The 72,089-nt window shown below is 40.1% G+C and overlaps 1 protein-coding gene across 1 annotated transcript; it reads left to right on the forward strand.

Moving 5' to 3' along the window:
- The first annotated feature begins 10,682 nt into the window (after positions 1-10,682).
- Positions 10,683-46,764, forward strand: DHH (desert hedgehog signaling molecule). Its single transcript, XM_072135127.1, has 3 exons — positions 10,683-11,387; positions 42,392-42,653; positions 43,866-46,764. The coding sequence occupies exons 1-3, from the start codon at positions 11,088-11,090 to the stop codon at positions 44,492-44,494; spliced, it is 1,191 nt and encodes a 396-aa protein (XP_071991228.1). The 5' UTR covers positions 10,683-11,087; the 3' UTR covers positions 44,495-46,764.
- Positions 46,765-72,089: the final 25,325 nt, after the last annotated feature.

Genomic DNA, 72,089 nt, shown 5'->3' on the forward strand with positions numbered 1-72,089 from the left:
CCATTGCTTACCTTCAAAGACAGGAATTAAATGAAAATACTGTCCTGCCCACGGCCACCTCTAGGGGGAGCTATATATGTATATAAGGAGTCTCCTTGTATAAATGAATATTGCCTGATCCAGTACAACTTCCACAGCTATGACAGTGAATCAGCCATCAATCACAATTTCCCTTCTAACTTTGCATTTTATGCACTGACCTATTAGAATTGAATACTGTATACACAGCAATGACCCAACCTTGTCATTTTTGTAATGCAAAATTCCTATCAATCCCCTCCAGCTTCCAAAAACACAGACAAGAAGCAGAGTAAGAAAAGAGCTGTCTGTTTAGCGCTGGTGTTGAAATGATATGTGGTGTGGTTTAATACTGATATAGTGGAGGAATGCTAACGGCTCTCCAATTGTTCTCTGTAAAAGAAATAGGCATGTGAGGCTCGCAGACTGTGTATGTCAATGTATATCGGGAATGTTACATAACAGACTTTTTATGCTATTCCTGTTGTTAGAGCCACTGAAAACAAACCAACCCCGGGAATTCAGTGCTCTGGCAGTGACCTCAGACAGCTTTGGAGAAGGGAACCTATGTGACAATCACGTGTTACTGAATGGAACAGGATACAAAAAATTCACTTTACGACACCCTCTGATTCCATTTCTTATCTCTCAGCCTGGCCTCTGTCTCTTTATTGAATGAACATTTGTTTACCAACCTGAGATTCTTTTGAGCTCTGACCCCCATAGTCTATCACCTGCCCTCCTCTGAACCACCTAAATCACCTTTGTCTTTTTGACGCTTGTATTGGAAACTGTCTCTGTTTGCTGATACCAATCCCACAGGTAGAATAAATGATGGGTGGGGAATAGGTCTCGAGGAGTCCTGAGAAGGGCCAGAGTGTTCCTAGCACAACAGAGAAAGTTAAAGGTAGTAGTAGTGCAGCATGGTAGCGATAGTTTACGAAAGATAATCAAGGTTTGATAGAGCTGCCCAAATTGACAGCTTTGCAAGAATTCAAAATGAGAGATATAACAGAGGGAATTACTAGCGAGGTAAAGGAAACGCAAAGGGTGGATTTCTCCACAACCCATGACATGCAATGGTATGGGGCCTCATGGACCAGTGGTGCCCCATACATTGGTGGGATGCACCTTCACCAGACCAACTGTTAAAATAAACCAGGGACTAGAATTCATGTCCACCCCATGTGTGACGCAGCGTTGCTCTGTGCCGCTATGCTCTTTCCCCCTTATTAAGGGTGGATTCAGACGACCGGTGTCCGCCGTACCGTAGCACGGCGGGCACACGGCAGCGCGTGGGTAGAGGAGGAGGGGGAGAGCGCTGCTCACCCGCGCCCCTCTCCATAGGGATTATTTGGCATGTCCTATTTTTTCACGGGGCACGGAGCAGTACACGTGCGGCACCGTACCGCTCCCGTAGGGTGCCGCGCGCCCATTGCCGTCTATGGGGGACGTATATCGGCCGTATATACGTCGGCCGTATAAACGTCCCCCTTGCGGTAGTGTGAATGCAGTCTAAGGGTTTCTTCTGCACAAATAATAAAACATAAGAAAAAAAATTGGTTGTTGTAATTTTACTAACCCATGAAAAATTAACAGTGTACATTCAAATTAAATATGAATGATTAAAAATAAATTACAAAATTGATGTAGGTTGTATCCAGTCTGAAAGATATAATAAATATACATCATTGAAGTATAATAATAGTCCCAAAATAGTGTCACTGAAAAACACACGTCATCCCACAAAAAAAAGCCATTATATGGTTAAATTACCTGAAAAACAAAAATGTTATGGCTTAAAACCCTTGTCTTTTTAGGCAAAACTAGCTTCAGTAGGGAGGTGGATGTAGAGTATATACTATGTGAGAATACATTAATATACACTTTTATATGAAAAGGAGGACTAGAAATGACCCCTCCCCCTGGAATGCCACGCTATCCTAAACATTAGGGGCTACATAGTGCAAAATTTGGTGTTACCTATGAACCATGCACCACTCATATATTATTTTTTAACCTTCTTTATTTCTGAAAATAAATCTGTGGCTCAAAATGCTCTGTACGGCCCTTGCTAAAACCTCTGTGGAGTGTATGAGTGTGGTTTTGCAAATGGAGAGTCAGTTTCCAAAGATACCGATTTACTGACACTTACTATATGTAATATACATACAATGCGTACATACATATATATATACTCCAAGTAGCGCTGTGCTATGTGCTCAAATATCAGCTTATGCCCCTCACCAAAATACCTCTAGTAAAGGAGCACCATTTTGGTTCTGGTGCATAGATTTACACTATTTATGGATGCAGTCTTTACAGATATCAATGCATAGCCGGGCAGTAAAAATTGGGTACAAAAATGTCAGTTCTAAAATGGTGTATTTGTAAAAAAATGTATTCTCACTGCCCACTGTATGCACCACTAATAACTTTTTGAAAGGCACTTATGGGGTCAGGATGCTTACTGTGAACCTTGAGAAAATCCTTGAGGTCATGTATACACTTAGAAAGAACAAGTTTTAGCCTGCAGCATGTAGGCAAGGACAGAGGTTGTGGGAATCTCAGGGCTCACACTTCTTCCCTGTCTTGACAGAGTAACCACACTGTGGTTAACCAGATGCAGAATCTGGTTCAGATGGTTCAGAAACTGTCTGAACATATAGAGGTCAGACAGAGATAGAATCAAAATATAAGTGACCTGACTTATAGTACTGATAGGAAACTTGCTTTTACTTTTAGAGTAATCTGGTGGTCAATGTCCTTTAAAAGTTCCTCTGCGTTCACACATTCTGTTAGCACTGGATCAATAAATTCATATTTAATAATACAAGGTTGTTTTCCTGGAAAAGCATATGCGATTGGGAAGAGACCTGCCCCCTGTGCACTAGCGGAACGTATGACTGTGGCCTTAGAGAATGTAATCAGGAAAGCATGTCCACTTTTCCTACTCACTCTTCTCTCTCATCTTTCTCCTATTCCTTCTAATAATTCACCGGTGAAACCTGATGAACCTATGCAGGTAGGAGCCATGTCACCCCATGAACGCAGAGACCTAGGGAAGAAAAACTGTGGTAAATCCAGTCATAAGATCCTGTCCCACGAGTCCACCACTGTATAACTTCAGTGGCTAAGTGATAATGGGGGAGATCACTTGGGTGCACAGTTATGTGCTGAACTTATGCTGAGATTATGTTACCAATATGTCTGTTTTAGGCAGAAAAATCAGTGTCTGATAAGGTCTTTGTTGATTCAGAGGAAGAAAGATATAGTTTATTCATAATGAATTACTTGTCCTTAGATGTGTTATGTGGTCCACCCTGGCATTAACACAGTGGGGCTCTTTTACTAAGGATCTGCGGACCGCACTATCGTCGAAATACCTGTCGATTTCCAATGTGCACCGCATTTAGAAGGGCTTTTTGTCGCACGCGATCATATTTTTGGCGCATTGGCGCCTGCTTTCATGCAACACAAATCGGGGGGCGGGTCGTCGGACGATCCAACGGATTCGGACGATGCACAGGATTTAACATTCAAAATTGTGTTGCAATCCATGCACTTACATGCACCAGGAAGAAGAAGCTGAACTCTGGCAGACCTGAGCGGGGAAGCGACACATGCAGTAAATTGGACGCACTATCTTAGTGAATCGCGGCAGCTCGGAATCCTCGTCGGACAATGCACCTCGGGGATTGCAACGGGACGGGTAAGTAAATGTGCCCCAATGTCCTGTTATTGGGAAAAGGTGAATTAAATGGAGGTCCCAGTGTATTTCATGCTATCTGCTTTGGACTTTTTATATGAGATATCCATAGCAGAAACACCCTGCGCCATCCCACTGGAGGGCCCAGCACATCCCCCTCCATGTCAAACCGGTGTAGAGGGTGAATAAGACGCAATTCTTGGCTTCTGTGCTGGGAATTGAGACTAAATCACAGCTTGTATGCCTGTGTGGTCCTTTTCAAGGGACAATTTTTAACCTCTCAGCTGCTGAAAGATTAGCTATAAATAAGCTCTAAAAGGGGACACATTACAGTATCTACCCCTCTGATGGGGGCTTGGTTTTCCAATGATCTCCTCACTGCTAAATCCAAAGGTGACTATTCTCTCCTCGTTCTTCTGGATCTCTTGGCAGTGTTTGGAACTGTGGACCACCAGGTCCTCCTCAGGATGCTTCTCTCCATTGGCCTGAAGGACACTGAATCCTCTCGGTTTTCTTCCTATCTCTCTGACCACATCTTCAGTGTCTCCATCTCTGGATCTCTATTTTCTCCTCTTTCTCTCACTGTCAGGGTTTCTCAGGGCTCAGTCCTAGGTCCTCTTCTCTTCTCCCTCTATACTGCCCCCATTGGACAAACCATCAGCAGATTTGGTTTTCATTATCATTTCTATGCTGATGATACCCAGCTGTTTACTTCTGCACATAATATAATTCCTATAAAATAAATACCAAGCACTAACCTGCACGACACCAGACACGTGATGCAAATCTGGAACAGATATTTATTGTTTTAAAAGAATTAAAGAGTCAAATAGTGACCTGATAACAACTAATAGTTTTGTGGCTATAGATTCTGACATAAGCTATATTTGATAGGTAACAGAACGTCACAATATAAATACAGGAAGGTACCTGAATTCACCTATAGGCAAATAACATTTCATATAAAACAAAATAACACTTCATATAAAACATAAAATGAGATCTGTGTAAATAGGATCACAGGCTGGTCTATAATGAAAGGTGGCACTGTAGGGCCCAAGTGCCAACTTTTTCAGAAAAAAAACAAACTTAAAAATACTTAATTTCTGCATTTTTATAAAAAGTGTGGAATATAGAAAAGAGCGATATATGAATGTCTTTCACTTGCTATGTGGTGAATTGTTGAAAATATCTTCATAAAGGAATAACTTTGGTTGACTTTGTTATATAGTGGCCTTAGTCTATGCATCAAGCATTTGTTTGTACGCCTTAAGAATAAGGCAAGGTCATACTTCACAGAAAGTATGGATACTTTAACACCATAACAATAATGAAAGGGATGCCCTGAGCAGGATGTGTGGGTGGGAGATTTCCCGCTCACACAAAGACGTGAACAGAGAAACTACTGGTAAATCATATTTATCGAATAACTTGAACATAAATTCGTAGTTAAGAGGCCCCACTAACAGGATAAGGTGTTTTTATTTCAAATGCCTTTCAGGACTCCAGCTGTTCGGGAGGGTTAAATGATGTAACACCCCTGAATTTAAGCCTAGCCACCCATAACTTGGTATGTGGTGCTTTTTGTTGTTTGTTTTTATGTTTGCATTGTGCCTTTTGTGTATTAAATCCTCAAAACTTAAGGAAAAAAAAAAGTTTATATAACTCACTTTTGCCGGCCACAGTCAATATATTGTATGTTGTTATGATGTAGGACATGTTTTTATAAGGTAACTGTGGGGTCTAAAGTGCTAAAAAAATAGATGGATAGGTTTGCTATAGTCAGTAGATTGTGGTAATATGAATGGATTGCAATACATTAATCGCATGACAGGTCCTCTTTAAGGTTCTTCAGCTCTGATGAATCTTAGACCACAAACCATCTCTCTAGTCAAGAGAAGAACTAATGATGCTAGTAACAGGGAGCTCCTTGCCATCAAGTGGGCATTTTAATAATGGTGACACTCTTTGGAGAGAGCTCAAGAACAGATAGTGGTCCTCACTGATCACAATTAGAATCTGACTAAATTGGCAAGATGGGCATTGTTCTTTACTTGGTTCAATTTTATGGTTTCATACTGTCCTGGCTCTAAAAACATGAGGGCATATGCTTTTTTTCCCACAGCTTTCATTCCATCTATCTGCAAAAGCCTTAGCCAGAAACTATTCTTCCACCATAAATTGTTGTGTCTGCTATTACGCCAAATTTGACTACTGTTACGTTAAACAACCAACACATAGCTTCTGATAATGTCAATGCAATGTACTGGAGGGTTTTGTATTCCTATTACCCTGTATTCCTGTTAACCACCTGTAAGGGCACTTTAAAGGAAACCTACCACTTGAAGTGGCAGGTTTCAGATGGAAATACCGAGCACCAGCTCAGGGTGAGCTGGTGCCGGAGCTTATTTTTGTTAGTGTTTTAAACCGTTGTATCGCGGTTTAAAACACTTTTTAAACTTTATAGCCGGCGCAGGGAGGTACGCGCTCGGCGCTTACCATGCGCGCGGCTCTCCTTCACTTCCTATGTAGCAGCGCGCATGGTAAGCGCCGAGCGCGTACCTCCCTGCGCCGGCTATAAAGTTTAAAAAGTGTTTTAAACCGCAATACAGCGGTTTAAAACACTAACAAAAATAAGCTCCGGCACCAGCTCACCCTGAGCTGGTGCTCGGTATTTCCATCTGAAACCTGTCACTTCAAGTGGTAGGTTTCCTTTAATAAATTATCCGTAACACAAATATCAATGATCTTTAACTGTGTAAGTTAAGTTCCAGTATATGACAGACACTTCTTGCTGGGTGGAAAATTAGGTCACAGCTTTATTTTTTTTATATATATTAACCTGTAATATCCAAAAATCAGGCACTTGGGATGGAATTACATATTTTGAGCTGTGGTAGCTGTATGGCCAGCTGCACTCCTAGTTGGCAAGTCCACCAACCAAGCAAACACCATCTCAATTCCACCATTCCTCCTGCTGTGAGTTGAAATTAACTATAAAATACAAAGGGAAAGCATTACAAAAAAACATAACATCTCAATAACAAAGGGAGGGACAGCTTGCGAGTCACCTCATTCTAGTGGCCAAAATATCTGGTGAATAATTATGTTTCTGCATGTGAAATTTGTGCTAGGGCTTAGGTCCCCAGGAGACATATTGCAGAACAACTTTGGCCCTTGCCTGTCCCATTCAGACCTTGGACACATTTGTCAATGGATTTCATCACAGATCTTTTCTTCTGCCAGGAAATAGTGTGGTGTGGATGATAGTTGGCAGCCCACAGCCCTAATTTATTTAAAATCCATTTAAAAAAACCCTATAAATTATTAATTCCATAAATCTCTTAAAAATATGTCTCCACGCAGTCCGCCAAAATCTATTATTCAAGGTAAACTTGAGAATGAGATTTCTGACATCCTAGAATTCAAAAGGGTCCAAGGCTCTGTACAGTATCTTGTTCAGTGGAAGAGGTACTGTCCTCAAGAAAGGATGTGGATACCTCCTGGAGACATTCATTCTCTCCATCTCATCGGGTGGTTTCATGTTTTAAGCCCAAATAAGCCTCGTCCTAAAGATAAATATCCTGCACAATTTAGCTCTGAAGTTTAGTTCTCCTGGCTGTGCACCACACCTGGATGTAATGTTCTGGAGAAGGCTGTTTGATCAACAAGTCAGCAGCCTCTCTGAAGAGGGAATTTGTGTACACACAGTATAATGGGAGTGTCGGTGAGCTGCTCTAATCGGCTTTCGGCCTCTGGTCACTTCATGTATACCTGCTTGTTCATTTTACCAACACCTTATCTTGATTTTCTGGCTCTTTGTGAGATACTGTGATACTCTGTTGTAATTTTGCTGTGATTTTGACCTTTTGCCTAAAACTTGACTAGTCTTCTGCCTTACAATTTTGGAGTTCTCCATCATCTTGGTTTTGGACCTGGTTTGTCTGAATGGCCTTGTTGTTTGTCTTGTGTTTCTTTGTTTATCTGTCTTGCTGTACTGTGGACTTATCAAGAGTAGGGTCTGCGCCCAGTTGTCATCTAAGGTTTAGCACAAGAACAGATGTTGTCAGCTCAGTTCTCATACCTATTCCCTGTCTTGACACACATTCTGAAAATAGTGCAACCAACATCATATGGTATAACTCAAACAGATACCAAGCAAAAGAGTTCTTAAAATATATCACATATACTGCAAGCCCTTTTGAGAAGGGCACTCATTCCTATTGTTTCATCTGACAACGTTATTACTCTGTAATGCCTTATTTGACTTGTATATTCACCCCATGATCTGTAAAGCACACTGGAATATGATGACACTATGTAAATAAAGTTTTATTATTTTTATTATTATTATTGTTAAACATAACACAATAATAAACTCCCAGGAATGACACAGAACCATTAATGAAGTTTTGGGGTTGCTTCCTTTCAGACAAAAGATAAAATTCACATGTTTTGAGATGGATTTTCTCTTTCTATCCCTTGTGAATGTGTTTAGGAATAATTGTACAAAACTTGAAAATGACTTCTTTCCTTCATAATCACTTCACAACGCTTAAAGGAATAACAAGCTTCCTACTTTGTTTTACTTTGATCAGTGCAGTTTTGAAACAGGGTGACAAATAATTGTTTTCTAATTAAAAAGTGCTTTAAAATCCCTTCAGAACTACATTGGTCCCTACAAAAAATAAATTATGAAATTCCTAATTTGTTCCAATGTCTTCATAAAGGAATGTTTAAAAATAGTACATTAAGGAGAGATTCGGGATATGTTAGTTGTTAGCTGACTATTAAGTATGAGACTATCAAGTATCTGTATAAAATAATTTTAAAATAATTTTTATAATTTGGAATTAAAAAAAAGATTTTCTGTAAATTATTTTCATGAATAAATGAAAATAATTTTCACCAAAAGTTACCACTAAAATGTTTATAGAAGATGGAACAGTTCAGACTTGTCTTTTGTCCTCCTATGTCAAGCACCTATATATGAGCTGAAAGTCAACTATCTGCTATTAAATCCATGGTGTGTTGGTTTAGACAGTGATTACAAGAAAATAATGTTATGATGCAGAATAGCAGGAATAGTGAAATAATAAAGATGCTCCTGTGTAGAATATGGGATGTGACGGCTGCCATGTGATACAGTATAGCAGCATTGCCATGTACTGGAACCACGCTCCTACTTCCAAAAGATAATAGATGATGATACTCGGTCTTAGAAGCCAAGGATGAGTCCTCAAGATGTAGGTCCTGGAAAGCTCATTTAATAAAACACTTAATCTAGAAAAAGTTTAAATCTTCACTTCTTCTTCTTTGAAGTTTTCAATCTTTTTACATTGAAAGAGACCATCCGAGTACTGATGACACTTAGCGCGTGTTTGCTATAAACAAACAAGACATTTCATCACTAAAAGGTGATACAAAAGAAACTAAAGATGTGCTTGTAGATACTCATCTGGGCTCCAATAGAGACATAGTACAAACCCTGATGTTCCCAGTACCTGCTGTAAGAGGCAACATCCTTAACCCTTTCACAACCGGCCAAGGTAAATATACATCGGCCAGTGGTTAAGTAGTAAATGGAAAGAGCTCGGAGACTGAGCTCTTTCCATACACAACGGGTGTCAGCTGTATTATACAGCTGACACCTGGTGGTAGCAGCCACAGTTATTGCTGACAACTTGTTAGTTATAATGGTCAAACTTGACCGTGACACCTAACAGTGATGGACATGGCCGCCACATCTTTAAATGCTGATTGGTGCTCCCTGTGACAACAGAGTTTTCGCTATCGATTGCCATTGACTGCAATGATAGCTGTCATTCGGCACTCTCTGTTACAGTCTCTGTATATATTGTATAAGTGATCAGGCCCCCTGGGGGTATTAAGGAATTAAGGTATAAGGTCAAGGTATAAAGACATAGTTATAAGGACATAAAGGGAATTGAGATATAACTAAACTATATAAATTTGTCAGGACCCACCAGTGGATCCACTGGTCCAAGTCCAAGCCTAGGTAGAGGTAATGGTTATACTATGGTAGTATTACTCAGTCATTATGTAGAGGTCATACTATGGTGGTATTATTCAGTCATTATGTAAAAGTTATGGTCATATGGGTATTATTCAGTCAATTTGTAGAGATAATGGTCATACGGGTATTATTCAGTCATGTAGAGGTAATGGTAGCAGTCATGATGGGGTGTGGTCATGGTATGATAGTAATATCTTGTTCTTGTATAGCTCCATCATTTATCTTTGCATTGTGGTATTTGTTCAGTAACAGTAGGGCAGTAATATTTGGTTCAGGTATAACCATATTTTGGTAATATTATTACTAGTATTATTATTGGTCATAATATAGATTTTAATAACTCCTTTATTTAATAATAATTCCTTTATTTATATAGCACATGTTCAGTACCGTTTGTACAAATATACAGGTATTTCTATGGCAGTAGAATATGGAAATGAATACATACACACACCAATAACTCCTCCTCCTAAAAGAAAATTTTTAACTTCCACATGACTTTGGCTATTGGTGCCCCATGATTACTATGCCCCTGCCCTGTCATTTTAGTTATCATCTATAAATTAGGGAATTATTTATATAATTATATATCATCCACTTTTCCCAAAAGTGGAACATTTTCCTTGTTTTGTTTCTAGACAGATTTGACATTGAGGGATGTAGAAAAGCTGAGTGACTGCATCAGTGAGAGATGGAAGTTTAACTGGCTCTCACCAAACATTCTTAAAGGGGTTGTCAGCACCTTTATTAGCAATGTGGTGCCATGTGGGTCCTGCAGACATGCCTGCACCCCCAGTACTACCTGCAGTCCTGCCGGTCACTTGGCTCCGGGCTGTGCACATGTGAGGAGGGCACAGGACTAGAGGCGTGCCCGGGGGAGGGGGCTGCGGGGACAGCACTGTCCTCCCTATATCAGGCTGACGATGGCCGGGGAGAGGCAGATAGCCGGTGCAGGGGGATGGCAGGGAGGATGCCAGGAGCAGGGTAGTGCCCACGCTGGATGTAACAGGCACATCTGGCTACAGATCTCTCAGCAGGAGTTTGTCACTTGACATAACATTGGAATTTTGTTCATTAAAGGACCTGTTGGTTTACCAGGACAGTGCCAGGCTTAACCCGGTTATGGATAGGATGGCAACTGACGACCTGCTCTAAGTCACCCACAGCTGGCACTGCCAGACCTCCATGATGAGATTACTGCCAATGCCAGCAGCCTGATGTGGGCATTTACAGCAGGATCACCTGGCACCTGCTAGAAGCCTTGGGGTGTAGACAAGCGCTGTGCCATAGCTGGGTGCCCGCCATGCAGTGCTAACAGAGGACATGCCATCAGCCCGGGTTTTGGTCCTGGTCGCCTGCTTCTGGCTCCTGCTGGTCCCGGTGAGGTGCTGTGGTCCTGGCCGGGGTCCAGTGGGCCGGCGCCGGTACATGAGGAAGCTGGTTCCCCTGCGCTATAAACAATCCGTGCCCAACATGTCTGAGAAGACCCTGGGGGCGAGTGGCAGGACAGAGGGCAAAATCCGGCGAGATTCCGATCGGTTCCGGGAGCTGGTTCTGAACTACAACCCGGACATCGTCTTCAAGGATGAGGAGAACACCAATGCAGACCGGGTCATGACTGAGGTGTGTACCCACCTGTATGCCAGAGCATGCCCTCACCCACCTACATCCTACACCTCTGCCACATCACATTCTGCCGCACTTACAGCTTCTATACTCGGTTTCTATACTGTATTATATATTGATACTTTTTGCCCAGGGTGATCACTTATATCTTCTACATTGGGTTTCTATAGTGTATTATATATTAATACTTTTTGCCCGGGGTGATCACTTATATCTTCTATACTTGATTTCCATACTGTATTATATATTGTTACATTTTGTTCTGAGTTTTTATATGATATAAACTTACTTTGCATATTTTTCTTATGGGGGTTTATAGTATATACTGTTACTTCTTATGGAGGGAATGTTTTTATTTGATACAGTGTGACTTCTTACAGGGAGGGTTTGTGTTATAAAATATGATATATGCTTCTTATAGAAGGTATTTATTTAAGTTAATTTTTTTTAAAGGGATGTTATATATTACATACTTCTTTTTAGGGTTATTTATATTTTATAGTGTTACTTCTTATGAGGGATGTATATTACATAGTGTTCTTTTTTGTGAGTATGTGTATATTATATAGTGTTACTTATAGGGATGATTTATGGCTTACATTGTTTTTTGCTTGATAGGGAACTTTATATAATGTAGTACTAAAAATATATATTATATAATCTTCTGATACGTTTATACTATACATTGTTACTTCTTGTTAGGAGAATTTCCTTCTGTGTTCTATGGGATTGCAGCAGACGTATTCTGCTATGATGTATTGTTATATTATTATTAATGATTAATACAATGTGTGGGCCACATCTCAGCACACTGCATAACTAACCAGTTTCTTTAAAAAGCACAATGCTGTTAACCCTTCTTAGACAGAGAGTCACTGGGGATATAATTATTGTGTGGCAGCAGATATGGACATGGTAGTAATCATTTTAGCTGTGATTAGCTATGACTGCACAATGCAATGATCAGTTTCCTTTCTGTGCAGGTGCATTACACTGTCTCTTTTGCTGAAAAAGTTTAGATCTGGCCTGTTGCTGGTGCGAGTGTATGTATAAATAATTCTACATACAATTCTACACATTCTATAAATAATTATGGCTATATTCTGGCTGCTAAAACTCATGAACACATGCAATGTATATGTTCCAGAAGACTGAGTAACCACCTATTGTGTCTCACTGCTTCCCATCTCTATTGGGTTTTAACTGTCCAATCCTTTTTTTCTGGGGAGATAAGCCACTGTCAGAGAAGCCTTCCCTCTGCTATTGACTACACATGCACCCTCAGCCCACTGGAGTGTGCATGTGTATGGAGGAGTCAGGTGGCTGATGATTCTTTCATCCCCATACCAAGTAATGGGCAATGATTGCTGACTTTAGATTGGCAGGAAACAATCAAGAACAAATACTCCTAAGAATATCCATTTCCAATGATTTCCTGCTTTGTCGGACTTCATATAGGGCCTTAGTTTATTTCTTTTTTTCCTGGAAAGAATATTCATCAATTATGGTAGTGCATATATTTCAATCTGACTCTAAGCTTTGAGAGCATGAAGTCAGTAATGCTTTAGTTCAAAGTTAAGGTCATATTTTATCCATAGAAACAAACAAGTGACATGAATATATTACTCTGTTATTGGAATTGTTCAGTATTCTCTGGATGTGTGCTGAGCTCTGTAATAGAGTGAACTAGTTTACAATATACAGACCTAACATGTGAAGAATCGCCTTATACCTCATTTTAGATTTATATATTTACAATGTACATTAAAAGTGGATTAGATTCATAAAAACAATCCTTTATCTGCTACTGGTATTAAGTTACAGCCATAGTCCAAGCTTCAATCACAATTCTGCTGGTTACAAGTAATATCAGTCAAAGACTTGTCACCTTTCACAGCTTAGCTGCACTTCTTATAGTCTGTGCTCCGTCCAGCTGAGAGTTAAAGGAGTTGTCTTGGATTGTAAAAGAATACATGCTATTTTTCCACACGTGGATACAGCATCACACCTTTCCCCAGGCTTTATGTGGTACTGCTGCTCAGTCCCATTCAGCTCAGTTCATTGTACCTGCAGATGTGGTGCTGTTTCTGGTTAAAAAGTGAAATGTTTTGAACATCTGAAAAATCCTTTTACAGTGTATTTCCATCTTGGTCATTTTTGTGCATTGAGCCTCCGAGACTCACTCTCTATCTAAAATGAGGGTCCCTCAAAACACATCTTGCCTGAACTGTGACTGTAGCTGCAAGCTATAATTAAGTTTCAGGGATGTAATTCAGCGTATTTACAAAGTTACTCAATGTTTTATGGAGATGTTATCTGTGTGTAAAGTGTAAAATGTGTTCAAAGGTGAGCACATGCTTTTAGATGACCATTCATATTAGATGTCAATATCATAAGCACCATAGAGGCAGCCAATGGTTGTACTATGCTCCCCCAAAGGTAAAATGAATAAAAGTGAAATAAAAGTTATTTGTGTAGATAAGTAAGTGTATGGTAGAACGTGGCGTCTAGAGTGGACAATGTTGGCTAAAATGAACAGGTTCATGTGGTTTTGCTGGTTTTATGAATGAATGGGTGTGTTCACTTACATCAATTGTGTCCAGCAAGCAGTTTTATGGTAGAGCCCTACAAAACTAATCACCTAATGGTGTGCCAGCAGTCATCAATTGAAGTAAGATTGTATTTTCAAGGCGTTTAGCAAACGCATTCATACTTCCATTGCTGATTGCAGGAGAACAGGGGGAGTGCGTTGAATTTGGAAACGCCACACAAACGCCATGTGTTTTTCCAACTTTGAAAGCATTTTTCTTCATAACTGGAAGTGTAATCAGCTGTATTAACATTGGGACACAGTAGCTTACACTTCAGCAATGAAGAAATATGCTTTCAAAGCTGGAAATCGCATAGCAACACGAAAACACATGTGAATGCCACGTGTACATGCACCCCCAGAGTTTTCCAAAGTATATAATACTCATGTATACTATTATTATATATGCAAAAGAGCAAAGTGGTACAATTGGGGCCTTTTATATATAATAGAAAGATAAAAATATAATGTTAGACAATTCCTGTTTTAAAGGAAATCTACCATTTGTTTTTATGCATTGCGAACATTACTTGAGAATGCTGTTGCTACACTGATGCAGAAACAAAAAAATGTTTAATCTTTGATCCGAGTGGTTTTGCTCAAAAACAATTATAAAATTCAGGACCTTGGGAAAGCTGGATGAATACTGGTTACTGTGTTTCACAGAGCAGACTATATACTAGAGGGCATGGGCTGGCTATATACTGGGGCAGGGTCTGCCTATATACTGGGGGCAAGAGATTGTCTGCTTATATTCAGGGGGCAAGGGCAGGAAGGCTATATACTGGGGGGCATGGGCTGGCTATATACTGGGGCAAGGGCTTGCTAGCTATATACTAGGGGCAGGAGGCTGACAAACTACGTCCTGGGAGGCAGGGGGCTGCTTATATACTGGGACAGGGGCTGGCTATATATTAGGGGGCAAGGGCTGCCTGGCTATATACGGGGGGGGGGGGAGAGCAGACTATATATTGGGGGCATGGGGTGGCTTGCTATATACTAGGGGGCATGGGCTACCTGGCTATATACCAGGGGGCATGGGCAGGCTATATACTAGGGGGCATGCGCTTGCTATATGCTAGGAAGCATGAGCTGGCTATATACTGTGGGCATGGGCTGGCTGGCAACATACTGGGGGCAGAGGGCTGGCTATATACCAGGAGGCATGGGCTGGCTATATACTGTGGGCATGGGCTACCTGACTATATATTATGGGGCATGGGCAAGCTATATACTAGGGGGCATGGGCTGGCTATATACTAGGAGGCATGAGCTGGCTATATACTGTGGGCATGGGCTGGCTGGCTACATACTGGGGGCACGGGGCTGGCTATATACCAGGAGGCATGGGCTGGCTATATACTGTGGGCATGGGCTAGTATGCTATATTCTAGGAGGCAACGGCTACCTGGCTATATACTAGGGGGCATGGGCTGGCTATATACTATGGGGCATGGGCTGGATATATGCTAGGGGGCACGGGCTGGCTGGCTATATACTAGGGGGCAGGAAGCTGGCTGGCTATATACTGGGGGGCAGGGATCTGGCTGGCTATATAGTGGGGGGCAGGGGCTGGCTAGTTACTGGGGGCATAGGTAGGCTGGCTATATACTGGGGGATTAGGGGGCAGAATAGCTACATACTGGGTGTGACTCATGGGCTTATACTTGAGTCAACCAGCATCAGACACAGTTTTTTTGCAGTAAAATTAGATACCTCTGCTTATATTTGCGTTGGCTTATACACAAGTATATACAGTACTCATAGATCCAGGCGCTGTGACTGTGGTCATCTTCTTATATTTGTCATCCATTGATTCCTTTCTTTTAAAATCATGCTAATGAGTCAGAAGGGCTCTGGGGGGGCATTACCAGAGACCCTCCATGCTGCAGCTTCACAGAACTTTTTCCTCCCACTGTGTGAGATTACAGAAGGGAGGGGGAAGTGCTGAGGAAGCAGGGGGCAGGAGGACACATGCCCCTGTGAAGCTTCAGCATGGATGTGCTCTGGTAACTGCCCCCAGAGCCCTTCTGTTTCATTAGCATACTTTAAAAGTTAATTTTTGGAAGGAAGGAGGCAATGGATAACAAATATAGTGCCCCTGGTTTATCTTGCTTTGATGGTAGATTTCCTTTAAAATATTCTACCCATTATTGTTTGCACTGTGATCATTTTTTTTCTTTCTGTGCTTCTTAAGCCTTACGTTATGAATTGTTGGCTCCATAATATTGGTGTTTTCCGACTTGGTGTTTTTGACTTATTCTATTTTTGGGCATAAAATTTTGGCGCCGCTATTGAATCCAACAGTTTCTGGTGCTTTCTATTTGTCCGGCTTGTTTTTTGGTGCAATTTGTGGCGCAAAAAGAGAGAAGCTAAAAGCAAGTCTTGGGAGTTCTAAACCTTTAGTTTGTGCACCAATTCATTAATCAGTTGCGGCACAAACTTACATCGCACTGAAAAATATAGCATGGTTCCAGCGCCATCCTGACCCCAAATTAATAAATGCGCCTTCTGCCGGGCTACTACTTCCTTTAGAAATTGGAGATATAATACATTATTCCACAGGAATCCACAGCCTTGAACGGTGGGCAGATTTACCATACTGGCTGTGACTGATTTATGTAGTAATTTGCTCAAAAATAGCCTACGGTTTTGAGACACTTTTTAGATATTTTGCTGATTAGTACGATAAAGGGAGGGTGGTTTGGGATGTGGTGGTGCAGAGGACGAGAAGACAGTCAGATTTATTAACCAGCATCAGACACAGTGATAAATCTGGAGTAGTATGTGACTATCTAGTCTAACTCTCTACTGATCCAGTGCCTATGTCATGTTTGTGACCATTTTTAGTAAATAGAAAATTGGATGAGACCTTTATGAAAATAAAGTCAATGTAAGTGGTTCACATGCAGCAGAAATCAATGTACTGTATATACTCGAGTATAAGCCGACCCAAGTATAAGCCTAGGCCCCTAATTTTACCACAAAAACCTGGTAAAACCTATATTTTTTTTACTCGAGTATAAGCCGTGTTTGGGTTTTCAGCACATTTTTTGTGTGCTGAAAAACTAGGCTTATGCTCGAGTATATATGGTAAATAAATTACTGTTAAATAAGAGTATCACAGCATTTCCATTAACTTATAGGATGGTAAAGAGAGTCTTGTGACATGAATTACATGAATACTCCTGAATAGGTCAGCCACTTTTCACTAATGACCTTTCTCATTTATAAACAGGTGTTCAAATAGTGTAAATCAGGTCAGATGCTTGTTGTATGCACGTTCAGCATTTATTGCATGGGAGCTGAATTTGTTTACCTGGCAAGAACTGGAGGAGGGAACGAGAATTTTTTCTATGTTTTTCCACACCTTACAATGGAACCAGTCACCTGGCTGTTGAAATTTGCATACTTTGAGAAGTTGAGTGTTCGTGAGACAACTGAGAATTACCATGACCAGCCCAAACATTGGGGAGAATTGTCTCTTCTGTTTCCAGTGAACTTTCTATAGTTTTTCACCAAATTGAAGCACCCTTTGTAGGGCCATTCAGACCTACAAAGTTCAGCAGGGAACTGTGTACGTGTGTTGGCTGTATTTCCCTGCCCTACCACAGATCATGTGACCTATACTTACAATGTCGTATTAATTATGACAGTAGCTGTACTGCCCTATACTCATAGTATTATATAGGTATAGGACAGTAAAGCAATATAAGTCACAATTATGTTGTAAAATCAGATCAGGTGATCCATGGTCAGGTCTGGAGACGTATCAGTCACATGAACAACATTCCCGGAGCAAATATGGTCTAGAGAAGTACCTGCATGTGCAGAAGATTTATATTTCTATAAAGAGTGAACAATTAAAATCCACTAAAATCCACTGTAAGAAAGTGCAAAGTGATGTCTTTAATTTGTGCTTCAAAGTTCATGTAATAGTCTTTTACATGCATAGGATGGTAAAATACCGGGCAGAAACTCTGCTGTGTTTTTAGGGAAAGTGACAGTGACATGGAAAACTATAAGTCAGGCATTAACTGCATCCCCTGTATCCCCTGCAGGGATCACCATCATCTTTTAAGGTTTTAGTTAATCTACTAATTTAGTTAATTTAGTTTATCTACTACTAGGCTATCGGGGCCCCCATTCCTATTGTTTCATCTGACCGTTTTATAACCATGTAGTGTCTTATTTTGTCTGTATATGTACCTCATGTACCCCATGCAGGAATATTTTGGCAATATGGTGACCAGACCGTGCAGTTAGGGCATACTTCCCCTTTATCACATCACATAGCCCGCACAGCCCGATCTAAACTGTACTTCCAAGCTTCTGGTTTAAATCGGATCAGTGCTGTCCATGATCCTTTCGGGAATGCGTGAGTCACGTCACTAGAGATCGGTGCTGGGTGCCGTATGTAATCCTCAGCCCCACCGTGACCAGGAAATCCGCTCAGGGAATGAGCCATCAGGGTTTTATTGTACTGGTATAAGGCAGTAACCTGCACTTACGTAAAACCTCTGTTTTGTTTAGAATAGAAAGGTGTCTTAACCCACAGTCTTCCATAACAATTTTCTACCCGTCACACTGTATTCATCCAATCGGATGAAGTATATGTACATTACATATGTAAGGATTATATTTAAATATATACGTTCATGTTACATAGAACTGTCAGTAGAGGTATAACCTTTCATAACAAAATACTTTCCAGGAAATGATTTGCTCCATCAAGAAGAAGACTTCATTATGACTTCTCCTGGCCATGGTTGAATTTGCCCCCTAGTGTCTTCAGCTCCCCCAAACACATCTCCATATTGTGGCCCTTAAAACACCACAGGCACTTACAGTATAATGTCACCTGGATAACAGGCTTACATACAGGAATCCCTAATTATTATTAATATATATGTATTGTTTTAAAACTGAGTGCAAACACAGGAGGCAAAACACATCACCAAACGCATATGTGTAAGTTATTTAAATAAGTAACAACATGAGTTTTGTCTTTTAACATTAAAAATGAACAATGTAAAACACATGTTTCTACTAATATAACACGTATGCCTTTTCTGTCAATGTGTTTCAAAACGCCCCTCACACTATATATAGCCCCTCACAGTTTATACACAGTCCACCCGCAGTTTATAAACAGCCCCCCCACGGTTTATACACAGACTCCAAAGTCTATATACAGCCCCCAGTATATATTTACCCCTCCCCACAGTGTATATACAGCCCCCCCCCCTCACACACACAAAGCTTCTGTTGGGTTGCGGTTATGTGCAGGAACAGGTCATCACACATCACCTGGGTTCTCCAAAGTGTACAGAGCAGTGCAGACAAATGGGTTTGTTCTGCTCCGCTCTGAATTTCTGTGAGACACAAATGCCATTCATATATCGCAGATAGTACTGGTTTGCCAGAAGCAGGTCCGTGCTTGTGGTGGGTGATTCGAATGGCTACCTGAGTCACCCACATTACAAATGGCAATTCTGCTGACCCACTCAGGATTCGGTCATTGGCAGATGTGGCCCTGTCCCCTTCTCCCAAAACCTCTACCCAGATGCAATTCCAAAAACCAGAAGTACCAGAGAAAAGCAGTAACTGCGATCCAGGGCAGGGTAATTATGCTTTCTTATGCTTATTTCTTGTTCTTGCCCTCTATGGGTTTTCAATAATCCCTATGCCTGCATGTTTCCCAATGGGAAGAGAAGAATAAGTCACTGCCATGCCAAAATTTATTGTGCCCATCTATTTTAGTACATCCTTTGTCAAATGGCTGAACATCTAATACTTTTAAAGAAGACTTAATTCACAAATAAATTGATAGAAGTTATTGATGCCCTTTTGTGTCTATTGATATTAATCTGTCCACTTGTCTTTTGTGTAAGGCCGGTGCAAGGCAACTAAAATGTGGCAGGTGCCTCCATCAAAATTAATGGTCCTTCCTCCATCAATCTATATTTTGTCTCAACATCAAATGTTGCTAAAGAAAAGGGTTGCAGTTGACCATATTGTCATGGTCGAAACAAAAATTACTGGTTACTATGGATAAATATAGGGTTTTATTAATCTAGAATGTGTGCATATGTTATGTATTATCCTGTAATATTTAGTATATGTGTATACATTATACAAAGTACATAGTTAAATGGAACTTTAGTTTACTACATCTTTTATTATATTATCTGTTAATATATGGGTCAAAAGACTGCCCCATCCCCAAAATTTATTCTTCTCTTTGCAAGATTTGTCTGACATTCTTCCCAGCCCACTGGAATGGCAGTAATTTCAAGGATTTTGAAGTGTTATTTATTTTTTTCTTTTTTATGGGTGATAAACTTTTGCTGACCCTGTAGCACTCCTTGAACTCACAAAGCACCACCCCTTCAGACAACAGAGCGCCCCCTCCCATTCTAATTTCCTTCTGCTACACACCTTGATGTCTTTCTCCACCTGGTATCTGCAAGCTACTGAGGTGTAGATGGGGTAGGGATAAGGCATGTACAAAGCATTATAGCAACTGCATTCTCTTCACCTATATCTTGATGACTACGTCCTCATGATCATTGATGTTGAGCTTATTGCCCTGCATATGTTTTTCTCTGGCCTCATACCGAGCATGGACACAGTTTTAAGGGGTATTCCCATTTCAGCGAATAAATATTTTTGTTTGTATGATGAAGAATCATACAATTTTCCAATATACTGTCTGTATCAATTCTTCGTGGTTCTAGATCTCTGCTTGCTATTATTCTATAGAAAAGCTTCTATGTTTACTTCCAGTGGATAGTGGATGCTTGCTGTCCTGCTATAGAAAGCTTAATTGTTTATCTCCAGTGGACAGAAATCTGACCATGGTGACCAGATTTCTATCCACTGGAAATAAACAATTAAGCTTTCTATAGCAGGACAGCAAGCAGAGATCTAGAAAACCGTGAGGAATTGGTGGAGAAAGTATATTGGAAAAATGTATTTTCATTTCATCATACAAACAATAACATTAATTTGCTGAAATGGGGATACCCTTTTAACTCTACCAATTGTGATGCATTCCCCTGAAGAGTCTTTAAGATTAGCTCAGAAGTCAATACGAATAAAGTATGAATGTTGTGTACTATATCATGGCCTTACAGATCAGTATGAAAAAATCACTTTCATTATTATTTTACTATAACCAGAATGATTCTGGTTATTCTGTTGCCTTCAGTAGGATATGGTCTGCCTACGTGAGTAGCACATAGCACATGCGCCCAATATCCCGTGGAGAACTCTTCCCACCACAAGTTATCTTTACAGAATTTGTTGTCTGGACTTGTTAAAATCCAAACTTTTCCAAGCTGGTGCCTTTATAGTGTCATCTGGCTGATACACATCATAATGGGGCACATTTACTTACCTGGTCCAGTCGCGATCCAGCGGCGGGTTCTCCAACGCTGATTCGGGTTCTGCCGGGATTCACTAAGGTCCGTGCGCCGATATTCACCAGGTGTCGCTGCTGCGCCGAGGTCCGCCGGAGTTCACCTGCTTTTTTCTGGTGTACGTGAGTGCTTGATCTTGCGACACAAATGGCTTTTTAAATTCCGCGGTTTTTCTGAATCCTTCGGGTTGTCCGGTGGCCATTCCCCCCGATTTCTGTCGCGTGAAAATCGATCGCGTGCGCCACAATCCCGTGAAATACAGCGCAAAGCGGAAATATTCGGGAAAAACCCGATGGATTCGCGGCTGCGGACCCTTAGTAAATGTGCCCCAATGTGATTAATGGACTGCCCAGAGATAACATTGGCACATTGTATTCCATCCAAATAAAGTACCGTATAGTATATACAGTAAAGTATTGTATCATATATAACATTGCCATACTTTACATTTAGTGGCGCACAGATAGGCTGTCTGGTACCAAGCTAGGTACTCCTAGCAGTAATGATTAGAAATATATTGTGCTTGGTTTGGTACAAGTGGCCAAAGTTTTCTCCTTTGTAATAGTGCTCCCTGTACTTACAATAATCATTGGACATAGAAATGTGCCTCCAATAGTGCCTGCCCCAAAATATTTGTACCAGCCATAACAGTAATAATGCCAAGCATAGGGTACCAGTAGTTACTGTCAAATTACTTGTGTCCCCGTGTGCACCTCAAAGGAAAGTGACTAACCCTGTGTACAACAGTAATGTAAGACAAATATTAGAAATGTTCGGAGGAATGTAGTGAGCATAATAATAGATACTTCTGAAATATTTCCACACTTTTCCTGACACGTCATCTAGGTCTGTTACAGCTGAGGGGGTTATCAGAACCAGAGCTTCAGTATGACTTCTTTGGATTAGAAGGTTATGTATGTAAGTTATGTAGTTGTATTCAAGCCTGTCGGCCGCTGTAAGGAGGCCTGAACTTCTTGTGCCACTCAGAGTACTGTGAAACTGTTGAGTGCCACTTTACAGCACTTTGTGTAACTACAGTGGAATTCATACTATGGCATGTAAATACCAGAACTGCAGTTTGGTATTTCTTGATTATTTTTCTTGCTTTACACTTTTTCCAAGTTATATAACAGTATTGCTGACTGGGATGTGCAAACTGTAATACTGTAATATCTGTATAATACGTATAGTATCTGTTTAATGCCTATCCAAGTCACTAAGTCCAAGCCATTTACTTGTCAGTCAATTATTAAATCATATACCATTATCTTACCAGTTGGAATTCATGTTACCACCTTTTTCACAAATACAGCTAGTGGCAGGTTCACATAGAGCCCTATTTATTACCTGAATCCCTTCTTTAAGATAAAGAAGATACATTTTTAAGATAAAAAATGTTTATAAACTTGCCTGGTGTCCAGGGGTATCTAGAGACCGGGGGGGGGGGGGGGGGAGACACACTGGCCTAATGTCTTGTGACCAGGGTGACATCATCTCAGGTCCTTTAGCCTCCTAACATTACCAAACTGTACACCATGCATATATCTGACCACAGCATGCCTGAATGCCCTTCTAATCCTCTCCATGCAGGCTACTGTGATTTAATGCGCTCATATGTGCATGGTGTACAGTTTGGTAATGTTAGGAGGCTAAAGGACCTGCGATTGTGTAACCCTGGTCACATGACATGACTACTGGATTCAGCCCGAGGAGGCCACTCTCACCTGGACTCACTAAAAGGTGGAATTATAAAGTTGAATATATCTGGGAAAAACAATTTTTAGCTAAATGAAGGGTGGGAGTTAATAGGGCTCTATGGGAACAGTGGTGACAGATTCCCTAGGACAAGTATTAGAAGAAGCCAAATCGTCATTCCACTGTTAAAAAGAACCTGTCAACTCATAAGGCAAATCTGATTCAGAAAATACTTATTTTCATTGAAAGAACCGTTCTTGTTCATCCTTTTGTAACTCACTATTCTGCAGCTCCTTTGTTACTACTTGTAATAATTTATCACTAGTAAGCTAAGTGAGTGTTACTAGTAAAGGGGTGTGATGCTGCATAGCCCTATTCTGCCAGCAATGATTTCACTGTATGAGACAGTATGTACAGGGACACACCCTAAATTGTAACAACCAATTAGGTTACCATTCATAAATACGTGGTTAAAATAAAAAAAGAATTAAACAAGATTGAGTTATGAGAAAACATAATCAAGAGTCCAGAGTATTTTATGGAGAATGCAATTATTTTCTGAAATAGACATGTTAGGGGAGGTGACATATCCTCTTTAAATTTGTATTACTATTCCTGCCCTTAGTAGCAAATCAAACAGAAAGTAGTTACTACTATGACATTATGACATCACTTCCCCTGCATAGAAATTTTGGAAAATTTTCATTTAGTTTGAGTTTAAAAAGTTAGAAAAATGTATTCTCACACTGTATTCATTTCAAGCCTTCACCCGTTTAGAATCTCTTAAGACATGCAATAACCCCACTGCTATGTTCTTTCACCAAGTGTCTCCATGTGTCCCCATATAACCCCTATAAAAATTGTGATCCCCCAATGCCAGATTCGTCCTTCCACTTGTACCAGTCTAGTTTTGTTGTACTTGCTTTGTCTTGAATCTGCAACAAAACCAAATAATCAGCCATTAAAAAAAAATATTTCAATTAGATGTTAAAGGGGCGGGAGGAGTACAGAAGTTTATTTGGCAGATTACCCAGATAATTTAAGCTATCAGCTATTTCTTTAAGAGCAATAAAGACCAACAAAACGGCAGCACTAGATGGGTAGGACTTTTGACAGAGAAGTATAGGTTATTTTTTATTTCTTTTTTTAAACTTCCTCTACTAAGGCAAGCCTAAAATAATAGGCAGTCCCTCTATTAGAAACATGCACACTTGTCACATTAACATACAGTATATAGAAGATTAAGGAAAGTTGTCCACCATAGATCTAATAAAGAGGACTATTTTAGTCAGCCATTCAGATAAATGTTGATTTTGTAAATCAAGAACCAAGAGCGCTAAGATGTTTGAGAGTATAGTAACCGTAAAGTAACTTTTTCCTCAAATACAAGATAAGAAACATTAAAGGGGTTTACCAGATTCCAGGGGCAGGGTTGGAGAAAAAAGAAAGCTTACTTACCCTGCTCGGTTCCTGCGTACTATGTTATAGTTCCAAACTTGCCAAAAAACAGAAGTATCACAGTAAAGGTAAAAATGCTTGTTTCCTACAACCGCTTCAGCACCCAAGACCAAACAATGCACAGTCCCCCGGATGGTAAGTATGAATAACAGGTACTAAGCACAATACTAAGGTCTCTCAAAACTCATATGTACAGCCAGTTGTTCACAATACTCAGGAGCTTTACTGAGGCTGCACTACCCACTGATAGCCCAGTTACACTTCCTGTGCAGCGTCTATGTGCAGGACCCAGCTGCAGTGAGATCCTCCCTCTCCCTCCTGTGAAATGCTGCCAGAGAACCATGGATGGTGAGGGGGAGAGAGCAGAGAGACAGACTTTGTCCCCCAATGTATGTCTCCATGAGTACCTGAGCCTGTGTCATACTGTATCCTGTATAGTCTGCTTTGGGGGGTTGTCCCCTGTATTGTATTTATGGAGCAGAGATAAGTCACACACCTCTCTCATCCCATTCTCTTAAGTCTCTTCAAGTCTCTGTCTCTCTCTTAAGGTTCCAGAATTTCATACAGCCCCTGCAGGTGAAAGTAAAGGTAGCTGCATATGTTTCTAGTTGAATATTGGCAGTCGGTCCCTAAGTACTAGTTCCATACTAGTTCCATACCAGCATGGTGGTAGTAGTGAGACCTGTCAATCAGGAACAGGGAGGCAGGGCAGTACAGAGAACAATGAATTTTCTGGTCTCACTTACTGAACTCACCTCAGCTGAGTTGCATATAATTATACAAACTAATTTTTTACATTGCAGGCAGGAAAAGGAACAATTTAGGGATAAGGGCCATGCTTCTTAATCATAGTTTTAAATAAAGTATTTATTTTAAGTGGACCCTTGTAGGTTCTTGGTGACCACATAAATCACGTCCTCAATACCCTGATATGTGATAACATTTACATATCAGGGATTCAGTAGATGTTATTATTCAGAAATCTGTTGTTTTCTTATATTTCCAAGGACAAATGTATGGATGTCAATCTAGTGAAAGCTCCATATATCCATACAGTACTACACTGAGTGAGATTTGTGCAGAATTCAAGCGTATATTTTATTGGCAAATAGAAGACATGATGATTTAGCAATTTACATTGTGGAGAAATATAAGGTGACAGGGGAGAGGTGTCTACAAGGAATCATTTGTGCCTGCCAAGGGAAGGACGCACACAGGGCACAGTGATCTCTCTTTAGTCCCACGTTGCCCTTTTCCCCGTTTGCCCCGCTTCCTGACAGCAGTGACGTCTCTGAAAAGCTCTTTTGTGGGCAGGCTGGGGAGCTAGCTGGTATGTTGCTTCTGAACTCTGTGCTGGCAAATTCTCACCCTGTTAAGTCATTTGGGGAATGGAAAATGGCTATTGTTTGGGCTTGGCAAGAAGTCCAAGTACCATTCCACTTGCAGACCTTTTTTCCTAGGTCAAGATGCTTAAAGGTGCAGACGGCTTATATAATGTATGGATTCTTTAATTAACTCATCATTGGCTATAACATGGAAATCAGGATCGAGTCTTGTTTATTTAGGAATTTTCTTTGAACTTTTTCATTTCTAAGATTCTATTATGTTTTTCCGTCTGTACAATGGAAAGCAGAAGGTCAGTGTCCTCATTTCTGCACCTCCTGTCTGTGGGAGGATAACAAGAGGATGTGTCAAATGCACTTCAGAACCCGAAGGACAAAAACTTAAGGCCAGCTCAGAAAGTCACACACAACAAAGGCCATTGTTCCAGCACAGAATAACTCTGAACTATCAAAAAATCAACATCCATCAACATTCCGCCTGTGCTGGCACTGAGCACTGGATGGGACTGCAGAGAAAGATAGACAGACATTGAATGGACGGAGTGTAGGAGGAGGTGATGCCAGTTTACAATAGGATAACAAGACAACATAAGGCTCATTCAATGGAGTGCAGCTGCACCATGTACAGTAACCCACTGAAACCCTGCACCACCCAAAGAAGTATTTAGATACATGTTATGTATACCCACATAAACAAACTACACTGGGGTGGTTATTTTTCATAGTATACAAACAATTACATTACATTACAATGCATCAGAGAATATGGATACAAGAAAATTATATTATATTACAATGCTTTGGAGTATGTGGATACAAAAAAATAACATTGTATTGCAATGCACTGGAGTATATAGATACAAAAAAAACTAAATTATATTACAAATCATTATAGTATAAGAGTCTCTTATGCCTCTCAAAGTGGTAAATATTTGGTACGGGAAATACCATAAAAAATAGGTGGTGAAATTAAAGGAGTATTAAAGGGTTTTAAAATCTGACCACCTATTCTTATCATAGGTGATCAATGTCAGATCAATGAGGGTCCGACAACTGCCACCACTCAGTCAGCTGCTGGATCAGGTTGCAGCGCTCTGGTGAGCACCACTTCCGCTTCACAGGCCAGTGACATCTCCATTCATTATGTGGTCTGTGTGCAGGTTAAGTCTCGTCTCGTTCAAGTGAATGAAGCTGAGCTGCAATAACAAGCACTTCCATAAGTCTGAGCGCTGCAGTCTCTATACAGTGCAGATCCTAGACAACCGCTTTAAATATAGACTGTAAAGAGCTGGGTATTTGTCTGCATAACAATTCCAGTGATCACATTCCAATTAGGTTTTTGTTGTATTCATGATTTTAGGTACATTCTTAAGTATATTCTAAATCTAACTATAGGTGGAAATACATTTGGCTCAATTGGTAAGAAATCTGCCCACAGCTCTCTATGACTACTGCTAAGTTAAAATATGGGTTAAAATATGTCCCAATCGGGTGGCTTTGTGGGGACCAGGACTCTGACAGGACCCATTTTACTCCTCCATGCACCCATGTCATAACCAGCCGTCTAGCAGAACAAATAACACATAAGCAGCATATATAAATATACATGGTTCAGTTATTTCAGTCGAACCCAGTCAATGTATAGCTGTTGTATAGCTGCTTATGTTTGTGTAACAGGATTTGGCCAAAATATGAGGGTAGTTTACTCATGTCAATTGCCTTATAATATTATCTAGAATTTTATGAGTTAATTATGGTATGCTATTAAGCCAAAAAAGGGGAAGTGAAGCTCAGGTATGGTGTAGTATTCCAAGGTATATTGTTTGAGGTAATATGTATATGTTCACATTCTTAGGTTGTGCTAAAGTCACAAACACATTAGTCACTTGTTATATCCACAGGGCAGCCAATGGTAACCCCAACCCCAACCAATATGGGGGCCTATGACATACTTGTAATTGATCTACTGCTAGTGCTGCTGGATAGCAAGTCTATACAGCATATGGTGTTTTCATTTGCATGGCATGATTTTCAGAATGATAAGGAATGGTGACAAAAGATAAGTAGATGTATTTTATACCTGGTCAACGAGTACGAATAAGCAAAATAAGAGGAATTTCTTCATTCTTGTAACATATTAAAATAACAACAAGAGAACACCAAAGGAAAGGTGATGAAACATTTAAAGGGGACCTGTTAAATCCTCCTATTTTACTAAATGATTGCATCTTTTTTGTAATGTTATGTTGCATATTTATGTTATTCCTTTGTTAATGTATGGGTAGTAAGCCAAGTGGATATTAACAGTTGGAGCTGTGTTCCTTTGGTGTCTGGTGTCTTATCATCACTTACGACATCACACTGTCAGGGACACTTCTAGACCTAAAAACGGCTTCTTTGTAAACTACACATACATTCTATAATGATAACAAAGCAACAGCAACACATAGGGGGTCATTACTTTATTCTTCTTCCTTCTTCTATAATTTTTGAGACTTTTTAGTGTTTTGCAATTTTTGTGCCTTTTCGGGACTTTTTGAAATGTGCACTGAAGTCCGCTGGACATTTGTTTATAGTCAGTCAGTGACATTTATTTTCTACTCCAGATGTGCTAAATGTTTTGACCCCAAAACATTAGCCAAAAGCATTCTTGGAAAGAAGTGACTTGAGACATTTCTGAGACATCTGTAACAAAGAGATCTGAAAAGAAAAAAAATCCATTTAACACAAAAAAATTGAGATTGATAAATCATCAAAGTAGCAGACAGAAAAAGGATAGGCAAAAACAAGCAAAAACAAACAGAGATAATATAAATGACCCCCATAAAGTTGCCCAATTTTTTAAATTTCATAAGGAATAGAAATATTGAATAAAATAGTCAGAGGGGGCAGTTCCTATTTTAATAAATTAAAGGAGAATCAGTAAAAAAGGATGCAGAAATGGGGTATAAACTGTAGCATATATTAATGTGATGTAAATTAACATAAATAATGTGAAAAATTTTTGAAATTAGGTAAAAATAAAAAGTAGGGATAATAACACTAAAAGTTATTTTATAGCTCCTTTATTTACATTATCATCTTACACAATTACAGTATAATAGTAATTTAGCAAAGTTGCCACCAATAAAGAGAGAAAGAGCACATAGAATATGGGGAAATTAAATTGTCAGTAACTTTTCAACAAGCTTTATTGCAACAAGGCAATAAAGGAAATTTTGTAATATATCTCATCAAACAAAAATTCCCCTTTCTTCTCTTATCTGGCTCATTTCCTTCTCCTCTACCTGCTAAACTGACATTTACTCTGAAATAGTTACTATAATCCAAAATTGCAGAATTATTATATAAAGTTCAACATAGAAGTCCATGGAGAGTGGAGGGGTAAGAAGGAGCTGAGTGAGAGATTAAATAAAGGAACAAACAGGCCCGCAAAAGTTAACCAAGTACAGGCGGTCCCCTACTTAAGGACACCCAACTTACAGATGACCCCTAGTTAAAGATGGACCACTCTGCCCACTGTGACCTCTGGTGAAGCTCTCTGATTGCTTTACTATAGTCCCAGGCTGCAGTGATCAACTGTAAGGTGTCTGTAATGAAGCTTTATTGATAATTCTTGGTCCCATTACAGCAAAGAATTTTGAAACTCCAATTGTCACTGGGGCACAAAAATTTTTGTCTGGAGTTACAATTATAAAATATACAGTTTCGACTTACATCCAAATTCAACATAAGAACAAACCTATGGAACCTATCTTGTACGTAACCCGGGGACTACCTGTATTACCTATCACACTCCAAGTGCTTTATTCATGTATCTATGGATACTTCTCTATAAACTTCTATATGTCTATAGGATCCTGCTGATCTTTAAGTTAGATACTAGATAGACATACTGACTCACCTCAATGTTAATGTAAGGGAGACATCATTACAGCTAGTCTTCATTCATCAGATCTGAGACAAATGTGGATTAAGGAGAGCCTGCAGAGAGATAAACTAATACAAGTCTTATAAGTTATTGAATGGTCACAAATAGCATTATTTGTCCTTTGTTATTCCGGAGTTTGTTCAAAGTTTAGGCACAGTTGTAAAGTAGATGAGAGGAAGGAAGACATAGTGAAGTACCAGGAAACTGCTGTCAACCTTGTGTTGTAGTTGGGTGAGAGTAGGAAGAAAGTTCTACTCACCACTGCTTGAGGTCAGTCTGCACTGATGGCAAGGGTGGCCAGTGCCCCTCTTCCTTTGTTGTAGATTGGGTATCTAATAAGAAGACACAACAGCCAATCAAAGGGAAAAACACGGCACATGGGTCTTTGAAATGTATCAACAAAGTTGTTTTATCAAGAAGGAAATGAAGTGTTGGTGGTACACACAGGATACTTCTCTGTGAAACCATCCTAAAACAAGATAACATGATTGTGTGATCTCATTCTACTGAATACTATAGCAGGAGAAGAAAAAAAATGTGCAAAGAGCTATATTTAGTATCGACAATGCATGTGGTTCATGATCTCATCTCAAACAGGTTATTCTCATCACTGAAAATTCCAGTATAGATAATGCAAAGTCTAGGCAATGACTTTGTTCAGCTTTGCTTATACTTCAATGGTTTGGACTGTGGGGTATTTACATAAAGTCGCCAGAGTTTCAAAGGAAACTGTGCCACAAAAAAAGGAAAATTACCCAATTTAGTTTTTCCCGATGTTTTACAAAAAGATTGCTGAAAATAAAGGTTTGACTAAATTAACTTTTTTTCATTTTTGTAAAGCTGAAAAAAAATTGGAGTTAATAGACTAAAAGTCCAGATGTAAGTGTGCTGTGGTAGCATAGGTGCCATCCCTTTGCAGCCTTAACATTGGTTGTCTAAAGTCTATGCCCTGGTTCTTAAAGGACATCTACCATCAGATTTACTGATGGTGGATGTCCCAAACTTACTTGCTCCTTACCTCTAATAATGGGGTTGAAAAACCATAAAAGTTACTGGCGCGGCGCTGCTAGTTGAATTATCCACGGACAGAGGTAAAAAAAGTTTACAACAGTAACATGCACAAAAGACATGTATAAGACAAAGGTCTAAAAACATAGTACTGAAGGTCAAGAGTTAATGAAACAATATTTAAATGGTACATAATAAATTCATCAGAAGTTCATAGTCAAAGCATCATCGACAAAGGTCTGTCACAATAAAATCTGTAACACCATTCTGTAATACATAATAGAGGTATAATAAAGGTATAATTCATAAAATTCATGAGTATCTGATAGTGTATTCATTATTGGTAGAGAAATATGTTTACAGATCAGGCTCCTTTGTAGCATTCTGATGTGAGAACGCTGAAGCGCCATACAGGACCAGCGGACCTGACGTGTATGAATGCTTTTGCGGCGTAAGTCGCAGTGTTGCGTCTATCAGTGTAAACATGACTTGTGCAGGGATGGGAAGAGCCCAGAAAACTTCCTCTTGAAAATGTAGATTCACAAATTGGGGCTCATTAACTAAGGATCCACAGACCACATTTTCATCTGGATTCCCGTCGATTTCCACGTTGCGCCGAATTTAACAGGGGTTTTTGGCGCACGCGATCGGATTTTGCCGCATCGGCGCTGGCTTTCACGTGGCTCAAATCGGGGACGGCCGGGGAACGATCCGATGGATTCGGACCAACCGCGGTATTTAACATCGCAAATTGTGTCGCAAGACATGCACTCACATACTCCGGCGGACCTCAGCGGGAAAGCGACAGAAGCAAGATCTCGGGCGCACGATGTTGGTGAATCGCGCCGGACTTCATCTTCGTCGGACCAAGAGTGCACCAACTTTTTTGTTGTGCACCTTTAACAAAGGGTGTGTGGCGCACTTCTGTCGGATTTTGCGTGATCAATTTGGTGCAAGGTCCGACTGAGCATCGGAACAACCCACTAATTTGTGTTGCATGATGCCTACTGCAGCTGCGCCCCAAAACGATTGCGTGTGACACATTAGTGGTGCATACACTTCTTAAATACCTGTGCAAGCAGTTTGCACCTAAAAGAATGTGCAAAGTCAGACGGAAAACTGCTGCACAGCCCTTAGTAAATACGCCCAATGTCTTTTTTCACATGCATTTTTGTGTATTTTCTTTTGCTACCATTTTACAAGTTCTTTAGAGTATTGGAAAACACTAGAAAATAAAAGTATACATAAAACACTTAAAAAGCTACTCTAAGGATGATTTGATGCAAGGACTCCATTCCACTGCACAATCCTTGGTTTGTGGGATCTGACCTACACACAGGTCCATTTCCAAAGACTATGCACGTTCTTGTGCAGTAGGCCTAAGGCTTACTAAAGGCATAGTATGCCCTATATTCTAAGTGGAATCCAGGTGAATGCCATGGCAGATACAGTCATTTATTTTCATAACCACAGCAATATGTTCAGTAAAATGTGCTTAGTAAAACAACAATTTTGTCATTGAAATTGAGCATTGTATATTAAAAAAAATCTTTGTGTGTTAAAATGAGCCCTCCTATTGTACTATGGACTTTTAGTACATTTTGTATGGCTGAAATTCCTTAGAGCTGCCCTTTGTTCTTCTACAAGGCTAGATAAACCTGATGTCAATAAACAGGTACCAACGCCCATTTAACTCCCTCAGAGGCCCCCAAGAAAATAATAAATTGTTCATTTTCAAAGAGAGTGAGACAGATGTTAGTTGTTCGGTAATATTTGCTCAAGGAAGGTAATGCCATTGTTCCCAAATGTTTGCATTCACAAAGTCACATTCATATTAACACAATGTATACTGGAGACAAGTATGTCATAGCTAATTTATTTCATAATTTCTATAATTAGTTAATTATTAGTATCTTATCGAGATGCTTAGGCCAGCAACACACGCACCAACGGTAGGCACATGACTACATTAACTACAAAATTTTTTAGTAGATTAGTGCTCACAACTGTTATTCTAACGGACCGTGTGACTCATCCATTAAAAAGTAGAGAATGTCCTGGTCATAACCAGATCACTCATGGACTATAGTTTATGAGGATCTGTGAAAAATGGATGTCAGACAAATCACACATGATAACAGAAGGTAACATCCGTTTTTCACAAGTGAATTTGGCCACATTTGTGTGCAAATGTGGTCACACTCTTGGGCAAGTGCATGTGGCTAAAACTAAGCCCAACTACAGCAGTCCATGTGGTGAAATTGCTCTGTTTTTATAGTAATTGAAAAAGTACAGAATAGCTGTTATTGACAGGGAAAAAGCTGGGACTATAAAAATGTTAAAACTATCCATGGCTGTATAGTTTGATTCCTTTTGACTTGTTATATATAGCCGGTCCCCTACTTAAGGACACACGACTTACAGATGACCCCTAGTTACAGACGAATCCCTCTTCCCACTGTGACCTCTGGTGAAGCTCTCTGGATGCTTTACAATAGTCGCAGACTGCAATAATCAGCTGTAAGGTGTCTGTCATGAAGCTTTATTGTTAATACTTGTTCCCATGACAGCACAAAATTTGGAAAATCCAATTGAGACAGGAACAAAACAAATTTTGTCTGGAGCTACAATTATAAAGTATAGCAGTTCCAACTTACACACAAATTCAACTTAAGTGTAAATCTACGGAACCTATCTTGTACCTAACCCGGAGACTGCCTCCACATATTTGAAAACAGTTGGCAAAGGTTCTGGTTCTGTTGTTGAAGCTGAAACCAATGTTGTTTATTATTACTATTTTATTTATTCATATAGTGCTAACACATAAATTGGTATATAGTATATATATATATATATAGAATGTGAAAGGAACACAAAATTCCATACAGCCAATATTATCATAAACAGAAATATAGACACTCCATGAATTCCACCTATCATAAAATATGATAAACTTACAAGATCCTTCATCAACTATGAAGGCAACATTGCTAACCAATGAGACACTGTGTTGCCATATAAAATTGAACAATACCCAGTGCATTTCATGTTGTATCTACTGTATAAGGGTACATTCACACAGCTGTATGCCCACCAAGCCGCTGCCCGGCGGGCATACCGCTGTATGGAGGAGGAGAAGGAGGTGACCCCTCCATAGAGAAAAGTGGCAAACGGGCGCACACATGGGGAAAGATAGAGCATGCATGTGTGGCACCGTACTGTCATGGGGCTGCCATTGCCGACTATGTGGACGTATATGCGGCCGCAAATTTGCCTCATCCCTTTTTAGGCTACATGCATACGATATATGCCGTACTACGTAACATAGAATGGCGGGCATACGTCGGCACCGGGGAGAGAAGGAGAAGGAGAGTGCTGCTCACCACTGCCCCTCTCCATAGGAATACACAGCGTGGGGCACCTTATTCCGTAGAAAGATAGGACATGTCTCATCTTTCTACGGGCTACGAAACAGTACGGTGGCGCACATGTGCTGCACCGTGCTGCTCCCGTTTGGCACCGTGAGGCCATTGAAGAGTATGGGGGTCGTATATACGCCGTATATACATCTGCCATATATACGTCGCCCATACGTTCATGTGAATGTAGCCTTATACTGACATTCACAAACCCATTTTCTATGGCACATAATTTAAAGTTGTTTTAGTTGGCAATATGACTTTTAATATCCATGTGTGCCATTCTTTGATGTTTATTGCAGCCACTATATCAATGGCCTATCCATAGGCACCTAACACCTTCACCCATCAACTGATAGTAAATCTGCCATACACTGCCCATTGTAGTGCAGGTTTGGTTTGCATAAAAGTAAAGGGTGGCTCAGCCCAAGATAAATCTACACTACTACTACCGCTACACTATCTACACTACCATTATGTGTTTCTTGCTCTATCCAGTGTGGAGCAGCACTGATGTCAAGATGTAGGGATTAGCACCCCCACAAATGCCATACGAATGACCAATCCTCAAAAATCATATTTTATTATATGTTTTTTACTATTGCCACATTGGGTATTGCGTCCACATTGCCCTCTGTCATACTCTGTTTGTTACAAACACTATGGATTGGTAACTATGTACCGCTGATCAACTATATCTTATGCAGAGTGTGCCATCTGTTCCATTAGTGTTATATGCATTTCTTATGTGTGAACTATACTTATTGACCTTAAATAATATTTTGTATGGTTTACAGTTTACACTGATCTATTTGTATGGGACAAAAGGCAATACATTTATTGTTTGTTGGTGCAATGTGATATGTATTGATCTATTGTGATCTTATACATGGGTTAAGGTCGGATGTACTTATGTACTTTTTAGGTGTTTTTAAACGGATGTTATGTGGTGTCAATATTCAATAAAGATTTGTACAGATTTTTGGCCTGTGCACACTTAGTCTTCTGTTGGCACACATGTTTTTTTACTATTGTGACAATTTCTATCTATAAAACATTTATTGACGACAGGGAATACACGTCCTTTTTTGAACACCGACCTTTGAGTTGTACTTTCTACTTTAGTACATGAATTGTTTATGGTAACCAGGCCACAAAAATCAACACATGAGTCAACACTGAATATGTATGGAGCTTAATGTGCAGATGGTAAATTTCCATTTGTCAAAAGCAAGGGCAAGAATGAAAACTTAAAATCTAATGTAAGGAGAAGTTAAAGGTAAACTATTAGCAGAAAATGACCTAATACACCACTGCTAGTAGTTGTCAAACAGATTAACACCTTCCAAATCATGTTTTTTTTTATCATGGTCCAGAGCGGTGTCATCGTCTACAAAATCCACTCTGAATTGAGGTAATGTAAAGTCATGATGGTGGAGATCGGATGAAGTCAAGCTCTGAATTAACCAGTTGCTGCACCTGACAGGTCTCCACAGCAGTGGAGAGATTCTAGTGCAGGGAGAGCTTGACTTCAGTAACTGATTGAAATGGCCGTATTACAATATACAATGGAATCTTTTCCATATCACCTTCAAGTAAAGATCATGGGGAAAAAGGAAAGTTACATCTGTCGAGCTTATGCCCGGAATTTTAAGCTAGTAGACTTCTCTTAATTTATAGTCTGAAAATAGCAGAGTTTCTTTTACACCAATTTCTATTTAACTTTTTAATTTTTCTTAACTTTTTTTTTTCAGTTTTGCCTTTTGTATTTTGAAGTGTTGGTTGCAAGTAAATTGCTTTTAAGGAGTGATGCTATCTGGTGGCGTATTTCATATGTATATAGTATGTAACATTTGTGTACAAAAGCAATTCAAACAAACCCTTAAATCCATATGCTTAGTCAAAGTGCCTTTTTGATTTGGGGGAACATAGTCTATATAGTTATAAGGGTTGTCTTCCCTGCAGTTTCCTTATATCCTTTGGCTTATGGTATTACTCTAGCATTCAGCTGGATTGACCTTGAATAAGAGAATGGGAGCAATTTTGTTTCCCATTAATCTTGATATTATAGTTTCAATTGCTTCGAATCCTGAGTGCTTCAAAAGAAGAATATCGCTTAAACTAACGCAAGCCAGAAGATGAATGCAAATAGATTCATGATTATGCACAGTCTAAATTGTCCAGATAGTCGCTCCGAAAAAATATATCTGAATAATGAGTGAACATATAGACACATATTCCTAGGACAAGTTCTGCTGCTTTGGTAAATGTGTAGGATGCTTTGTAACAGTTGCCAGGAAAGAAAACAAGAGTGAATCAATTTCTCCCACTCTCTTGGTGGTGACTAACTGGCAACTGTCCCTTACACTGATGTTGGCCATAGACAAAGAGATTTTATAGAATCTCGGATACATTTTGTGACACATTCATAAGCTATTGAATAAGTTTGTAAACAATTTGGAGTTAGGCATTGGTCATATCAACCAAATTGTCTTTGCAGCTATGACAAAAGTGAATGAAATCTGGAGACTAAGGCTACACAAAATGCATTAAGTATCTACTGCATAAAACTGCTACTTACTTTGCCTGATGAGAATACTTGTTCTTATGGACTTTAGTGGTTGAAAGCCTACATGTCTATGAGGGAGGGGAGAAAGAGCTGTGATCCAACAAACATTGTTGGCGTTTGTGTATTGAGGACTGGTTGTGCAATTTTGGGCCTGTTCTATTTAATATTTTGTCAATTTATTGCTACATATGGAAGTTATTGTCTTTGCATCAATACAGACAGACAGACACCCCTCACTCCAACTACTAGTACCCTCAGGAACGGAATAAAATGTCCTTTCTAGAATTACCTCTTTTATGTAAAATTGAACTTGTCTATATATTTTATATGTCTATAAAAAAAAGTTCTCCAAAAAAAAGTAATGCGAAAATGAGCAGAGAAGATAAGATATTTAGCATGAGATTAATTATTTGTAAAGGCTGCAGGGGTTGTCACTGCAGTCCTGTCTTATATTCTATAGTGCCCAGAAACTTAGGTTGGAACTAACCAGGATCTTTATCTGCAGCTGACATTTCTAACTATGTCTTTAAATGCCTGTAACTTCAGAGGATATTCTTCTTTTAAATAATTCACCAAAAGCAAAGGTTTCTAGGTACTGTAGAACCAAAAATAGTGTATTCTGAAGTGACACTTCCTCTGCAGCCTCTAAACTTAATCTTAGGTAAAATATGGCCCTGCTCTCCCCAGGTAGGGATAGCAGGGTCATATTATTTTTACTTAATTTTGAAGGATATTTTTCATGGGTAAACATTATTATGCTCCACCTGAGGATACTAGGAGGTAAAATTTAATGAGAGTGTCCCACTAGGAGCAATAAACAATATGGAGGGCAGACTACAAGTCTATAAATTTTGAGTGACACTCAAGTTTCAAGCTGCGTCTAATGTGATGGCACTTGAAATCCTGCTGCTAGAAAGAGAGCAAAGGATTATTGTTTTATGAGCATCCACCATATGGGTCAATAATAACTTTGGGCATATACCTAAAGGATTTCATCTGTGTTGGCATCAAACTATGAAAACTAAGTTGTAATTTTCTTGTGGAGAAATATGGCTTTGTGTACTGACTTGTTTCGTAAGTTGCTCCCTCATTGAGATACTGTTCCATAACCACTGAGCCAGTTGCCTCTTGTTAGTCACTATAACCACTAAGCTGGTTGCCTCTTGTAGGATAGTTAATATTAAGTCAATAGCCTCATGATGAGTAAAGTCTGATTTATGTACATACGTTGTTTACAGCATCTCTTTGATCATCTTCTGTGAGTGTGCAGCCCGCTAGAGTCTTAGCCAGAAGTATTTTTCTCATCCATATTATATATATCACCACAACTATGACCTGGATACACAGATTTTGCAGTGTATTTTCTGTGGCATATGAAGAACGTTGTACATTTTGTGTAGGGTGTCTTATAAAGAATGTCAATAGTGGGAGTGTTGCAGGAAGCAAAATCTTAGAGTTTTTAGATTTTCAACATTCCAAATCAGAAATTTGCATGGAAACAAGTTAATTAATGACCAGCTATTAAAGTGAAGTCATTGAGCCGTATGTTATGAGTTCTGGGAGTGATGGGACTGAGGGCATGGCTTCATTCAGGCATTTATGGTCACATTTTTTTATTAAATAAAGTCATTAGAGTCTCATACAATGAATGACCCTTTTTGTTACAGAAAGTGATCAAAAGCCGCCTCATACAAACATGTTCATATTAAGCAGTATAAGAATATCAAATACACCTTTCTAGAAATGGGTATTACACTTTTGCACTGAATTATTTATGGCATAGTTTCAGCAAGGTTCTGAAATCATTCAATGGGAGATTCTGGTCCAAGTAGACACAATTCATGCTTTCGTACATTCATTGGATTCATGTCCCTGGAAGCTAAATACCTCTTATTTTTTTTTAAGATTTAGTGACTCACTAAGCCATATGATTGCACTGAATTTATTGGGGGCCATTTATAATAGGATATTTTTGACTTTTTGGTGTAAAAAAGTGTCTCAAAAAACTCACAATTGGGTTTTTAGTGCCAAAAAATCGCAAAGACCTTATCCCAACACTGGCTTGAACATAGGACCACATACAGTGCAAATCCATATAAAGCCAGATTTCTTTAAATAATCTAAAAAAAAATCACATAGTCACTCCCCTCCAGGTGCATGTGCTGCTGCGATTTTTTACTTATCTTGCAATTATTTTACGATGATTTAAAAAAAAAAGGAAGGCGCAGATACTGCTGACAAATTTATTAAAGGACCAACACCAAATCTCCAAAGACGGTCATAGAACTATCACTAGAACTATATGAGCCTGCCTAATGATAAATAACAGCCATTGATGCTTGAGAACGTAGTGGGGGTGAACACAGGACATTGCTATCCACAGGGCCGCCACTAGTTTTTATGGGGCCCCTAACAGCTTTCCGTTATATACAGAAATCACCCCAGCATGCCCCCGTGGTAGATACATAGACCCCCGGAATGCCCCTGTGGTAGATACATAGCCCCCCAGTACATACCCATGTTAGATAGCCTCCAGCACATGCACCACAGTAGATACACACAGTGCTGAGTTCTATGGAGGGTCAGGACATCACTGGGGGTATGTAGACTCTGTTCTTTTGCGATTGCAAAATTGGGGATCCGGGAACACATTCCCACTGCACCCCATGATGGCGGCCGTACCTATCCACAAGACTAGGACTCTGCTAAGTTGTTTGTAATGGATATTTGTAGTTCATTGGACTTTAAAAGGACTATTGATGGACTTTGGTAATCACACCCAATCACACATATTAGCCTCTGACAGAAAATCCAAGCGGTTGTGCATGCTGTCAGATCCTCGACTTCCACAATCAAAAATAGCAACAAGAAATAACAATCTGCAACACTCATAGAAACCACAATGGTACTGTGCAAAAAGACCTACTCTTTATTCAAGCTGCGGGTGCATGACAGAAGGATAAAAAACACACCGGATCGACGTGTTTCGACGCTATTGCGTCTTAGTCATGATCTCAAACAAAACGATCTTTATTTGAGATCAGGACTAGGACGCGATAGCGTCGAAACACGTCGATCCAGTGTGTTTTTTATCCTTCTGTCATGCACCTGCAGCTTAAATAAAGAATCAGTATTTTTGCACAGTACCATTGTGGTTTCTATGAGTGTCGCAGACCATTATTTTTTGTTGCTTTTGATGGACTTTATGCTCTCACACAGTATCAACGCATGGTATGTCTTATGAGATGTAAGAAAATTTATATAAAGAAAAGAATTTAGCTGTTAGATATTTGATTGTTTGTGAATCGGAGGCAAAGGAAGGGCCTCTAGGCCCTATTCCACTCCAAGGAAATTGGGTTTGTTTGCTTGATTTCATACGTTTAAATAACCCTCATTGTTATAGGACAGCCTTGCTATAATGTATTCTGGGACAGTTATCTCTGTAAGTGCTCTTATAGAAAGAAGGTTGTCCATCACTGATAGAATGAGATTAATAAAAATATACATTACATGCAAATGATTCTTTTCTCCACAAAAGTATTTGCTTCTCCTGTGATCACTCCTGTGTTAAGTGAGTGTAAAAGGGCCCCAACTATCATATGCTATTTATGTTACTGGTGTTTTTTATGTGATATAAGTTTGGACCTCCCCATCCACCAAGGTGAATGGCAGCTTCTGTAAAGCATAGTTCAACAATGCATTGATAATTCTCAAATAATATTAGGGCCACCTGGTGCTCAATGGTAACTACAGATATTTTAACATCAAGGCGTGTGAAGAACACTGGTGTAGGCATTACATTTGATTCTGTTCCATGTATTACTGGTGTGTGAATTACCTGAAATCTTCGCCATTCTGCTCTGACATCTCAGAATAATTAAGTTTAGTATTTCAGATCAGATTTCTTCAAAATTCTGCTATTGTGTCTGAACCTAAACCCCTAGACCAGTGGTGGCGAACCTATGGCACGGGTGCCAGAGGTGGCACTTGGAGCCCTTTCTGTGGGCACCCAACACAGAATTTACCAGATAGGACTCAAGGTTTCCTCCTTCAGTCCAAGAACACCCAGGGCGCCCCACGCTCAGGGCTATTTTAAAGTGACACCTACTTGGCTGCCAGGACTACAGGAGGAGCGAGAAGGTGTGGACAGAGATGGATTATCTTTGGAGCTCCTGCTCAGGGGAGCCTGGAGGGAAGCTACAATCCAAATGTCTCCTGCTTTCTATTGTAATGGTGTCCTCAGGACGCCAATACGATTTAAACATGTGATACAGCAGAGATTAATAGATTCTTTGTCATGTTGGCACTTTGCGACATAAGGTTCGCCATCACTGCCCTAGACCACATTTGCTTTCTCTGATGAGTTGTTTCCATAATGTACATATACCACCTATATGTCACTGCCTCTCTTCAAGCTCTGTAGGCAGTGCCAGGCAGGCTGGGGGCGTGCATAAATGACATCATGGCAGAGCCCAGAGTGGCTGAGCAGAGCACCTAAGGCTAATTTGAATATTTTGAAAAGTATTTTCCATCAAAATGCAGATGTCCCCAGTAATACCGAGTAAAGATTACAGCACAAGGGGGATGAGATGGGGAGGTGAGTACTATCTTCTACCATGAGGAAATCTGATGGAAGATATCCTTAAAATATGTAAAATGCATTGTATGATTCAGATCCACTAGAGCTGACTTGACAAAAACTCTGTGCCAATGGATTGTCTCAGAGAAACAAAGGATTGTCCCTGGGCACTGACTGCAGAGCAAGCATACCAGAGATAACTGGCTGTGCCCGTGGGTGACTGGTGGAGGACGGGCACCAAACAAACAACTTGGGCATAGCTGGTCCTAAATGAAACCATTTATCAGTCCCTAGTTCAGATATGCAAGTTTTTCATAGACAATTAAAAAATAATGGAGGGAAAATAAAAAACAGAAGAAGAATTAAAGGGGCTGTCCACTTTCAGCAAATAATTTATATGGTTTCTATAAGGAAAAGTTATATAATTTTTCAATGTATTTTCTGTATCAATTCCTCACAGTTTTCTAGATCTCTGCTGGCTGTCCTTCTATAGGAAGCTTTTATGTTTACTTCCAGTGAATAGAAACCTGTCCATGGTCATACAGGTGCACGGCTCGTTATATCACTCACCTCTGGTAATTCTCTGTGATACTAATGTGCCCTGCACCTGGGTGACCATCGTCAGATTTCTGTCCACTGGAAGTAAACATAGAAGTTTTCTATAGTAGCGCAGCAAGCAGAGATCTAGAAAACAGTGAGGAATTGATACATAAAGTATATTGGAAAATTGTATAACTTTTCCTTACACAAACCATATCAATTATTTGCTGAAAGTGGACAACCCCTTTAAGCCCAAGATGTAATTTCCTTCGGCATATACTGTATATTTTAACTGTACTAAACTGTACTGTGTTAAAAGGTATATCATTGTTATGTGAGCACATAGAAGACATTCACTAGAAATTAGAAACTGTAATGTTCTTATTTAAGTATTAGACAAATACACATCTGTCTCACACCAGTCTCTTCTCTTCTCTTATTTCAGCGCTGCAAGGATCGAGTAAATGCATTGGCTATCTCTGTGATGAACATGTGGCCTGGTGTGAGATTGCGGGTTACGGAAGGATGGGATGAGGATGGCCACCACTCCCATGATTCCCTGCACTATGAAGGACGTGCTCTGGACATCACAACTTCAGACCGAGACAAAAGCAAATACGGCATGTTGGCGGCCCTTGCAGTTGAAGCTGGCTTTGACTGGGTGTACTATGAGTCGAAAGCTCACATTCATGTCTCTGTGAAAGCAGGTATTGTTTAAGGAGATATAGAACCTACTTATAGGCCTGGAATACTTCTTTAGGTTAGGTCCACATGACAGTAGGGTTGCCCAAAATGACTGGGTTAATGCAGTATAGAATTACTCAACTGTTGTTACTGTCCAACAACCTACACCCCCCCCTCCCCCCCCCCCCCTTTAAATGCATGGACGGACAAAACAGCTTTCTGGTCCTTGGTGTTACTTATGGGATGAAAACATTAGGATTTTATGGACAGAAAGGTCTTGTAGGTGTTATCTCATACTATGTACCTACCTTTGGTCTTTATAAGTAGCTGTATTTAAAGTACTGCTTTATTTTAAAGAAAAAAAACTCTATGTTAATAGGAAAACCTCAAGAGAATTTATCCACTGGTTCCTAGAAAACAGTGGTAACAGTAGGCACATATTTATTTGTATCCATTACATTTTCCAGTCTAGCAGACAATGGGAGGTTTTACCTTGAGATGTTACACTGTATCGTCCCATTATACAGCAATGAAACCATATTAATACTGGATTGTGTGGACTGAGTAGAATGAGACTCGTTCACTTTATTCTGTTTTCACACATCTTTACCCATTGTAGTATTTCACACATGACACCCTTTGTTGTCTTCTCACCTTGTGAGTTCTCACTATTTTAGTTCTCGCTATTGTTTTCTCTTTATTACCTCTCAATATTTTTTCCCCTTTTACACTTACCTGATAAAATTGAGCAATAAAAAGAAAAAGCAGTGACACATGATATACCTAAAAGTTTATTTCATTGTAATGTCAGGATTGTTACAAGTCAAGGTACTAGGTAAAATTGGGCAGGTTTGGCTATTGAGGAGTCCCAAACATAGTTTTGTCTATGGGTTGCGTTGGCAGCCATGACTGCTGAATAAAGAGCCATGCCATAATAGGTTGTCCTGTACTCAATATACCAATATACAATATGTATTATAAATGCAATCAAGTGATTTGAGGTCCTCCAGTGGTACTAAAAAGGGATAATAAGGCTACATCTACACTGACTGACTGGCTACGGCCAGGCATCTGTCAGGAGGGGTGACCCCTCCCCTCTCCATAGCGATTTGCGGCACACGGCCGTAACACAGGGAAAGATAGGACTGTTCTTTTTGCCATTTTTTCACCTTTTTTTTAATGTTAGATCTATACATTGCAAATGTGTTTTGATAACTACCTGTGTTCCCTTTCAGACAACTCCTTAGCAGTCCGTTCTGGGGGCTGTTTTCCTGGCACTGCCATGGTTAACCTAGCTGGTGGTCAAAGAAAGTCCCTTTCTGAAGTTCAGCTTGGTGATAAAATCCTCACTACTGATGAGACAGGACAAGTGGCAACTACAGAAGTCTTCTTATTTTTGCACAAAGACAAGGATAAATTGTCCACCTTTGTTGTAATCGAAGCTGAGGGACATCCCTACAGGTTATGGTTGACACCAAACCATCTTATTTTTGTAAGGAAAAACCAACTGGCAGGTTTTCTACCTGTGTATGCCCATCATGTTCAGGTGGGAGACTTTGTTCAAGTATACATCAATGGCACTCAGCTTACACCGTCTAAGGTGGTCAATGTGTCTATACAAGAAGAAACAGGAGTTTTCGCTCCACTGACTGTCCATGGTACACTACTGGTAGATGGCATTCTAACATCCTGCTATGCGACTATTGAATGGCATGACTTGGCACACATATCATTTGCCCCTATGAGATTTCTTTACAATATGTTCTCCATGCTTCCTGAATTTGTAGACAGTGATGGAATTCATTGGTACTGCCACTTCCTCTATGTGCTGGCTAAGAAAGTTCTTTGGTTGGAAATGCAATGAAGTGCCAAATGTTGGTTAATTTGGAAATGCTGCTGCAGTAGGGTCTCGTTGACCTACAGTGACTCATACTGTGTGCTTCCTGTAAGCTTTCGAAGCTCAACAATCACAGCACATGCTACGTGGTTCCAAAGGACCTTGAATACCAAAGTACCTACGCCTTAAAAGCTGATTAATAACAATCATGTTGCTTAGATGGACCCACGTCATGTCAAATGCTGCATGAAAATTGCTTAGAAAGCTATTAACTTATCTTTGTGGGTAAAGGGTAATGATCATGTGAATACAAGTAAGACGTCTAAGAAGATGGTCAGAAAGGAGATGTTTGAGTAGTAGATGAGAAGACCAACTCTCATTTTACAAATATATCTCATCCTATAGAACCTCTTCCAGGTTACATGGATTTCCCAAGGTGGAGTCCATGGAACTAGTGTTGATGAGCATACTGATTTTATTCTAGGTCTGAAACTCAGACCTTATCTAGCGAGGTTTTAGGTTCTTGTAGAACTTTCTTAACAAAAAATATTATTTAACTTGTCATAGACTTCACTAAAAGTGAGATGTCATCTATGTAAAGCGAAATGTCTTTCATTTTTCAGTGGTCTGGCATTCCTTTACATATTAGCTGATAATCGACCAGACATGCATGGACACATCTCCAAATATGTTCATCTACAAGCCTAAATCTGTTGAGCCAGAAACATAGGAGTTAACAAAGGTCATTGTGCACTGATTATTTATTATGTGGATTTCGGTAACTTCTATGATCTTCCATTACATGCCCTAACCATTGGAAGATGCTCACAGGACTTGTGAATGGAGGATTCTACTACAATAGGTGCTACTTGGCAATAAAACACAAAGCCGGAGTGTGTACAGGATGGTTATATACAACACAGTTATGTATGTGGTTAATATTTCATTCAATCCAAGTGTTATAAGGGAACTGCACCCATGTAATACAGGTTTGGGTTATCTTTCACTTCATATTTTTAAATTAGACGACTTACCCGCGGTTTTGGCAACTTGACACAACTAGGTGAGCGTGAATAAAACACATGCAGAAGGCCAGTAACGCTGTGATTGGAGAGAACCCAGGATATATTACAAAACCTAAGAGAACATAGAGCACTGTGGATTACAGCTACTTGTTCTCTATCACACAACTCATATAAGCATTTACCTAGCTATTTTTTAAACTGCTTTACCTATGTACTGTTAGCAACTTTTAGGGGTCACAACTTCTTTCACGAAATACAAGCCAATAGGAATGTGACAAGTGTTCTCAGCATATTTATGGCCCATACAATTTGTTGTCAGTTTGATTTAGCACAATAAACCACTCACTAGTATAGTTAGGCAATGTTTACATCTGGGAATATCCCTTTAATAATAAAAAATTCTTGCATTTTCATATTGTCGGACCCCATGACACTGCACTTCACATCTGTATCATTGCCATGGATGGTGCTGCTAGAGCTTCCTGAAAAAAAAATTGGAATTTTATTATTTATCTATTATTAGTTTCAGTTCTATGTTTTTTCCCCTGCAGTTAACTTTTAACAGGGGTGTGGCATGGAGTGTTTTATTGGACCTCTTTTATAGATTACGTGTAAGAGAGAACTTAGGTTATATTCACACATTGCAGGTTTGTTGTAGAAATTTTGAAACTGTGCTCTATATATTTATCAGAATAAAGTTTTAAAAAAGTCATTGCCCCAGAAATGACCCATTTAAATGTATGGAATAAATTGAGATTTATAAAAATATTGGCAACAAATCTGCCAGTTCTAAACAAATCTGTCCAAACTCTTTACAAGGAGAATGGGTAGCCTTATACTGATCACAATATACAGTACTTTATAGTTTTCCATTTACATATTGGGAGAAGTTCCCTTTTAACATATTTTAAGTTAATAATCTCCTGGGATGAGAAATGATTTCATAAAATACTGCAGACTCTCACTCAAGCCACATGCTATTACTAAAAATACATAAGGTAGGAGGTGCGGTTTTCCAGGGAGTTGCCAAGTTCCCTGAATAAAAGTATATTTTTTTAGATCATGTCTTATTGTAACATTCCAAAGGAAATCTGCTTTAACACAGCTGCTGCACAATCATTCTTAGAGTATATTTTTCTACTTATAAATTGTAATTTAATTTGGTCATTGTAAAGTTCCAGCTTCCTGTAGATGTAAGACAATGAATGTTGAAACAGAATTTAATATCTTTTTAACAATCTTATTTAATGTGTTTTCTGTTAATAAACCATGTTATAATTTATCAGTACTGGTAATTCTGACTCTGAAATCCATTGTGTTGTTTAAAAATATAAATGTTTAAGGATTAAAAATAATCAAAAACACTAAATGAAAAAAAATTGCAGTCAAAACATTTGCAATTTTCAAAAATCAGAGTAGGGCAGTGGCCTGTAACCTTAGATGAGCTACTTTGTCTTTGAGTATTCTGTGGTAGTCTGAGATACATGTTGGTTATAACAAGTGCTTGATTATCAACATTTCTGCTAAACCTCCATTTACAGGCTACTAGTTGTGTGTGTATAGACATGAGAAGTAAATAAGTGTATGATGATTTTGGGTACAGCAGGGTTATATCATACATAATTCTAATCCATTAATAAACATAAAGATACATACATTTAGAATAAGGAACCTACGCTATATGACAACAATGGTGATGTGGCATAAAGACTGTGTGACATTGCACCTAGTGTTTGTCAATGTAGTTACTTTTTGGTCACAATGGATTTTGGCAGCAAAAACCTCTGTAAATATGGTGGACCCCCAGCAATCAGACATCTATGCCCACTCCAATGGATAAGAGTTTTGGTTCACAATAACTGATACAAAAATAACTGACAAATGAAATAACTCAGATCTTAAAAAATAGAAGCATTTGCATTTTCATCCGTTTGGCCAATAGGGCGTGTCAATTTCAGTGCATGAATTTGCAAATACATTGGATAACACCCAGATGACATCCATGTGGGATCCATTTCTTAGCAATGATGGAAAAAAGAAGGACCAAGAAATGAACAACAGATTAATTAGGAACTTACAAAATGAGGCAGTATGGACATTCATATGGATGAACGGTCAGTCTTTGCACACCTAGATAAGGATACAGTCATCTAAACAAGTCATTGGATAGGAAATGGTCAACCATATATTGCTACTATGCATACAACATGGAAAAGGCAGAACTGGACAGTGACACATCAGAATCTGCAGTCCAGAGGTTCAGAACAAGAATATGATAAATGTTAACTTGCGACAGAGTTACACAAACATTACATGAGCTGACTCCTTCGTCACCCTATACATTGCCTACTTCCCCACTGAGCGCTCAGATAGATGTGGAAAAGAACATGTAAAACAACACTTGCATTGAGGACTTGCCGTTCGCCCCCAGTAAATATTGTGTAAGCCCTGAAAGAATGTGTTTATCTGGGGGGAGCGGAGGGGATTACCACGGTAAGCGGGGAAGCTAACGGTGGGTTTAATGAGTCTAATCCCAGCGTGATTAGCAGGCTCAATGCAAGGGCAGCAGCACTAATGCTGGGAGGGGCTTTCCTCCGCGGAGCCCCTGCAGCTGCCCCCACAGCCCACTCATCCAAATCATGATTGTATCATTCTAAACTTATTAACATAGTGTGGTGTGAAAAGACATACATACATGTGTAGTAACACATGGTCTAGTAAATCGCTCATCAATGCATTGACATTTACTATGGAAGAACATTTTTGGCTATTGACCACAAGATGGTAATGAAGATTAAAATCAAATGCTGCAGATTTGTTGCAGCAACATTTGCAGCACATGCAGCAATTTCTGATTTCTGCAACACTATTAGATAAAAATAAATGTTGCTGATATTTCTTAAACAAATCTGCTAACCCTTTTAAAGGGAACCTGTCATCAGGAATCCTTTTTCTGGCTTCTCCATGTCCCCATGGAGAATAGTTTTCACATTGCCAAAGTGTTTTTATAATAACACTTTTAAAAAGAAAAGTTTACCTTTCTCTCTGCAGAGCTGTGTCCCATGTCCCATGGGAGTGACCAGTGAGAAGTGGTTTACCCCCCCCCCCCCACACCCTCGGGAACTCGCTATGTCATGCCTCTATTTCTGATTTAAAAAAAAAAAGCCCATAACCCTCCTATTTGTAAAAAATGCATGCCAGAGCGCATTCCCGAGGTTGAGGGACCACTCCTTACTGGTCACTCCTATGGGACACTGCTCTGCAAAAAAAAAGGTAAACTTTCATCTAACTTTTCTTTCTATCGGAAAAGGCCAGTTTTATTATAAAAACACTTTGGCAATGTGCACACTTTTCTCTATGGGGAAATGGAGGAGCCAAAAAAGGGCTCCTGATGACAAGTTTCTTTTAAAAAGGATGCCCAATTTTCCTGCATTGGTCACTGGCCACTCCCATGGGACACGGGACAAGAGAAAGGTAAACTTTTCTTTTTATAGGAAAAGCCAGTTTTATTATAAAATACCTTGGCAATCACTATTCTCCATGGGGATCCAGAAAAAGGCCTCCTGATAACAAGTTCCCTTTAAAAGGGATGTCCGATTTCCCTGCATTGGTCACTGGCCACCTCTAGGACATTCCTGCTGATGTCAACTAGGAAAAGAAGGACCTTCAAGGACCCCTTAAAAAGTTACACGATGATGTTACCTAGTGATTTACAAATATAGAAACACCAGATAACACCTATACCTGTATTTTTTTATGTTCCCATAGACGTCTCTGGAAAGACCCAAGATGAGTGCCATCAGCAAAAGAAAAAACACATGGCACATGGACTAAAACAGCATTCATGTACATGTAGTCTAGGGGCAAATTCACACAAATTTTGAAACAGATTCTAAGCCTTAAAATCTGCTCCAAAAAGTACCGTTATTTAATGTGGGACAGAAATGGACTCTGCACTGCTAAAAGAAGCTTGAAGTGTCACACCATATCAGACCACGGGTTTATGAGGCAGAATCACAGCTAAAACTGTAACCAGCGGCTGCTTTCAAAATCTTTGTCAACCTACCTCCTATTGATTTCAAAGCAAACAGAAAAAAGCAAGATGACTTATTTTCCTTCAGATTCCAACAAAGACTTTTTCTTGTTTAGATATTGCCTTACATGACGATGACAGTTACCTCTGTTTCCAAACAGGGTTGGCCCTAGTACCCCAGATACTGCAACAATACTAGTATTTATATACCAATTTCAGCCAATGCATAAAACCATTGAAAGCCGAATGAATCATAGCTTTAAACAAAGTTTCTCCTTTGTGACAACCATAGTAGCCGATTACAGTATTAAGCATTGCCAAACCAGCCAAGCATGTACAAGCATATAGAGGGCTAACCCTAATGGGTGCCATGCAAAACCTGTGAAAACAACAATAACTGTGAATTACAAATGGATATTATATTTGGTTTCGTCTATTAGAACATGTCACCTTTTTCTGCTTCTGTTACATCATTTTGCATATAAGCAGAAGATACAATACAGTGTGCATGTGCTTAGGTATGGGTGGGAGTGCTGTGAATGCATATTTCATCTTCACTACCTAGAAGCTGCTGGGTATGTATTTGCATTGGAGGTTGTGTTTGTAGATACAATTGAAGGATTTCTGTTTGTCTAGATATCTGTATGTGTGTCAGAGTGTGTGTATGTATAGTTGTATCTCAGATTGTGTGTATATAAAGGGCAGTGGGGTTTGCTCTCGGCCTTCCTCAAGAAGTATTTGTCAAGAGTGAATAGTTCATGATTGTTAACTGGTTAATGATCTTCTTCCTCCGCTGATACCTGGCCTTTGTTTGGCATCTTTATTAACCATTGAATCTGAGAAGTCTTTGTATTCAAACCAGTTTTATTATCTGAGTTCCTAGTCTCCTCCAGCGGAGCTTCAGAAGAAGAAAAAGCCTGAGACATCTGAAAGCTGCTTATATACATATCAATTTTGTTTGTTTGCGACTCAATGATTGAAGTTCTATGCAATTACATCAGAGATAAACAGATTCCAAGTAAAGACAATCAAGTTGTTACCAAAACTACCGCATGGGGGAGTGGGGTAGGTGTCCTACCCCACTAGTAACCAATCAGGATGCTGCTTTTGGTTTCTAACGGGCCTTTGGAAAGCAAGAACTGGAATGTAACTGGTTGCTATGGACAACTTCCTCATTTTTGTCTTGTCAAATATAATGGCCAAACATGAACCTACACAAAGTCAGGACTATAAGTACTTTCTGGGAAGAGATTTTTGAAGCCCTCACTCCAGAATTGTTGCTTCAAAATGGGTATTTGCAAGGTTTTAGGTCACTTACAACAATTGTATACTTTGATCACCAACTACAGTTATGAAATGTGGGTCAGATAGTGGTTGTGGTTATAGTCTGTTTAGCCACAGGCACAAAAAGAAAGTGGGGTAACATCTCAGGACACACCTAAAGATGCATCAAATGTATCAAACAGTTCAGAACGTAGACAGAGGCAACTCAGCTTTCAGCAAAATATCCTGAAGGGTATTCTGGTACTAGAGTGCCCGTGGTGGTCTCAGAGCCCCTCAGAGGCATGTTATCACAGCAAAGACTCTGGGGCACATTTACTTACCCAGTCCTGTCGCGATCCAGCTGCGGGTTCTCCGACGCTGATTCGGGTCCAGCCAGGATAAGGTAGTGCGCCCGATGTCCACCAGGTGTCGCTGCTGCGCTGAAGTTCACGGAAGTTCACTATCCTATCCTGGGTGCAGGTAAGCACGTGTCAAGCGACACTTTAAAAAAAAAAAATACAGCGGTTATTCTGAATCAGTCGGGTTTTCCGACAGCCACGCCCCTCAATTTCCGTCGCATGCATGCCGGCGCCGATGCGCTACAATCAAATCGCGTGCACCAAAAACCCGGTGCAATTCAGGCAAAATCGGCGCAAAACGGTAATATTCGGGTACCCCGATGGAAAAAATGTGATTCGAGCCCTTAGTAAATGACCCCCTCTGTCTCCTTCTGCGTGCTCGCACCTTACGTCAGTGTTAAGAAGAAGAGGAGGCAAACAAAGCACAAAGTACATTTAATATTCACTTGAAGCCTCTATGGTTTTACTTCAATGGAAAGTTCAAGCCCTGATGTTGTAGTATACTTTTGTATATCTTATAAAAAAACTACATAGTAAAGTTAAGTCTCTCATTTTTAAGTTTGCATCAGGCTTGTGGTTCTGGGAGCTACAGAATTAGCGATACAGACAGTGGAAATGCAAGCTGCAGAAAATAATCCGGTTGCCTCCTGCTCATTTGCATATTCCTTTGGAAGGGTTTTCTATTGTTAAAGAAAATCTACTATCCAAATCAAACATGGAAAACTAGGGACACTAACTCATAGATCCAGGCACTGTGATTGTGGTTATCTTCTTATCAACTTTTAAAATTATGCCAATGATCCTTTTGGGCTCTGGGAGCATTACCAGGACCCTTCAGTGCTGCAGATTCAAAGACTGTTGCAATGAGCAGAGCATGTCTCACTGAACTCGCTGCTCTCTCTCTCCCTTCCTCTGTCTGTGTAATCTAGCAGCAGCAGGAAGTACAGGGGAGGGAAGATTCATTGTGACAGCCTGTGAAGCTACAGCACTGCGGGGCTCTGGATATACCCTTCAGATTAGCATAATTATAAAAGTTGATTTTAGAAGGAAGGAGGCCTTTGATGGCAAATATATGAAGATTACGGCAGTCACAGTGCCTGGATCTATGAGTAAGTGTCCCAGGTAGTAGTGGATTATAATACAGACAGTTTGGGCATCTGTCCGGGGCCTAAGGCTATGACCACCTGAACCAATTGCCAAGTTTGATATTGCCCTGTAGATCAATAAAGAGAAGGACCACCAGCCATGAAATCCTCAATTTCTCTACATAAAAATATACAAGGGTCCTTCCAGGACCTTTAATGGTCCTCCAAGGGTCCTCCAACTGCAGAACTAAAAGGGGATAGAAGGAAGCTCCTTCCTTTCCCTAGTAGCTTGATTCTACTATCATATGACGGAAGTAAAGCCACTAAATAATTAGAATTGTAATGGACCACAATTTTCATACAGCCCAGGACACATGGCCGTCTTAATCCGGCCCTGATCCCAGGTGTATCATGCTGGATTTTAATCCCTTTTTTCCTTTAACAAGGTGAATTTAATACATAAAAAAGGGAATTCTAGAAAGGGCATTTCATACCCTGCCTCAGGGGGTTAGTAATTTGATAGGGTAAAATCTAGTGACAAGTTCCCTACAAGGCTAGGATATGTCTCAGCAGCAAGGTGGGAGAAGTCTACAATTCTGTCTGGGCAGGATGGAAAAGCTATGGATACAAGATATCTACAATAAACTAAGACTTCACCTGTGAGTCACTGGATTTGTGGAGGTCATGCTACAGAGGGAATGGGGACACCCAGTTGTACATTTAGTTAAATATCTGCAGGAGGAATACTACAGATAGAACAGTATAGCATTAGGATGGAAATACATGGTGTGGTCAGCGGGGATACAGCCAACCGCATCCAATTACAGCATTTCTCCAATCATTCCATGATTATTTAGTTACTGTATCTTATTAACAGTACATGATACAGTCACAAAGTAATAATGCTGCAATAAACTATAAATCAGAGAAATGTGTTAATGGGATGTGACTGGCTGCACCATGTATTTTCACCCTTATAAGAAAAGATTATCTACAAGTATTTTATAAAGGGAGAGATCATTAAATTGTTGTGTTTTCAGGATTGTGTGATCTGTAATGTAATTTTCATCCTGCAGTATAATAAAACCCTGTAGACCACCTGTGTTATCATGGGATCTGACAACTATACGGTCACTATATGGCAGTATTTATCGCGCCATAAGGCCTGCACGATTGCCATTGACTGTCTTTGATAGTGTTAGATTAGGTGTTACTACTGTAGCTTCTACTCTTTTACACTAATGTGATGCAGTTAGAGCATGACGAAATAAAGAGAAATCTACCTTTGTACTCTTACACCTTGCTGTTTTTACAACCCCCACCCTCTACCTGCCCTATTCCTCTGAATAGAAGTTAATACATAGTAAAACAAAATACATCTTTCTGGGACCTGTGGTTCTCGCTGTGTTAGTCAGTATACAAATAGTTACTTTGCCATTGACTGGATGCAACAACCCTGCCCTAGTTAATGGTTAATAGAAAGCTGCCATCCATCAGTTTGTTTTATAGGTAAAAAAAAGACATTTCTCATAGCAGACACATGGATGACTGACGCTGGTGCCCCCAATAAATCACTACCAGGATAATCTATGAATAATAATAGTAAAGTCTACTCACATGATTGTCTGTATGTAGATCACTGGTGCAACATGCTGCTCATTAGCCTAATATACAAAGTATGTAACATAGAATATTACATGGCTTTGTGTCAGTATTAGGATTCCAATATCAGAAATCGATTTCAAACTGAACTTTACAGGCGGTCCCCTACTTAAGAACGCCCGACTTACAGACAACCCCTAGTTACAAACGGGCCTCTAGATATTAGTAATTTACTGTACTGTGTTTAAAATCCAATTGTAACAGATACCAAAATTTTTTTTGTCTGGGGTTACAATAATAAAATATACAGTTCCGTCTTGCATACAAATTAAATTTAAGAACAAACCTACAGAACCTATCCTGTACGTAATCCGGGGACTGCCTGTACTTATCCTTTCCCTCAGTATGATTCCCTCTTAATTTTGGCTTAAAAATATTGATGCAAAATACTGACCACAACACGGCCACTGGTCGCTCACGCATATTTGTGTGGGATTTTTCATTGCTTGGCTTGAGTTATTTTTATTTTTGGGTGACTTTTTTTATTCAAACACTTTTACTTGCATTTTTCCTGTATTTTTTATTAATGAATGAGTGAACCAGTGAGATAGCTTGTGCTATAATTTATGTATAGGAACAGTGAACTAAAGTTTATTAAAACATAACTTTTAATATTTTCAATAAAAGGTCATAAAGTACTTCAGACCAGAGCAACACTCCATCTCATAACACCAGAAGAAATGTAGAGAAGTAATAAAACAAACAATTTTACATCAATAAACAATGGATAGATCTCAGATCAAAAGATAATAAACCAGAAAGATCTCACCCATGACGAGGAGTCAGGAGCCACGGAAATTGGGCAGGAATATGGAGCGGCTACTGTCAACAGAAGGGGGTCCCAGACCAGGAGAAGACGAAGGCACTGCATCCAGGTATCCCTAAAGCTGCTCTGTCCCAGGAGATCCCTAGAATCTAAAGGTCCCTAGGATTGCCGTAGAATGCCTTCCCAACACGTTTCCAGATCCGCCATCCAGGAGGATCTTTCATCAGGGAAAATAAGACAAGGTGCATAAATAATGTCAGGTTGGTCACGCCATGGACAGTGGTCCTACAAAGAACACAGTGGTGTATCTTAGTGGCAGCTATAAATTTATGCCAGTATGGACAAAGGAGAACTGGTCCACTGTTCATTTTAATGATTAAAGCAAGTTTAATTTATCTGATGGGAAAAATTGGAGAACATTAACTAAGGCTCTTGCGCCAGTTTTCTGTCTTTCTTTGCACATTCTTTCAAGTGCTAACTGCTTCCACATGTATTTAAGAAGTGTCCGCACCACATAGGTGTCGCGGCTGCAATGTTCTTCACGCGACACAAAGTTTGGACACTGAAAGGGGCGTTCCATACAGAATTGTGTCGAATGCCCTATGTTAAAGGTGCACCAAAAAAAAGTTGATGCACTTTTGATAGATGTGGGCCATTATGTTTGTCGACAAACTGGGGAAGGACTGAGCCCAAAGTATGTAAAGAAGTCAGTGAAAGGTGGTGGAGGAAGTGTCATGGTTTAGGGAATGTTTTCTGCAGAAGGAGTTGCACCTCTTATACAGCTACTTGGCATATTGAATGCAAGTGTGTATCAGAACCATCTTTAACAACACGTGGTTCCTTCCATGTGTTATTTACTCAATTAGCCAGCAATTTTTATGCAGGACAATATATCCTGGCACACAGCAAAACGGGTAAAACGGGCAGTTATTTGAAACAGAAAACATTGAGACAAATGAAATGGCCAGACCTGAGTCCTTACCTAAACCCAATAGAAAACCCCTGGAAAATCCGTGGTGACAAAGTTATGGCCAAGAAACCCACAACAGTCGCAGAACTGGAAGAAGAGTGGACCAATATCACACCAGAGCAGTGTGAGAGACTGGTGATGTCCTGTGGCCACAGATGTGTCATTCAAAGCAACGGCCTGTACACGTCCTACTGATTGGTGATATTGATATTGGTGATATTGATATTGGTGTAATTGTCTTTTACTGATCTTTTTCTGTGTTACAGTTCTGTAATTATGATCACATTTTTGTCAATTAAAGGTTGTATGTTGATATACTTTGGTGATGTAAAGGCAAAGTGTACCCCTTACAAAAAGTCCATCAAATGTTAATCAGTGGGGATTACATTATTTATGACTAGTGACCATACATTGTTCTCTCATTTTGAGTTTCAGTGTATACAGTATGTATGTGACCTCTAGTATTATATGGGCAGGTGGGCTAATACTATGGATATACAATATTATATTGCTAGGTGATGTGTTTTCGCCACCTAGTGGTCACTAACAAAAATGCAAGATACATTTGCTTATATTATATCAGTGTCTGCCTATTAAATATGAGGTTGAGAGTGATATGTGTGAATATCAGGAGATAGATACAAAATAATGCATATTGAAAGGTAGGCCAGTCCTCCTTTGGAAGACTTCTGATCACAGACTTTTAGTGTCCATATCTGTCTTGCACTGGAATTACTGGACAGGACAGTTGGTTGGAAATCTTGAATGGGATTCTGTAGCCTCTGGTGTTCTCCCTATTGAAAATGGCTCTTCATAAATTTCTATTGAATTGTAAGTACATTTTGCACGTACTTTCTAAAGTAAACAGCTTGCACCGGTATTTAGGAAATGTCTGCACCAAACTGGTGTTGCACTAGCCTCAAATTAGGGGGGCGTTCAGGTGCTCAGTCGGACCATGCGCCTGATTTAACATGCAAAGTCTGTTGCACGCCCTATGTTAAAGGTGCACCACAAAAAAGTTGGTTAACTCTGTCGGGCCAGGGCAGGGAGCGCCAGATTCATGATTTCCGGTGCACGTTCTTAACATGGAGTAAACCTACATTATACACAGGCAGAGCACTTTCAGTGCAGTTTCCTACATCCTTAATGAATGTGCCCCATTGGGGCTCATTTACTAAGGGTCCGCGGAGAGCATTTTCATCGGGTTTCCCAACGATTTCTATATTGCGCCGCATTTAACAGGGGATTTTGGCGCACGCGATCGGATTTTTGCACGCGACACAGATCGGGGGGCGGGCCGTCGGACAACCCGACGGATTCAGACTACGCGCAGAATTTAATATTACGAATTGTGTCGTAAGACACGCACTTACAAGCACCGGGAAGAAGAAGGTGAACTCCGGCAGACCTCGGCGGGGAAGCGATGGATGCAGGAACTCGTTGGCACGAGCTTCGTAAATAGGGCCGGACTTTATCTTCGCTGGACCATCCGAATTGGGGATCGCGACAGGACCAGGTAAGTAAATTTACCCCATTGTGTCTATGTCATATATATCATTTTTTTTTTATGCATTTAGAACCAAACATACCTTGAGACTGCTGTAGCTACACTGATGCAGAAACATATCTTGAAACATGTCTTGTTTAATCCCCCTGAACTGAATGTTTTTGCTGAAAAAACAATTATAAAATTATGATGATGAGGCTCTGTCTCTCCTGTGGCTGCTCCGGCGTTCTTCTCTTACCCTAATTATGCACTGCTCCAGCCTTGTCCTGCCCAGCATAAGCCAAGAAAACGTCACTGTGTTGTCCCTGACAGGCAGAAGTAATCAATCACTGCACCATGCCCCAGCAGCTGTGTATGAGTCATCCAGCTAAGGTTGATAAGTCCTGTCTGGACAGTGCAGAAAGCTCTGTGTAATATGTTTATGTAGGGCAGCTAGTAGCACCCAGCTTTCCCAAGGTCCTAAATTTATAATTGTTTTTCGAGCAAAAGCACTCGGATCATGGATTAAACAAGATATGTTTCTGCATCAGTGTAGCTACAGCATTCTCAAGGTATGTTTGGTTCAGAATGCATTAAAAAAATGGTAGATTTCCTTTAATCAAAAGGAAATTAAATAACCGCTATATTGCATTACCATAAAAGACTGTCAGCTACAATGTAACATTGCTAAAGAAGTACTTTTAATAGTGTTGCAAAATATATAAATATATTCTATAGTATATAGCATGTGATCTTTTATATGGGGTCGTGGGAAGAGATTGATGGTTGAGCCCTCTCCATAGCCGGTAGGTCTCTTCTGCATATTGCAGCAAAGGCTTACCGGTAACACCTGTGATCGGTGCTAGCAATGGTGCTGGCGGCTTAAAAAAGATGGCGGAGCATGGGCGCCGCCATCTTGTCGCGGATCGTCGCTCCCCGTGACGTCATCGGGGAGTGGCGATCCGTCACCATGGTAGCCTTGGGTCTTCCGAAGACCCGAGGCTACTTCATTTTAACCCATCCATTACAATGTGCTATCAGCACAATGTAATGAATGAGGAAGAAAATCCCCATATACTGCCATACTGTAGTATGGCAGTATATGATAGGATCCTACAGACGACCTAGGGTTAAAGTACCCTAGGGAGTCTGAAAAATAGTAAAAGTAAAAATTCCCTAGAACTGATATAAATATAAATAAACAGTAAAAATCATAAATACATCAGGTATCACCGCATCCGAAAATTCACGATCTATCAAAATATAATAACGGTTTTTCACTGCGTTTAACCCCGTAACGGAAAATAGCGCCCGAAGTCGAAAATGCCACTTTTTTGCAATTTTGAAAAAAATCAATAAAAAGTGATCAAAAGGTCATACAGTCCTAAAAATTATAGCAATGAAAATGGCATCAAAAGTCGCAAAAAATTACACCACAGCTCCGTAAACCAAAGTATGAAAAAGTTATTAGCGCCAGAAGATGGCAAAATTAAAAAAAAAATTTTGTACAGGAGGTTTTAATTTTTGTAAATATATGAAAACATTATAAAACCTATACAAAGAAAACGTTGCGAATGTGTTTTTTCACCATTTTCACTGCATTTGGAATTTTCCCGCTTCCCAGTACATTTCATGGAATATTCAATACCGTCACAATGAAGTGCAATTTGTTACACAAAAAATAATCCATCACACAGCTCTTTATGTGGAAAAATAAAAAAGTTATTTTTGAAGTTGGGGTGTGAAAAATGGAAGTGAAAAAACTAAAAAGGGACAAGTCGTTAAGGGGTTAAAGACCCTGCACCAGTTTTCTGTCTGACATGCTTGTTACCTTTGGGGGTACTGCGCACCGACAGAGGTGCTTGCGCCATAATTAGTAAATCCCTCCCAATGACTTTATAAATATATGTAATTTATCCAGAGGTGCCCGGGTGTACGTCATCGGAGCGCCTTCTGGCTCCAGTCATTCATCGATATTCACACCCCTATATTTAGTATTCACTGCTCTTCCCTGCTTGTCCCTCCCACTAGCACAGCAGACAGACGGTGACGTCACCCGGCTGTCTGTAAGTCTTGTGCATGCGCAGTAATGTTGACCTTGCACAAGCAGCTGGAGAAAAAAACGGTGCCCAGAACCCGCTGAGGTAATCAGCATGTGGGTGGGAGCAGCCACTATGCTAATTCTGGTGGTAGAAGTCCTTTAAGAAGTGTCTGCGACACATTTGTGTCACGCCTGCACTATGCCCCACGCAACACAAATTTATGCACAATTAGGAAAATACCTCATTTATAAAAATTAATTTGGAGAAAAACTTGTTAATTTTAACATGACCATCTTTTCAGAGGCATAACGTTTTTTATTTTTCAGCTGACAAATTTGGTTAAGGGCTTATTGTTTTGTGAGAAAAGTTGTTGTTTAGTGGTCTTTTTTTGAGGTATGTCACTTTTTAGAACATTTTATAAAATATTATCTTTTTCAGAATGTTTTTCGAGTTGTGTCTTACAGTGTTTACCATGCGCGTCCAATAACGATTCTGTTTTTTTTTAACAGATTGTTATGGATGCAGTGATAACAAATATGTGGGGTATTTGTGTTTTTTTTTATACTTTATTAAGTGTTTGTATGAGAATGTGTCTTTTTAGGGGCTTATGTTTTATTTATTTTGAAAATGTTTATTTTTACGTTATACAAACTTGGACTTGAACAAGCGATGCTCTAATGTATTGTAGTGCAGAATAAACTTTTTGGGGGTCATTTATCTTATCTCTGTTTGTTGTTTTTCCGTCTGCTTCTTTGGTAATTTATCAATCTCACTTTTTCCTTCTGTTAAATGGGGGATTTTTAAGTATGGTTTAGTCTGGAGTTTTGTGTAACACAATTTTGCACATTTTAGACAATTTGAAATGATAAATTTCATTTGTGACATTTAGCACATCTGGAATAGAAGATAAATGTATCTTACTGACGAAAAACAAATGTGTGGGGACAATTCAAAATGGCCCCAAAAAGGCGCAAAAATTGCAATGCAACAAAATATGTCTCAAAAAACACAGAAAAAAGAGGAAGAAAAATAAAGATAAATGACCCCCTTTGAGCATGCAGACAAATTCACAGTTTACGGTCAGACCTGAAAGGGGTCTGACTGCTGGAGACATCGGGCAGCCTTGGAGCAGACCTCAGGGCTAACCTGAAGAGGATTGGACCCGCTGGTAAGTGGCAGGGGGGAACCGATCCCTAGGAGGAAGAACCTTAAACGTAGTGGTCATGTTTGACAACTCTGAGTGTGGATGCTAAAGCGTGGTGGCAGCTATGATATACAGTAGACACCAGCTGCTTCTGGTGTCAGCTCTGCTGTGAAGAAGCAGGACATTGCCAGAGGCCCGGCATGGATGTACTAGTACGTCCGGGTGCAAAAAGAATTTAAATACAACCCTCTATAAATAGTGCCCCCTCATAAATGTATATTGTTACCAGGGTGTGCAATATGAAGCAAAAACCCATGGGCTATGGAGAGGCCCGTGAACTCTCTCCAAACACCCGCAGCCGACATGTGACGTAGTAATACGTCAAACGTCTGATGTTGGCTCTGCATTGACTGCAGCTATTCACATTTTTCAGGAATGCACATAATAAACGAATTGTCCCTCTGGACAGGGTAGATTTAGTTAAGTATAATCTCTCCAGTTATTTCAGATATTTTATTGAGCTCAGTAATACAAAGGCTTAGATATACTAATGCTTTACTAGTGTTTTAACCACATAGAGGTGGAAATTCACAGAAAACGGGTACATCAACTTTCACCGATATCCTAAAGCTTCTTTTATGAATTCATTTGTGTAATAATTGAGAATATATTGGACGGATCATGTACAAGGTATCAGGTACAGGGATGTTACTTGTTATACACATCACTTGCCCATATTGTATAATTCATAAGTGTAACTCAGTAGTCACGTGCCCTTGTGAAAACACTATATCCATGTCCCGGACACTTGTATACTATTTATGCATAGCGAAAGTGGTTTATTTTCCTCTTTTCCACAAGGGGTTCCTGTTATGCCCTTACTTTACTGGAGAGGATAATGGAAATCAAAAACTGATGGTGAAGGGGAATCACTTGCATATATCGAGGGGTCCCTTCCTATCTACGCAGAATGCTCCCTTTCATCATGTACTCAATATTTATTTAGGAGACAATAACACTACATTCCACAAAATAACAGAAACAGAGGAGATGTTATTGTAAATGCAAGACTATTGAACAGGGCTAGTTCTAGACAAAGTGGGGCCCTGGGCAAAACTGGGGCCCCAAAATAAAACTATTTTATGACCAGTCAAAGTCAGAGGCTCCCTTTAGTATGGTAAAACAATTTGTAATATGGGAGAATTTTACAGGAGATAGATGATAGGGAGATCAGGGGCAGCACGGTGGGCCAGTGGTTAGCACTACAGCCTTGCAGCCCTCCCTCACTCCAAAAACTTACTGGTAGGTTGAATAGATTGTGAGCCCCACTGGGGACAGGGACTGATTTGGCAAGCACAGTGCAGCGCTCAGTAATCTGTGTGTGCTATATAAATAAAGAATTATTAATTATAATTAATTATAATTATTATGATAGAATTTAAAATATGAAAGATGATAGAGATTTCTAGATGCAGAACTATAAAGTAGATGATATATACAGTGGATAGATATGAGAGATAAATACAGTAGATGAGAAATAGAAGATTGATTGAAAAACAGAGAAAAAGTGAGATACATAAACGATAAGATTATAGTAGATAGATAACTAGACAGATCGATGATAGATAGATATATAGACAGGAGCTTAATGATAAACATCTTCACCCAGGAATTCAAACCAAGGGGCAAATAGAATTAAAGTAAACTGCAGCAAACCACATATTTTCTGAAAGCAGACACTTGCCTCATTTTCAAAATTGCATCAAAGAGTTTATAGACATAGGCGCCTTCATGCAATTTTGATTCAAACTGAAACATCATATAAAAAAATACTTAAAATTTGATGGCAAAAAATGTGTTTCAAACAGGAAATATTTACCTTCACATCTCATGTGTAGAGTTCAAAAATAACTAGAGTTCAAAAATAACTCATATTGGTATGTTCATATAAATAAATCAACATAATATCACTAAAACTGAAATAACTAGATATCTGCTTTTCAGCTACTAATTTTAAGACAGTCACAATCTACAATATATAGCAATAAAACAGATTAAAACGGAAAGGCACCATAAAACCAACCAGCAATAAAATGTAGAAATTGCAAAAAATTCTAAATTTCCTCTAAAATATATACAAATCCAGAAATATATATAAAGAAATCATACTTTCCTAAAACAGCAAGATGTGAGGAGATCATACTTACCGCGCATGTGTATATTCACCAAAATATGCATCAAAGGGAATGTTAAATTCACAGTGGACAACTAACAATGTTTGCAGAAAATTGCACTGCACATCACGCAGATCTATCATTGTATCCTCCCTTACACAATAAATAAATAACTATATATCCATAAACCAAGCTAATGAGATAGCAAAAGTCACGTTTAGATGTAAGCCAATGTATTAGCGGCACAACAACAGACCCCTCCCTGATTCATAAGAATTTGAGTGAGAACGTCATAACGTAGGTATAAATAATGGAGGATGGTGGGAAATAAAAACTTTATTCTTGAACATGTGAGTGTTTTTGATGTTACATATAACTTTATGGTCATGTTCTGGGTTGCAGTGTTAATATATACAGTAATAGCAACATCAGGTGAAGAGGATCGAACATTCATCGCAATTTTCACAAAAAAAACTATCATGAAATAAAAGGTAATACGAGAGAAAGTGTGTTTTTTGATAGTTCTGTACAGGAGAGGGTTAAAACATGAATATTAGTTGCTATTATTTGTTATCAGAATGTAGTAACATATAATGTGAATATTTCCATTATCTGTGAGGTGCAGCAGCTCCTGTGTGCAGCAAATTCTCCCTGCAGCCTGATGGCTAAGAATCTGGAGGGGGCTACACAGGCTCGGACTGGCCTGGCGGGTGGGCCCCTGTCCCAGACACCCTATTCCCCGGTGGGCCCCTGTCCCAGACACCCAGAGCAGGATTGGCGCTATTGGAGCACCAGCGCCGTGACCCGGCCTATTTTGCAGAGGCCCCGGCCTGGCGCTGCAATAGCGCCAATCTGTTCGGCGCCACCATGGGCCCCGGCCGACACCCAGTAGTAAGGCAGGGGCCTCCGTCCATCCGGACTGGAAGCTCCTGCACGCCATACTATAGTGCTCGCTGCGGCCATTTCTGGCCGCACAAGCACTATTACTAGAGCAATGTGGCCGGAAGACAATCCCAGCGCACATCGCTCTTTGAACTTGGATGCACGGCCGCGTGATGGCGTCACCACGCGGCCGCGCACCCTTTCCTGTCCGGCAGCGGCAAGAAGAATGAAGATGCGGGAGCCAGAGGTGAGTACAAGATTTTTTTATTTTAACAGCAGTAAAAGATGGTGGGGCCCGGGGGCCAAATATATACAATAATTGAGGGAGCGGGCAGCATATTCATTCATTGTGGGGGCAGTATATACAATAATTTATTATGGGGGGCAGTAAATTTAATAATTTATTATGGGGCAGTATATTCATTAATTATGGGAGGCAGTATATTTAATAATTTATTATGGGGGCAGTATATTTAATAATTTATTATGGGGGACAGTATATTTAATAATTTATTATGGGGGACAGTATATTTAATAATTTATTATGGGGGCAGTATATTTAATAATTTATTATGGGGCAGTATATTCAATAATGGGGGCAGTATATTCATTAATTATGGGGGACAGTATATTCAATAATTGGGTGGGCAGTATATTCAGTAATGGGGGCAGTATATTCATTAATTATGGGGGACAGTATATTCAATAATTCATTATGGGGGGCAGGGCCGATTCTAGCATATTTGCTGCCTGAGGCGAATATTAAAATGCTGCCGTCCGGCAACCCCCAGCCCCCCCCCCCCCCCCGCTCCCTGTTCAGTAAATACTGAAAACTTTACTAACAATTAATATACCAACAGACAGCTTACTGACACTGTGTGACTGACTACAGGTTCTGGAAGTCATTAGTGGCATCTAGTACCTTATAGATGACAATCTCTGCCATCAGGATGACTTTATTCCGGGTTCTCCAATCCATAACATATCACTGCTGAATTCACAGCCAGATATCTTCAGCTCTGTGCAGCACATCTCCACCCGGCGTCCCTAAATATACCACAGTCACTTACAGTATGAAGTCTCCTGGATAACAACACTGTGCTCCTAAATAATATATACCCCTCACAACGTAATGGACGTCACTCTCCCCACATATAAAACATCCCTTCACTATAATATATACATTCTACTGGAATTATAGCATGCACAGCAGCAATCAATATACAACACCCCCAATTTATTAATACAGACCCCCCCCCAACATTTGGTTTACACGATGCAAAGTTGTATCCTATAACTAATATATCCCACCCTTTTACATAAGATTTTATATATATTTTAATGCACAGCACCCCCCCCCCCCTTCCCAGATAAAAGGATTATGGCCCCATATAAAATGCACAGCACCCCCCCCCACCCCCCTTCCCAGATAAAAGGATTATGGCCCCATATAAAATGCACAGCACCCCCCCCCCCCACCCCAGATAAAAGTATTATGGCCCCACATAATATTAATAGCATCACCCCCCCCCCCAGATAAAAGGATTATGGCCCCATATAAAATGCACAGCACCCCCACCCCAGATAAAAGTATTATGGCCCCACATAATATTAATAGCATCACCCCCCCCAGATAAAAGGATTATGGCCCCATATAAAATGCACAGCACCCTCCCCCCTTTCCAAGATAAAAGGATTGTGGCCCCATATAATATTAATAGCATCCCCCCCCCCAGATAAAAGGATTATGGCCCCATATAAAATGAACAGCTCCCCCCCCAGATAAAAGGAATATGGGCCGATATATATAAATATATAGAAAAACCTCCCCACCCCTACACAGCTATATTAACTATATAATCCTATACCCCCCCCCCCCCCCCTTATTGGCAACATTTAATTAGTACATCAAAAATAATAAAACTTATACTTACCTCCGGCAGGGTGCTTCCACGGAGCGCAGCTCCCATCTTCTCGTGGCTCTCCTGTCAGCCGCGGCTCTGATCAGAGACACAGGCGGGTGACGTCATCATCCGCCGCCTGTGTCTCTGCTTAGAACGGAGCGACGACAGCAGCAAGATAGTCGCTGCATCACTCCGCTAATAGATCGCGTCTGTCTCTTAAAGAGACAGGCGCGTTTTATTTAGCTGGTGGGCAATTCGGGCGGCAGCGGGCGCCCGAGTCACCCACATTAGAGCGGCGAATATCGCCGCCCTTTACAGGGAGCTGCAATCTGCCGCCTGAAGCGAGATTTTCATCTCGCCTCATGGCAGATGCGGCCCTGATGGGGGGCAATATATTCAATAATTCATTATGGGGGGTACCAGTATATTCAATAATTCATTATGGGGGGTACCAGTATATTTATTAATTATTTAAGGCCCAATATATAAAATGGTTGACAAAGGGGAGTAGTATATTAAATAATAAATTGAGGGGGGCCCAGTATATTAAGAGTGTGGTCACATGTATCACTAACGCTGTGTTTTCCAGCGCAGCGCTAGCGCAGGGGCATTTGCGTGAACAATGACACGAGTTTCACTGGTAACGCTAATGAGATCAGGCCGAGGCACAGCCCCCTATGCTACTGGTATGTGTGACAGTACCCTTAATTTATTTGGGGCCCGGTATATTTAATAATTAAGGGGGCCAGTATATATAATACATGAGTGGCCCAGTATATTAACCCCTAAACGCTCCCTGCCGTAATATTACAGAATGGAGCCGTTAAGCATATGTGGAGAGGGCACAGGGCGAGCTCTCGTCATACAGACATGGGTTTTACTGCACATTGCAGCAATAGCCCACTGCTAACACCCAGAGTCAGCACAAACCTGTGAGTTTTAACCCTTTGACCACAGCTGGTGGAGTATATATGATATATCTGTGGAGCACAGTGTGGTCAGTTGTGGTGTGAGGGGTATATATGATATATGGGTGCACAGTGCGGTCAGTTGTGGTGTGAGGGGTATATATGTTATATGTGGGGGCACATTGTGGTCAGTTGTGGTGTGAGGGGTGTATATGATATATGTGGGGGCAAAGTGTGGTCAGTTGTGGTGTGAGGGGTATATATGATATATGTGGGGGCACAGTGTGGTCAGTTGTGGGGTGAGGGGGATATATGATATATGTGGGGACACAGTGTGTACAGTTGTGGTGTGAGGGGTATATATGATGTATGTGGGGACACAGTGTGTACAGTTGTGGGGTGAGGGGGATATATGATATATGTGGGGACACAGTGTGTACAGTTGTGGTGTGAGGGGTATATATGATATATGTGGGGCACAGTGTGTACAGTTGTGGTGTGAGGGGTATATATGATATATGTGGGGACACAGTGTGTACAGTTGCGGGGTGAGGGGGATATATGATATATGTGGGGACACAGTGTGTACAGTTGTGGTGTGAGGGGTATATATGATATATGTGGGGCACAGTGTGTACAGTTGTGGTGTGAGGGGTATATATGATATATGTGGGGACACAGTGTGTACAGTTGTGGTGTGAGGGGTATATATGATATATGTGGGGGCACATTGTGGTCAGTTGTGGTGTGAGGGGTATATATCATATATGTGGGGGCACAGTGTGGTCAGTTGTGGTGTGAGGGGTGTATATGATATATGTGGGGGCACAGTGTGGTCAGTTGTGGTGTGAGGGGTATATATGATATATGTGGGGGTTACAGTGTGGTCAGTTGTAGTGTGAGGGGTATATATGATATATGTGGGGGTTACAGTGTGGTCAGTTGTGGTGTGAGTTATATATATAATATACGTAGGGGAACAGTGTGGTCACTTGTGAGGTGAAGGGTATATAAAATATATGCGGGGGCACAGTGTGGTCAGTTGTGTATGTGAGGGTCAGATGTGAGGTGCATATAGGATGATGCCAACCATGTCTGTTTTATAAATCCGCAGAGAGTCATGGCTGGCTGGAAGAAGTCTCCTGGAAGATCAGACAGAAGGGAGGAGACAACATCAGGGACGTCACCTGTAAGTCATTGGATGACACTGCGACCTCTGTGCAGGACTGGTATCTACTACTATATGGTCTCTATATACAGTAGTCTCTATATGTTGGTACATACTGGTCTGTGTGTAGGTTATCATATAGTATTGCAGTATTATTCAGTCATTATGTAGTGGTGATAATCAGGATGTACTGTTATTATTTGGGCTTGTACAGAGGTGTCATTAGTGATATTGTCCCTTGCTCGGTGGTGTGTGTACAATAAAAATATGGCGGTAAAGATCATCAGTAAATGGAGTTTATATGTGGTAAATTATTGGTAATTCTGGTCTGTGTGTAGAGGCTTGTCTTCATTATCAGGATGTTGGTATTCTCTTCATGTTGTGGTGATGCTGTGGGTCGCAGTTTAGAGGGATTATTTGGAAATTGTAGCGCTATTGTTTGGAATATTGGTCTTGTCGTAGTATTAATTGGTAACAGTACAGGCAGTCCCAAGATAGATTCTGCAAGTTTGTTCTTAAGTTAAATTTGTATGTAAGTTGTATACTTTATCATTGTAAACCCAGCTACATTTTTTTTGGTCTCTGTGGCAATTGTATTTTAAAAAGGCCACATTTACATTACAGTCCATGGGATGTATATGAGGCTGCAAGCTTGCAGTTGTATATATGTCCCCACATGTGTGGCATCATACCTCTCCGTGCACAAGGAAAAGATGTTCTACCTTCCCAGTTTGTGCAGTGTACATCTCTCCTCCTCACCAGCACTGCACTGCGGGCATACGTTCATGTGAATGTAGTCTAAGTATCTGGTATCATATTACAAATATTGTTTTGAGGGGGGCCCCGTCCTAAATGAGGTGCTCCATACTGCTGGGACCCTTAATCTGGCCATGCAGATACCTGAAGCTATTGCAGGGCTGCCATAGCAACGATCACGAGTGTTACCAGGGGATGTATGCGGTAGATTACCACTGACATCCCACAACCCCCGATGCAGGCTAGGCATCGCCTCCACGCCGTAGCCCTACGGTGCTGAGCGCCGTAGAGCTATGGTGCGGATCGCTAAGGGGTTAAGAATATATAGGTAATATTTCCATGTAGAGGTAGGTGGGCCCTCAGAATCTATTTCACTGGTGGGCCCTAGGCCCCCAGTCCGACCCTGGGGCTACACTTCAGGGGGCTGTATCTATTTAGATATGAATCTAAACTTATGTTTCTAAGTGTCAGGAAAACAGATATTAACTGTTAAAATGCCATCGGGAGTGATTTTTTAAAAATAAAAATCGCACCTTATATTCTCATTTTAAACCTGAATATCTCTGGATCCATGGCACCTAGAAACACAATTCTAGATTCATTTGAAAGAAGGGATTCTCCTATTTCAGGGGCCCTGAAAACAGACTGGCTTTCATTTACCTTCAGTATTTGGTTTCCCTTACTCCCTTCTTTAACATTGGATTACAATAAAAGCTAAAATAGATACAATGGCCCAGATATATTATTCTGTCAGGGCCTGATTTTTGTCTACCTTTGCACTCAAAAGAACATCTTTGGAGATTGCACATGTATTTATGAAGTATTTGCCACACTTGTGTGTCATGGTTGCACTTTGCCTGACACTTTAGAAAAATGTGCACCTAAAGGGCGTGTTAGAGCTTAGTCATAGTTTGCAGCACATTTATTACTGAGGAGCGGCGCAATTCTGTCAGCGCCACAATTTTGCAGCAACTGTGTCACATCCTGAAAACAGACAATATTTACTAAGAGCGTGAGCCACTACTGGATTATCTGGCGCAAACTGTACATTAGTTATGTAAACTGCACTGAAGCAGATTGTACCAGTTTTCAGATATATGGGCCAATGTTCTGCAAAAAATCACTTTTTATATAATTCTGTACATGGAAGAGTAAGGAGAGGGGCTTACGATATTGCCATATGAATACAAAAACTTTTTTAAGGTATTAAGACACATCAAAAACTATGTAACACTAAAACTATATAATCTGCTAACCCCATTATTGTAATGATCACCAGAATAAAGATAACAGGCCAGATTTATCAAAAGTAGTGCAAAGTGTACTATGTGCAGTTTGCACTTGAGTACGCAGAGTGCGCCAGATTATTGAATACTGGCGCACAGTCGTTAATTATCTGGCGCACCCTGCACTGCTCAGGAAGTGTGCACCATCTTTATTTTTGGAGCACTTTTAATATAGAGTGTGCACCACAATTCTGTTGAGGTCGCAAACTCATGCAAACAAAAACTGGCACAGACACAATAATATATCTGGTCCAATGTATCAATTAGCTCCTGTAATGTAGAGATCTGTATATAGTAAATAAAATGATGGCCACTGGAAGTAGGGAAGTAAAAGTTGCTGCAAACAACAGAAAGCCGCATTGAAGAGGCTACTACCACTGCAGGGGATACAATCTGAAGTCTAGGTGCTATCGACAGAGACACCACTAGGACATGAAGACCTGATCACTGCTGCCATCTTGTGGAGCTGAAAGGGTACTACAGTGTTCTAAAAGTTCAACAATTGTGATACGGTAACATTGCATCAAAGTTGGCAAGTTTGTGTTGCATCTTTTAGACATGATTTATCTGCGGTTGAGGAACTTTGATCTTTAAATCTTAGATCTTTTAACTCTTCAACGACCAGGCCCTTTTTTTTTTTGCATTTTCATTTGTCACTCCCCACCCTCAAAATTCTATAACTATTTTATTTTTAAATGAAAAGAGCTCTGTGAGGGCTTGTTTTCTGTGTAACAAATTGTACTTCATAATAACAGTACGGTAATTAATATTTTATGCCGTATACTGGGGATAAAATTCCAAATGCAGTGAAATTGGTGAAAAAACGCATTTGCACGGTTTTCTTGTGGGCTTGTATTTTACGTCTTTTCACTGTGTACCCCAAACGACATGTCTTCTTTATTCTTTGGGTCGGTACGATCACGGGGATATAATGTTTTATAATGTTTTTATACATTTATAAGAATTAAAACCTCCTCTACAAATTTTCTTCTGGCGCCAAATAACTTTTCATACTTTGTACAGAGCTCCATGTGATTTAATTTTTAGCGACTTTTGATGACGTTTTTAATGCTTCTACTTTAAGGACTGTACGGCCTTTTTATCACTTTATATTGAATTTTTTTATATTTTTCAAAACGGCAAAAAAGTGAAAACTGTTATTATATTTTGATAGATCTGGCATATTCGGACGCGGCAATACCTAATGTGTACTTAAAGGTTTTTTTAACATAAATTTTTTACAATTTTTTACTATTTTTCAGACCCCCTACGGTACTTTAACTCTAGGTTGTCTGATTGATCCTACTATATACTGTCATATTACAGTATGGAGGTATATGGGAATTTTCCTCCTCATTCATTACAATGTGCAAATTGCACACTGTAATGAATGGGTTAAAACGAGACAGCCAAGGCTGTCATGGCAACTGATCGCCACCCCCCGTTGACATCACAGGGAGCGACGATCTTCACTAAGATGGTGGCGCTCATGTGCCACCATCTTTTTGAAGAACGATGGATGGGTTAACATCCGTGATCGATGCTGGCACCTATCCCAGGTGTTACCAGTAAGTGTTTGCTTCAATATGTGGCATAGACTTACCGGCTATGGAGAGGGCTCAGCCCGTGAGCTCTCTCCATTCACCCACAGCCGTTGCATGAGGTAGTACTAAGTCACATGTCAGTAAGGGATCACTGGTTAAACCTTCGCAGCTTGAATTAGCGGCACATCAGGGCACATTTACTAAGGACCTTGCGCAAGTTTTCTGTCGGACTTTGCACATTCTTTTATGTACAAATTGCCTGTACATGTATTTAAGAAGTGTCTGAACCACATATTGGTTGCTCGTGACCCTGTTGTGTGACGGCTGCACTATTCTTAATGCGACACAAATTTCTGCACTGAAGGTGGTGTTCCGGTGCTCAGTCGGACCAAGTCTGACAGAAATGTGTGTCGCACACCCTATGTTAAAGGGAACCTACCACCATGATTCTACCTATAAAGGTAGAACGGGTGGTAGGTGGATGAATGGGACGTGAGAATAGCCCTTTTTAGAGCTAATCCTCATGTCCTTGCTATCTTTTTAAAACTTTAATACCCTAATATGTAAATTTTCTTAAGCAGCTACTGGGGCGTGGAGTAGCCGGACATGAGGCTACACGACGCGGCTACTCCACGCCCCAGTAGCCTCTTTTCTCCTCCTACCCTGACATCGCCCGGGATGCCGGCTTTGCAGCAACTTCTCTAAAGCCCGAGCTACTACGCAAGCGAGGAACTCCAACTTCTCGGACGAGGGCAGGCTGAAGATGAAATGGTAGGAGGAGAAAAGAGGCTACTGGGGCGTGGAGTAGCGGCGACGTGTAGCCTCATGTCCGGCTCCTCCACGCCTCAGTAGCCGCCTAAGAAATTTGACATACTAGGGTATTAAAGTTTTAAAAAGATAGCAGGGACGTGAGGATTAGCGCTAAAAAGGGCTATCCTCACGTCCCATACATCCACCTACCACCCGTTCTACCTTTATAGGTAGAAACGTGGTGGTAGGTTCCATTTAAAGGTGCACTCTGCCACCACAAATCCTGAATCTGGCTCCCTCTACACACTACAAAGGTGTAGTGCACATAGTGCATTTTGCACCTGTCAGGATTCAGGGGTAGTGGACCCACTGAACCACCGTGGACGATGACGTAAGCTGACACCTGGAGGCTTCT

This window comes from Engystomops pustulosus, chromosome 2 (assembly GCF_040894005.1).
Source record: "Engystomops pustulosus chromosome 2, aEngPut4.maternal, whole genome shotgun sequence".
Taxonomy (NCBI): domain Eukaryota; kingdom Metazoa; phylum Chordata; class Amphibia; order Anura; family Leptodactylidae; genus Engystomops; species Engystomops pustulosus.

Excerpts from the sequence above, each read along its gene's own strand:
- DHH (XM_072135127.1), top strand. The coding sequence starts at position 11,088 with ATGCCATCAGCCCGGGTTTTGGTCCTGGTCGCCTGCTTCTGGCTCCTG. Across the intron at positions 11,388-42,391 it reads CAGACCGGGTCATGACTGAG|CGCTGCAAGGATCGAGTAAA; the intron begins GTGTGTACCCAC and ends CTCTTATTTCAG. Across the intron at positions 42,654-43,865 it reads TCATGTCTCTGTGAAAGCAG|ACAACTCCTTAGCAGTCCGT; the intron begins GTATTGTTTAAG and ends GTTCCCTTTCAG.